Below are 65,530 nucleotides of genomic sequence, written 5' to 3'. Positions count from 1 at the left end.
TTAGACAAAGCTTGTCCTCCAGGGGGTCAGAGTAGAAAACAGGAGCATCAACAGGAACAGGAATCAGTACACCCAGTGGTATAGGCGCTGTGGCAGAAGTATAAGCATAATGTTAACAGTGGGCGCTGATAGAAAGTACCAGAAAGAAGGTAATTTTCAGAGGAGGAAGATATTGCATAGATGGGGTGGCGGAGAAGTTTGCAAGAGTAGGATTTTAGCTTTCAACGCTTCCCTTTAATAGTCATTTCAAAAATCCATTAGAAAACAGGCCTGGGGCTGGGGGTGTAGCTCAGTGGTAGAGCACTTGCCTCCCAAGCAGAGGCCCTGCCTTCCATTCCCAGCACTGCAAAAGAGAAAAACAAAAACACCTCTTGACAAAGCTTTCCTTGGTACCTCCCACATTCGGTGTTATAACTTCAGATTTCTACTCAGTTTTCTCTTGACCGAGCTTCCCCAAATTCAGTGGCCACCCAGTCTCTTTTATATACATTTATTTGTAATCTTCTGCCTAATACTCATCAAAATCAACTCTTTTTCTTGGGGCTTTGTTTTTTGTCTGTCACCTCAAAGCAAACCAAAACTTTCTTGCCTGCTCTCACTACTACATCCCCAGCCTAAAATGGTGCCTCGTGCACCCAAGGTACTCAGTAATATTTTTGAAAAAATGAATGGTAAATTCACAAGATTTTCTTAAATCATAGAGAGGTCATTGCTCCTTACTTGAGTCTCTACCCCAGCCACTTCCTCCCACCCTAATCAGCCCTGAGCTAATGCCTAGGCAGCTATGAAACTTAAGGTAAGAGCCCACAATATCGAATCATAATATATCACTTTTAAACAGTAAATAATACGAGCTATACAAGAAAATGAATTCTGGACCATAGAAAAGTGTTATCTTTTTGCTAAGAGTTGACAGTCTTCTGGTTGAAATGTCATGAGCATTCTGAATTTGGGGTGATGTGTTTTGCTCATTTCCCAATATTTTATATCAAGCAGACAACCTGCCATTCTGGGAAGAGGGAAAATGGCCCCATTTATATCTGATAGGCTAACAAAGAATGTCCCCCGATAGTATTATTTTGGTCTAACTAGCTAATAATAATAGTTAATAATCCAAATGAGATATTACCTTGGCTTTAAAACTTCTTTCTAAAAAATAATTCCTTGACATGCATTAGGTTTTTTACCATGCCTTTGATCATACTAATGTATTCAATGCCTTTCCATACATATTTACTGAGTACTCCCAGGCATTTGGGGCAGCAGGCAGGAGCCCAGGGAGGGGGTGTTAAGAATATGAAAAATAGTGGATCGAGGCAGACATCATCACCTTATGTACATGTATGATTACACGAATGGTATGAATCTACATGGTGCACAACTGTAGAAACGAAAAGTTGTACCCCATTTGTGCAGAATGAATCAAAATGCAGTCTAAAAAATTTAAAAATTGTGTGTGTGTGTGTGTGTGTGTGTGTGCACACGTCTGCATGGCGCTGGCGTGGGACCCAGGTCCTTGCACACTCACACATGCTAGGCAAGCACTCCGCCCCTGAGCTACATCGCCAGCCCTATCCTACATTTAAGAGGAGCACACCTCTCTTCACTTGGGGTTTTCCAGTACTGGAAGTGGAAGCGAGGACAGGGAAGCCATGCTGCAGTGGCAGAAAGAAGCACTGGCTCCTGGGGCTGCCTGCGGGCTCCCCGGAGCTGTCGTGGCTCTGGTTTCCCCTGTTGCCTTCTTAGCAGAGCATCTGTTGCACTGAGCTCAAAACAAAAACGTCCTCCGCTGCTCTAGGAGATAATATCCACAGAAGGCCAAAAATTAAAATAAACTAACCAGAGGGCTGCAGATTGTTCAAATTAGCCTTTGTGAAAGCCAGAGGAACAGCCAGTCTTTTAGTTGTTAAATCAGACTGCCAGGCTGCTGATTTGAAAGGACAGATGACTGAATGACAAGTGTTAATAAGCCCTGGAAAAGGTGTAAAGTAAGCCACAGGGAAGCAAGGGAATGCAAAGCAGATGGACAATTGGATTTGAACAGAAGGAGAAAAATGGAATTTTTAGATTGAGTTTTTTAAAAAGATAGCAATAACCTATGTTTTTTCTTTTAACAGATGCACTTTTTTTCTGAAAGTTTCTAAGTCCTCTTTCAGTTTACTGTTAACAAAGAAGGGATTGGGACTGCTGGTAAATGACAAGAAATGCCTGGGTAAGAAAGCTGGATGTTTTCCACAGATCTCTGAAAGCACCGCATCACTTCATATGTTGAATTTCGTGCATAGATGTGTTATAGGATTCTACACCCAAATATAGGCCAATGAAATTAATCAATTAACATAGCCTACTTCTGTTACAGGGCTAGGACCTTCTGGGAAACTGCGGCATCGTGAAGGCCCCCCTTCAAACCCTGATTCTTACAGTCAAAAAGAGTTCAGACATGTTGCTCAGAGTTACAGGCATGAATTTATTGGAAGGAATAGGAAAGGGGAAAGGGCAAGCACAAGGGAGAGAGTGGGTCCTTTCAGAGGGGAAAAGAAAAGCATGCTTCTCCTACCCTCCAGGTTTATTGGGAGTCCCAGGGAAAATTCCAGAGAGTTCACCTAGGTCCACCTCTTCTTGACTTTTGACTGACAATAGGATGTCATCCAACTTTCAAGTCCTCACTGCTATGACAACTCTAGGTCACTTTGGCCCATGCTGACTAATTCTAACTGGAATTTGTTCTTATAGATTTTATTATCCTTAGGAGGAATTATCCTTATCTCCCTGAGTTCTGTGATGTAGTCTGTGAAAGGGTTATAAAAATCTCCCCTTCCATAACTGTGTTTGTCTTACAGGAATTATCTTGGGCCTGCATTTCTCCAGCAGATAACAGGTAGTTTGCTGAGGAATGTAACATGTCCTGTCCACTTAAGCCAGGCAGGGCTGCAGGTAAATTGCTTTTCAAAGGTGAAAGCATATGAGGGCCAGCACAGTGGGCCCAGTTTATAGAATTATTCCCTTAACCTCATGTTCCCACAACTCACATCTGTCTCTCCCTTATCACTTCTATTATGTTGAAGCACCGAAGAAGCCTTCATTCCTTGCCATTTGGAAATGAATTATCAAGGTGATGAATCTTGCCATTTTGAGGACTAAAACTTTTCATTTTGAAACTCTGTTGAATGAATGTACACATGAAACTATTGGCTGAATGAATGAAGGAAGTAGATTATGCAATTGCATCCATTCAGCAGTAGAGAGTAAAAATAATTTCCTGATGACATGCTGAATACAAGCTGCACGGCAGTACCATCGTCCAAAGACAGCGCTAGTGGCCCGATGTAAGTTGGGACCACAACTTCACAGATGCAGTTCTCACCTGGGGAATCAGAAGCAATGGAGCAAATCTAGAGGGTCTGTGGGATCTGCCAGCCAGAAGTCAGCCAGTGATGATCACAGGCACTGGCTGAGCCAGCATTGCCTAAGAGGTGAACGGTCATTCCTATGTGATGTGCCATGATCTTTGACATTCCTGGGCATATGCAAACATCGGCCTGATCTCTGCCTTCATCTTCATATGATGTTCTTCCTGTGTGAATGTCTGTGTGCAAATTCCCCCTCCTTATAAAGACACCAATCATATTTGATTAGAGGTCCAGGATTTATTAACTACATCTACAAGAACCCCATTTCCAAATAAGGTCACATTTCAAGATACAGAGGATTAAGACTCCAGCATATGAAATCTTTCTGGGATCTCAGCTGAGGTTCCTATAACAAATGAGATTAACATGAAAAAAACAGAAGTTTATCAACATGCATATTTCATAAATACATGGGAGAAAACTCTGGGAAAAAGTAAATCTCAAAGATGAGACTAACTTCAGCTTATATAGCAACTCCAATAAAGAACAAGAAATTTTTTAAGAAGTAAGGAGACAAAGGAGAGAGGAGCCTTGAGTCTCTAAGGTCAGCAAATTGGGGGAAGGCAAATAAACAGGAAGCCAAAGGTAGGTAAGGGCCAGTTACTGCTTGTTAAGGAGATTCCTCTGGGACTGTCTCTGGGCTGATAAGTATCTAAAGTTGTCTCCAGTGACTACCTTTTCCCTCCTGGTAGAGAGTAGAGGTAGGACACCTTTGAATATTTATGTCCTGCTTTTAGGCAAATAGGGGTAAGGCAGAGAGCTTTCTTATATTTACTTCTTGTCAATGCCTTCAGCTCAAAATAATCCTTATGTCAAAGTGGCATATTTAACCCTTCATGATTTAACCCAGCAGGATCAATGCTGCGGGGAGCAAAGCAAGGGAAGGTAATGGGAACCATTATATTTTGCTGGAAGGACGTGTGTTTTAGTCTATGTGCGAAAACTCCTGGAAATTCTCTAAAACTATTGTTCAGGTCTTGTGAGTGGTGGGAGATTCCACAGATAGAGACAAAGGACTGAAAAATACTATTAATTATGATTAATGAGACCTCAATATTACTCCCCAGCCTAAGGAAATATGTTTCATATAATGTTTATATATTTAACCCTCTAAACAATTTCAAACTTGTTGTAGTATATGGAATGAATATAAATCTAAATTGGTTTTTATTTTGATATTCTTTATCCTAATAATTTTTATTCAGCAATGAACTGATATGAATTTGTAATGTGTTTTTGTTGTAAGGAAGCAAGAATTTTCAAATTCAATTCTGTCAGCCATATGCACCCATGCCTTCTGCCTAAGCCTCCTAAGCAATTTGTTATGAGAAATAGCAAAAATAAAATGCTGCTTTGATAGAACAGAGTTAGAGCATCATGAGCCCTGTGTAGCCCTGTGATAAAGCATGCAACTGGGACCTTCCAACTGTTTGGACTCGGAAGAAAATACCTGCAAAGTGCAGCATTTTGTCATCCTGAACTAAAGAAATAGTCTTGATCTAAGGTCTCTCTGCCATTGCTGCCTATCACACACTCCCTCTGTCCCCTGTCTCTGGACCATCTTTTTTTTTTTTTTTTTTTTTGCGGTACTGGGGATCGAACTCAGGGCCTTGTGCTTGCGAGGCAAGCACTCTACCAGCTGAGCTATCTCCCCAGCCCAAGAGTCTATTTTTTTTTGCGGTACTGGGGATTGAACTCAGGGCCTTGTGCTTGCGAGGCAAGCACTGGACCATCTTTAATCCTTTCTCTCCTGAAGTTCAGCAAGACGCTTTCTCTGAAGTTCCCTCCTCAAAAGGAATGTAATTGCCCTGAAATCTCACTATTAAGAAGAATTAACTACTGAAGAAGAGTCTGAAAACCACACCTAAAGCCCAGAAGAACTTGGTTCCAGGCCTTTCCCTAGCCTTTGAGTCCATTCATTTTCCCTAAAATCATTTACTACTCTAAAAGTGTTTATAGCCCCCTCTTTCCTTCGCCCTTAGGAAGAGCCCATTGAAGCCTCAACCTTCTGGCCCTTCTTTGAGTTCCATGGTTTATATGGTTCCCATGCACCTGTACACATTAATACATTTGTATGCTTTTTCTCCTGTTGTTCTGTCTATTGTAGGTTTATTTCAGCAGACTTTGGAGAGAGGGTAGAATTCTCTTAGCTCCTACATCACTAAAACCTGAACCCAAATCCTGAGAATACCATTCTTTAGCCAGTTGCAACCTACAGCAACACAATGATCTGCCCCTGTAGATGGGTACATGGAGAAGAAACCCTAGCAGGTCCTGAGTATGCAGAACACCCAAACAGATGGAAGAAGCTCAGACCTCGAGGCAGGGAGGTGGAGAGGCAAGCTGAGAGGAGAACTACCTCTCAAGCATAGTCTCTTGCCCCAGTTGCCATCTTGCTTCAATTTTGTCTTTACATTCTTTCTATAATACATGAACAATGGAATAGATTCTCCTGGTCAATTTATCTTCTTTTGATCCAGTGCTGGAATGTTTTTGTTTCTTTACTTTCTAAAATGTTTCTAATATGATAGCAAAATTTAATGTAAATATGTATATATGAATTCATATTTAGTCCTTTAGTCCTCCAGGGTGATTATCAAATTACTAAATTCTATGTTCTATTCTGTTATAACTTCAACTGATAATGCAGCAGTGATGCATAAAATTATGTTTTATTGAGTTGAGAATTACTGTCTTCTTTATTTAAAATTCACAACTGGTGATAATATATATCTGTCCATTTATTCTTACCCTTTTTTATTTTTCATGTAACAATTTAATAATTTTTCTTAAATGTCATATGTTCTGAGTTAACTCTCAGTGATTCAATATTTATACAAACAAAAAAGAACTCTTTTATTATTGTATATTTTAGCATAGTGGCATTCACATCTATAAATAACAATAAATCTTATGAATTTATTTCATGCATGCAATTAGGGGTGTTATTTCCTCTGGTAATTTTTGATAGATTCCTTTGAATTTTCCAATGATAGACTCATAAAACCAAAGAAAAAGAAACCATTTACTTCTTCATTTCCTTTACTTTTAATCATTTTCCCCTTCTCAACTATTATCAGAATTTTTTATTGACAGCTGGGCTTTCTTTTCTAATCATTAGACTATCTCTGGAGCTAAAAATAAGCAATTTTTTATTTCTACAAATCTTAACATGCTATTTTAGAAAAAACAATATATGATTAAGAAAATTAAATACTTAATAAAGCAGCAGTCTTTCATTCCTTGTAATGAATCAGAAAAACATCACTAAAGAATAACTGGGTCACATCTCAGGAGTCACCAATTTGGAGGATTCATTAACTGCTTTCCCTTTACCCCAAATCTTCAAGAATAATGGAGTCTAAGAGGGAGGTGGGCTCGGGACAAGTGGGGGGAGGTGGAGCATGCTGATGGTCAGCACTGATTGTGTCAAACCGAAAAGCATATGGCAGAAGGTCACCCTCCCATTTCCCACCCCAGTGCCTTGAGTCTTTCAAATAGAAAGAAATCAATGAGTCTAGTGCTCCATGGTCAGCTGGTTAAGGGATGGGATCTGACTTGTAGCATACTGCTTGAAAAACCCCATCTTATCTTTTTAAATTGTCCTAAAAATTATTATTTTGCAAATCACTCCCTATGCCCCGCCATCCCCCCAAATCATCCCAACATCCAGGGCCATGTTTCCATCTCCCTCCATGGCCACAGGGGTGCACACTTGAGCCAAATTGGGCAATCATAACACCTCACCCCTGGCCACAAGAAACTGGCACATACTCAAGTCAGAACAAAGTCTTTCCCAACAATGCTTCAAAGTGGAGCTGTGCAGAAAGGACCATGTTCCACCACAGTCTGGCCCCAGCAGCAGCCACATCCCTGCCACAGGAAGGAACTGGTTTGATAGAACAGAGGTGGAATGGCCCAGCAGAGGACAAGGAAGAAGTCTTGGTGGTGTGCATGTTTCTGATTCCTGCCATTCCTGGGGCCAGTTTGAGCCCCAGCCTTTCCAAAGTTCAGATTTGCAAGCCAATAAAGTCTCCGTTTGCTTAAGCAAACTTGCAAATTCTTCACTTGTAATCCAGAGTCCTGAATTTTACAACCAAGCCTCAGGTTTTAACTCAACAATTTCCGTATTCCTTGTCATTTGTCTGGATTCCATTGGGAAATCTGTGACTAATCAGCAGTGATTGCTCTGTCCTTAAAGTGAGCTACAATTTCTTTCTCATTTCTCTACCAGGTAGCAGTAGTTAAATGCATTGATTCTGGAAAAAGAAGGCCCCTGTCAAATTCCAGCTCAAACTTACTAGCTGGGAAAGAAAAGCCCGGTGGAATACCCAGAGAAAATATCCAGTTTAAATGGATAAAGATAAAAGCGCTCTCTCTCTCTCTCTCTCTCTCTCTCTCTCTCTCTCTCTCTCTCTCTCTGAAATTGCTGTTTATTTTATTGTATTTATTTATTTGGCCTGTTTGATGTACATGTGAAACCATGTTGTCCAACAATAAACTGGAATTTTATTTTGCTGAGTTTTTCTAACAACAACGACAACGACGAAATGGATCCTATAAAGCAGGGATTCCTTTTATTTTTGTGCACAGCTTGTACATTGGCATGTCACATACTTCATAACTATCACTAGTCAGGGGACTCCCACCGCATTATTTCAAGAAAACATTTCTATTTTGTCAGGGCCATCATTTCTTTTTAAACTTTATTTTTATTTCTTTAATATGCCCCCACACATATATATGTGTAATATTTTATAAAAATACATACATGTATTTTATAAAAATACATGTATGTAGTTATATTTTTACATTTTCTTAATTTCATTTTTATATATTATATATAAAATTCTACATATATATCTATAGATAGAATTTTTTTTCTTCCTTTTTTTTTTCTGTACTGGGAATTGAACCCAGGGGTGCTTTACCACTGAACTACATCCCCAGTCCTTTTTCTCTTTGCTTTGAGACGGGTCTCACTAAATTGCTAAGGCTGGACTCAAACTTACAATCCTCCTGCCTCAGCCTCCCCGGTAGCTAGAATTTATAGGTGTGCACCACCACACCTGAAAGAGGCATCATTCCTGAGCATTCCCTTCCCTCTCTGTTCCTTCTTAAATTGTCATTATAAAATGATCCATGAAGCTAAAATTCAAAGAAAGAATAACAGGTGGCATCAACCAAAAGACGGCACAAATTGGAGGGTGTTTGAATATGGAATGTCCCCCAGAGGCTCATTATTGAAGTCTTGGTCCCCAATGAAATGATGTTCAGAGGTGGGAATTTTGGGGAAGTGATTGGATCATGAGGCTCTGATATCATCAATGGATTAATTAATTAATAGGTTGATAATTGAATGAAGTATTCAATTACAGGAGTGGTAGAAACTGTGGGCGGTTAGGACTAGATAGAGGCTCATTGGGGGTGTGCATTGGAAGGGTATATGTTGTCTCTGCCCCTCTTCCTTCTCTTTCTCTGCTTCCCAGCCACCATGAGATGAGCAACTTTGCTCCACCAAGTCCTTCCACCATGATGTTCTGCCTCACCACGGGCCCAGAAACAATGGAACTAGCAGACCATGAACTGAAACCTCTGAAACTGGGTGCTAAAACACATCTTTTCCTTATTTAAACTGTTTTTCTCAGCTATTTTGTCACAGTGACCAAAAGCTGGCTAACACAGAGGGAGATTGAAAGTAGAAAATGAATGATGCCTTGGAAATTAGAGCTTCCAAGGAGAGAAATGTATTCCATTCCCTTCTGATATTAAGTACTTTTGAAGTATTTACCCTAACACTGGCCTAGGAGCTTCCGGAAGAGATGAGGATGATTAATTCAAGATATTCTGCCCAAACTGTGATAACCGAGAACTCCCCAGTGGGTTGGGTGCTGCCGGCTGAGTTTACCAGTGAGGCAGTGTCATTGGTTGCCCACAGAACAGGGGCCTGCCTATCAGTGGAGGTGTCATCAGGACACATGGTCAGGAACTATGTGATTATTTCAGGTGAGTTTTCCAGGACTCCATCTAAAAAATATGTTTTGCAACCCTAACTGCTCTAGGGCTTATCAAATCACTGTCATTAAGTTTTATGACAACTGAATCACTTCCAAGAAGGTGACACATGAGACCCAAGGAAAGGTCACTTTTGGAGGACATAGTCTGATTTTTATTTTCTTTGTTATAGAATCATCAGAAAATAGAAAAAGAAGAAACAACTTTTTATCATAACTATTTGAGTAAAACCCAAGAGTATTTTCAAATATGAAAAAGAAATTTAAAAAAAAAACAGCTAACTAATTCAACGTATGATCTAATTTATACATCTTGGAAAGTATGTGAAAAATCTAGTCATTTAAAAATTAGCAACTCAGTGGCAGAGTGCTTGCCTAGCATGTATGAGATCTGAGCTCCAACTCCAAGGAAAATATGTCCAAGGAAAATATCCACACATGCCTTTCCTCAGCTTCCTGGTGCTCCATGTGACTCATGTGTGGTTGGACAGGTCTCAGGAAGGCCTTCAGGATATCCTTTTGGAAACAGCAGTGACCATCAGCTCTGGGACAGGAGGCTTACTGAATTTTAGAACCTAGAAGCTGGCTTCAGGTCTTAGGGAGATCAAAGGCAATTAGAAGCAGAGGTGAGAAAAGATCTTAGATTGGAGGATTAGTAATGGGATTGACTGGTCACACAAGTCCTTCCTCAAATTCAGCTTGAGGAACTCCTTTGTAGGCTCCATCAAGCTGCCCCTCAGATGTTTACCTTGTTCCCATACTTACAGTATAATTTCTTTTCCGTTGTTTTGGGGATACAGGTGTGATTTGGTTTGACTCTATTGGATAATTTACCACATTAAAGATCTCTATGGGGGACCCATACAAGTTGTACTTAGAGGATAGACTAGCCGGGCACAGTGGCACACACCTGTAATCTCAGATCCTTGGGAGGTTGAGAAAGGAGGGTCTCAAGTCTGAGACCAGCCTCAGCAACTTAGCGAGCCCCTATCTCAAAATGAAAAGAGCTGGGGATGGAGCTCAGTGGTTGAGCATTCCTGGGTTCAATCCCCAGCAAACATCACAAAAGAAAAAAAAAAAGGCAAGAAGAAGATCAGTTGTGCCATTTCCTACCCCTGAGATGCACCCAAGGCATCACATGCACATTACATAGAGCTGGACTAGAGTACAGCGCCCTCTTCCCCTGAAAAAGCCAGGTTCCCTTCTGCCCAGTGAATGATCTAAGATCCCCAAATTTAACACACTGTCTTGAGAGGTCTGTTTCCACCTCCCAGGCTTGTTTGAAATAAAATCTCCTGGGTGTTTAAATGACCGGTGATTAATTACATCTGTCCAAAACAGTTTTTGCCGGCCACCTGAGAACTCTGAAGAGAAAACTTCCTGTAATCAGTAACTCGAATGGCAGCAAGTCTCTCATTTCTCACGTGTAATACAGCTCCACACCCGAGTTCATGTTATAGAGGCTGGTGGATTGGCACTCAGACTTCAGCAGCAATAAAATGTGGTTTTATATTAAAATTCTAGATGCCAAAGGATAACTATCCTTCCTAAGCTGTCATATTGTTAATTATTTTTGTTATTTAATTTTATTGGTTCTTTGTAGTTATACATGACACTAGAATCCATTGTGATATAATTATACAAACACAGAATAGATCTTATTCTAATTAGGACTCAATTTGTGTGGATGCATATTGTTATTTAAATATGACTTGTAAGACTCAAGATAATCTGAATGGAGCCCTATTCTTTCCAGGGCCAAAGCAGTAGTATCAGTGGAAGAAATGCAGTTTTGAAGTCATTTTGAGTCTTAGGTTAAATAATGTTCAATTTGTCCCTCTTTACTTAAGAAAGCAGGGTAACTCAATTTCCACAGGTACCAATAGACTCAAGAAAGAATGGAAGAGTGTATTTGCTTCCATGAGTATATAACTATTAGATGATTTTGCCTATGAAATGTGGTCTGGTTAAATCCTATGCAAAATGTGAAATTTTGTATTTAAAATAGCACACCATTAAATATATTGATAAAGTCTCTCTGTGTGGTATATTTTAAATCCTATGAAATACTTCACATTTAAAATTCTTTAAGAACCTCATCATTTTAAAGCTGGTGAATTCATATGCATTCAAAACTATGATTGTGCTATAAGTTCAAGGCACACCAACTTTAGCTAGCTTCTAGAAATACGGTCAGTCAAAACACATAGAGACAAATGGCATCAAGATTTACAACCATAGGCCTCACAAGCGTGGTCCACAGACTGCTCTCATGGGGTGTGTGGAACCATAAGATGCTAGCCCAGAAACAGCCTTTACTCCAGGGTCAAAACATTCCACTGAAGGGACCTCCTCTCGGCTTTGAAAGGATGCTGAAAACTTTAGAATTCTACCCACTAGGGAGGCAGTTGATTATTACCTAAGAACACACATCTCAAATAATCACAGAGACCACAGAGAAAGCAATCAAAGGAAAGTTGATGCAGGTATCACAGCAGGTACTGGGATCATGGCTGGATCAAATACTTCCATTTCCCCCGGCCCTTTCAGGACAACTGGATGTGGGATGGGCGTTCTTATACAATTAAAAAGGAGGGATAATTTGTTAATAATCACACAGTATCAAGCAAACTGTCGTATGCCCCAGTTGTGACCTTTGTAAACAACAAAACAAAAACCCATGCACTATTAAAAGTTTAACGTATGAAACTAACAGGTATGGAACATGTGGACCCAAAGTAGCTACAGGATATTCATGAACATCATTTCACTAATGTGTATGTGTATATACTCATTCCTTTGTCCTTATGATATATTCCTATTCTACAAGTTAGTAATATGATTATACTTACATATAAGGAGTTGGACTTTTTATCTGTTTGTCCTAGAAATCAAAAGAATAAAAATTTTAAAAAAACTTATCTCATTATGCAGCAGTAATAAGTAGTGTTGATCCTCCAAGAACTTCACTATGGGAAATCAGCAGGGCTTGTGGCATGTATGATCAGGAGTCTACATGGAAAACAATGATGAGATCAACCTTCCAAGAGCTGAATTCCCTTAGCCAGGATGTCTATTGTAAACCACCCAAACTGAATTAATAAGGAAAGGTAATATGCAATTGCTTTTGCTAATTAGATCCTATTTTAAAAACTACTTTTAACTAGTCCTCCCCAGCTCGCTGAGAATAATCTGATTTCACCTAAGCTTCCTCTCCTGTTTTCCTACCCTCCCTTTCTGCCATCCCTTTGTGTTTTCTCTTCTCTCAGCTGCAGTTCTTACACAGTACTTGTGATAAACGTGCCAGGCACGGTTCTAAGCACTTTGCATTTATCATGTAATTTAATTCTGGCAACAGTATTATGAGGTGAGTGTATTTACTACTCATTATAGAGATGAGGCGATTAAGGCAGAGAGAGATGAAGCAATGAGTCCAAACACACAGCTAGTGAGTGCGTGGCTGGCATTTGAACCCAGGCCCCAGAGCTCCAGAGTCTTTGATCTTAACTGCCAACATGTGGGCAACAATTTTTCTTCTGTTGCTAAAATGACTTACCACAGTTTCCTTTGATTAGTGTGACCACACTTGCAGGTTTGCCTGGGACAAGCAACACCTGCTGTCCGTAGTCATTTTTGACAGCACTATTCACCCTCATAATTGTCCCTGTTAGGTAAAATCGTATCACATTTTGAAAGCTACCTATCATCCATAGCTACCATTTGTTGAGTGCTTACTATTTATCAAAAAATTATACTTATTATCTTATAGTACTTCAAAAGAATTCCATGATGTCATGATTATTGTCCCCAGTTTTATAGTGGAGGAAATGGAGATGTTAGGAAACTTGTCCAAAATTGTATAACAGTAATTACTGAACACAGATTCAAGGCTAGGTCTATCTGAGGCAAAAGCTCAAGGTCTCAGCCACTGCCCTGTGTTTGACCCTTATAAAAGAAAAGCAGTCATAGAAAATCATCTGAACTGTCACTAAATGGCCAAGTGTACTATTACAGCCTGCACAGAGTTCAGCTATGGCAGGTCTTCTCAAAGGGTGGTCGAGACCTGGCAACCTTTGAGATCCACTGACATGGTCATTAAGATTACAAATATTGGGCTGGGAGATAGCTCAGCTGGTAGAGTGCTTGCCTTGCAAGCACAAGGCCCCGAGTTCAATCCCCAGAGTACTGCAAAAAAAAAAAAAAAAAGATTACAAATATTTTCATAGTAATGCTAAGATGTTATTTATCTCTTTCACTGTGTTGACATTTGAATTTATGGTGTAAAATTAATAGTTAGCCCAAGATGAGATATCACTTCACAACAACCGGGATGGTTATAATTTTTAAAAAATAGAAAATAATAAGAATTAGCAAAGATATGGAGAAATGAGAACCCTCATACATTGCTGGTCAGAGTGTAAAATGGTGTAAACTGCTGTGACACAGAAAAGCTAAACACAGAATTCTTATATGATCTAGAAGTTCTGTGCCTAGGTATATTATGAACAATAATATATACAAAAATTTGACAACTTAGAGGGAATTTATCAATTTCTTATAAACACAAACACTCAAAAAATATGAAACCAATAATTTGACCAGCCCTATAACTATTAAGAAAATTGAATTCACAATTTTAAAACTCCCTAAAGAGAAATTCTAGGCCCAAATGGTTTTACTGTGTACTCTACTAAACATTTAAAAAATTAGACCAATTTTTTGTAGTCTCTTCAAGAAATTACAAGAGAAGGGACATTTCCCGATTCATTTTATGAAAATAATAATGCCCAGATTCCAAAGCAAGATGTTAATGTTACCAAAACAAAAACAAACCAAAAAATATAGAACAATAACCCTGAGGAATATGTATATATATAATATACACACATAAATAGAAATCAGCAACATAGAAAAAGAATCATATGCCATGTCCAGGTATGGTTTATTCCAGGGACAAAGGCTTCTTCAATATTCAGAATTGATCAACATAATCCACAATATTAACAGACTAAAGGAAAAAAATCACATGACCACATAGATCAATGCATTTGACAAAATTCTATACCCATTCATAAAAAACTCCAGTAAAATAAAAATACAGGGGTGCTTCTTCAATTTCTGGAAGAGAACATAGAAAAACCTGCAAAGAACATTGTATCTAATCATGAAAGACTGAATGCTTTCTTCCTAAGATGGAACTAGCAAAAATGTTCACTTTCATCACTCTGGCCAGTACAAAAAGTTCTAGTCAACACAATAAGGCGAGAAAAAGGAATAAAAGGCATGCAGATTAGAAAAGAGAAAAAGGAAACTCTCTATTTTCAGATGGCATGATTGTACAGTACACAAGCTCATCACAAAAATCAGTGATTTCTATACACAAGTGATGAACACAGGGATACTAAAATTTAAAATACACCATTAACAATAGTTCCCCCCAAAATGAGATACATAGGTGTGAATATAATAAAATATTTACAAATGTATGCTGGAACTTACACAATGCTGATGATAAACGGAAAAAAAAAAAAAAAAAAAAGACCCAAGAACAGAGAGACATACTATGTTCATAGATCAGAAGATTCAACATAAAAATAATATTAATTCTCAAGTTGATGAACAGATTAACTGATTTCTTGTGGAAATCCCAACAACAATTTTTTGTAAATACAGATAAGATTATTTTAAAATGTATCTAGAAAGGTAAAAAAGAACTAGTATAACTAAAACCAATCTGAAAAAGAAAGACAAACTGAGAGGAATCAGTTCACCAGATTTCAAAACTTACTATATAACTACAATATACAGAATCAGCACTATATGGTATTGACAGAGGAAGGCTGTATAGTAATCAAGACAATATAGTAATCAATTCTACCTATATTTGGTAGAATTGGTATTGGCAGGGGAACAGACACCCAAAGCAATAAAAGAGTACATGGAACTCAGAAATAGGTCCAAGCAAACATGTTCAACAAAAGTACAAAAACAATGTCTATGGAGGAAAGAGACTTTTCTGCAAATAGTGCTGGTGCAATTGGTCATCCAGGAACCAAAAACATGAACCTCCACTTAAGCCCCACAAAAACAAACTCAAAATAGATCACTGATTTAAATGTAGAACTAAAAATTATAAATGGTTTTTAAAAATAAAAAATCTTCAGAATCTAGGATAGGAAAAGAATTCTTAAACTTGCCAACAGAAACATAATCCATTACTAGGAAAATTGATAAATTGGACTTTACTTAAACTTTTGCTCTGCAAAACCTGTTAAGAAAATGAAAAGACAAGCTATAGAATAGAAAAATATATTTCTAAACCACATGTGTGACTAAAGGATAATATCTAGAATATATAAAGGACTTTCAAAGCATGACAGTCTAAGAACAAAACATCTAATTGAAGCATGGGCAAAGACATGAAGAGATATTCCACTTCAGAGGACATACAGATGGTAAAAAACCACATGAACAATGTTAGATAGCTGGTTAGAGCTGTGCCTTAGTGGGAGAGGGCTTGGCCAGCACACACATGTTCCTGAGACCGGTCCCCAGCACCACACACATGGATAGTAGACTTCATTAACCATTAGGACTGCAAATTGAAGTCATAATGAGAAATGACTACACACAAGAAGGACTTAAAAAACAATAGTGACAGTAAGTCAAAGAAGACATTCTGGAAAGTCTACATACCCTATGATTCCATCGATATGACATTCTTGAAAAGGCAAAATTACAAAGAAACTAAAATATAAAATCAGTGGTTGCCAGGGATTGGTGGGGTGGAAATGATGAACAGGCAGAATACACTGTAAGAGTGGATACAAGTCATTGTACATTTCTCAAAACCCATAGGATGTACAACACCAAGAGAGAACCTAATGTAAATGGTGGACTTTAGTTGCTATTGATGTGTCACTGAAGGTTTGGTTGTAACACAAGTACTACTTGATGTAGGGTCTTGATAAGTAGGGAGGCTGTGTGTATGTAGGACAAAGGTATGTGAGAAATTTGCACATTCTGCTCAATTTTTTTGTGAACCTAAAACTTCTAAACAAAATTAAGTCTTTTTTTTAAAATTAAGTCTAAATTTTTTCCACACCAAAAGTTGGCCAGGATGCAGAGAAACTCAGACATTGCTGGTGGGAATATGATGTAACCACTTTGCAAATCATTTGTCAATTTCTTTAAAAATGAGGTGCAACTACCCTATGACCCAGCCATTGTTCTCCTGGCACATATTCCAGAGAAGTGAAGACATTTTCACACACAAAAAAACTGTATAGAACATTTACAGAAGCTTTATTTGGAATTACCAAAAATTGGAAACAACCCAAATGTCTTTCAACAAATGAACAATTAAGCAAACTTTGGCCTACGTGGGTATGGGTGGTGTATGTTCATACCATGGATGACTGCTCTCCAGTACAAAGGAACAAACCTCCAACACACAATATCCTAGATGGATTACCAAGAATTATGCTGAGGGTGAGTTAGAGCCATTTCCCAAAGTTTCCATACTACGTGGCTCTAGGAATAGAACATTTGTTACATGACAAAATTAAAGAAATAGAGAACATATTAGTGGTTTTGTCAGAGGATAAACAGGAGGCAAAAACAAAAAGGAAATAAATGTGGTTACAAAAAGACAACTTCATACAGGGATGGAAACTTTATACAGGATAGAAGTGTTCTGTACCTTGACTGAATCAATATCAACATCCTGATTGTGTTACTGGACTTACTATACACACTAGTGTTGCAGGAGGAGGAGTCCGAGTGAAGGGTACATAGGATCTCCCTGTATTGTTCCTTATAACTGCGTGTGAATCTACGATTATCTCAAAATAAAATTTGAATTAAAAAAAAAAACTAAATGAAGTGAGTCTGTTAGTACAAGGAATATAGCATTTGCTGCCAACAATAAAATTTAAGATTTCAAGCAAAAATTGGAATTTTGGAAACTTTGCTTTTGCCTCCATGAGCATAACAACTTTCCAAGACTTAATGAAAGTTTTAAATGAGATCACTAGTGCCATTAACGAATTTCTTTCTGTTTGTTTGTTTTTTGTGGCAATGAGGTTTGAGCCCAGGAGTGCTCTACTATTGATCTGCATCCTTAGCCTTTTTAATTTTGAACAAGTTCTCACCAAGTTGCAGCAGATGGCCTTGAACTTCCTATCCTACTACCTCAGCCCCCAGTAGCTGGGATTACAGGTGTGCTAATTTTTGTTTGTTTGGTTGGTTTTGTTGTTTTTCCAATCCTGGGGATTTTACCCAGAAGTGCTTTACCACTGAATTACATCCCCAGCCCTTTTTATTCTTTGCTTTGAGACAGTGTCTCACCAAGTTGCTCAGGGCTGGCTAAATTGTTGAGACTGATCTCAAATTTGTGATCTTCCTGCCTCAGCATCCCAAGTCACTGGTTTTACAAGCATGCACCACCATGCCAGGCTGTGCTAATATTTTGATATTGTAATATGAAGTATGTCAGAAGTTATAAGAGTTGCTTACTCGGTGAATCAATATTTTCAAATTGATCAATCTAGATTATTTTAAAATCATGCAAAATTGAAAACCTATTGAAAAATGCAAGATAAGTCAGTGGATTTTACTGGATGGAATACAAAATTTATCCATATGACCAGATTCCAATTGCAATTTTTAAGTTGCAACAATTAAGAAACAAAGTTTTAACTTTGAAGAAATTACTATTGTCAACTACTAACAAAGTATTAAAAATAAATATCTGCCTTTACCCGAAATGCTATTCAGATACACTTTCTTTTTCCAACTACATATTTTTGCAAAGTTAAATTTCTTCCTATCCTTCAACCGAAATAATGCATCACAACACACTAGGTACAGAAGCATATGTGAGAAATCAGTTAAAGTAGACATTAGATATTTGCAAATAAAAAATGTAAACCAACACCCACATTTTTGCTAAACTTTCTTTTATTTTGGCAAATAGAGTTACTTTTTCTGTAAAAAATTATGTTAACATGTAATGGGCTTATTCTTTTTAATGACTAATAAATACATAGTTTTAGATTTTCCCACTTTGAATTTCTAAGAAGGCAAATACTGGTCAATGGAAAGCTTATAAGCAATAGCTCTTTGGGATCCTCAGTAATTTTTAGATGTATAAATGCTCCTGGCTCCCAAAACTCTGAGAACTGCTGCCTGAAGAATTGAGTTTCTTGTGGACTGTACTGGTCTGTTCAAACAGGTGCTAAGTCAAGTGCAAGTACCCAAAGAATTATGCAAGAAAACAAGAAAGTAGCCAGTTTTGGAGAGACAGCATTGAAGCTGTTGAGATTCCACATGGAGGATCATTCCCATGGAAATTCCTGTGGGTTTCTGGAGAATCGTTTGTGAGACCAATGTACATGACCCCCAGATAGAAGGATCAGGAACTTTAAAGCTGTCTCTAATCATTGTTTTCCCTTTTATTAATAATATGATACTTTCAGAGGAGCCAGAATGGCTTCCTGGAGAGAGAGAGAGAGAGAGAGAGAGAGAGAGAGAGAGAGAGAGAGAGAGAGACTGACTTTGCCAATTTGACTTTTACCTAAATAATAATGACTTGGAGTACATTCAGCTATTTGTAGAAAAGAACCATTTTTAGAAGGATGAAACAGTTGTAATGTCTCTCAGGTGAAATCCATGATGAAGAATCCTTTTTAATTTCATCTGCTGGCCATATTGTTAAGTTGATCTTCAAAAAGCATGTTGTTGCTAAAAGGGGGAAAAAGAATTGATGACTTAATTTCTAAATTTAAAACCTGTCATTTAAATGAATCACAATGAAACGGTTTGATTTTTAAATGAAGTCTCCATCCGCAGTCTCCTGGCATCCCTCCCAGCCAAGCACGCAGCTCCCACTTGAGTGTCCAGGAAGATGTCTCTCTGGCTCTCATTATTCAGATGCTAAGACGTTAGGGTGGCCTCAGAAGGGTCATTCTGATTTAACCTAATTAAATAGTTTAGAGTTCTGGAGGATCTGTCATCAGTGAATTAACTTTAGAAATGCTGAGACTAAGGGAAATATTACTTGATTCCTTGTCGTTGGGAAGGTGTTTAAAGGACCCAGAGACAAAACAGTTCCGTTGTGATGTTATGGTGATTGAATGTGTGTTTCCATTTCCTATACCTATAATGTCCCCGAGGCCCTGATAGTTTCCCTACTCTTATTGACTTAGCCTTCTTCTTTCTCTTTTTTTTGTCTTTTTTTTTTCTTTAATTCCTTCCGATTTTTACTAGCTAAGTCAGAGCCCTTATAACTCTACATTTGCCACTTTCTAGGGGAATACTTCAGCAGTCTTATCCATCTATCCAATAGGTCCTCCTGCCTAGCCCCTCTCCTACCTCCCCTACACCGCCTGACTCACCCCTGTGGGACACAGCTTCAGTCTGGCCTACCCGTCTTGCTTGGCTGACCTGTCCCTTTCATTTCACGTCATAAAAAAAAAAATCTGGAAATAACTGTTTGAAAGCGAAATAACCTGAATACATTTTAAGTACTTTTTAAATACGTTTATGAAGTAACTGATCTATTGCTTTATGTGTAGCTTTAAACATCTTCCTGACATTGAAGACACAGGACAATAGTAAATGAGAATAAAATTATTTGCTTTCTGTTTGATATAATCATTCACCTTTGGACTGACTTTGCAGAAAAACTTAGCATCTTTACACCAGGTTGTCACTTTTTTTTTTTTTTTTTTCTGTGAATTTTGCTCTTTAAGCAGATTTTATTTTATTTTTTTTCCTTTTTTTTTCCTTTTTTTTATTGTAAACAAATGGGATACATGTTGTTTCTCTGTTTGTACTTGGCGTAAAGGTATACCATTTGTGTAATCATAAATTTACATAGGGTAATGTTGTTTGATTCATTCTGTTATTTTTTCGGTTGTCACTTTAAAAAGAAAATACCTAAACTTAAAATATAGTATGTCTTGAATAACAACTTTTTTTTTCTTTCTTCATTTTTGGTACTGGAGATTGAACCCAGTGGCACTTAACCATGGAGCCACATCCCCAGCCCTTTTGTTTTTTATATATTTGATTTAGAGACAGGGTCTTGCTGAGTTGCTTGGGGCCTCACTAAGTTGCTGGAGCTGGCTTTGAACTTGCGATCCTCCTGTCTCAGCCTCCTGAGCTGCTGGGATCATAAACATGTACCACCATACCTAGCTGAATAATAACTTTTCTTAAGAAAATATACTCTTTGCTAATTACAGTATTTTTACTTTCAGAGAGATTCTAATAGGACATGTTTTCTTTTTTCATTTGTTTCACTACAATTTTCAGAGACTCTAATTTGAATGAAATAGGACTGAAAGAATTTTAAAACTTCCCTTTTAAGTAAGGTTCAGATTTGAGGTTGTTTTTCTCCAGCTCTTTTGTAAGAATATGCAAGTGCCTTTGGCCATCAGTCGCTCTACTGCGGGGGGTGCCTGGTGGGTGCTAGGGCACATGGCTCTGTCCTGCCCTTCCAAATGAAAGTTCTCCTGCCATGACCGCCCTCCCTCTGGGGCTGCTGTTTGCTCGATTTCATGTCCCACCCTGTGCCCACCTTGAGGACAGCCCCGGTGCTATGACTACTGTGACGACGAAGTACAAGGTCCTGGCCCCTTCCCTCAAGTCAGGGCCAGGCTAAGGAGCCCTCCCAGCTCCAGAGCACCCTGGAGGCTGGGTCAAAGCCCAGCCATGCCAAGCCAGCGACCTTCACTTCATCACATGTGTTCCCAGGCATGCTCCCAATAAACCCTCTGCCCCCAAACGTCCATCTCAGATTCTACTGCTCCAGGGATGCTCCTGAGACAGTAGTTTTGAGAACCTGCTGCCATTTTAGAGATTTCCTGGGGAAACACTATGAACTATCTACTTGAGATCTTGTCTTAGTGATTTCTTAGGAAGTCAGAATTAGCTAGAAGCATCTTACTGGAAAATCTTCCCCAAACACACCTGTACCCCTTCCTTCAGGCCTCAATTGAGCCACCACTACAAGACCTTCAGAATCAAAACCCTTATAAGCCATGTTTCTCCTTTTCCAGAAAGGTGGAAATGTGCAGGCAAAATCAATGTGTCTTTCAGAGGGTCACAGACCACCCACACCCTGGGAAAAAAATGCACAACCATACACAATTTTGAGCATAATGAATTCCCCCAAGAAGCCTAAGGGTCCTGATATCAGTACTGTTGATTTATATTGAAGGCAATAAGAATTTATAGTCTCAAATCCATTGTTCTCAATATAGGAAACAAAGAGAAGGTTTGAAAAAGTACACTAAAATGTCCTCATTCTCCCTATGATTTCATCAATAGATTTTTTTATTATTTTTTTATTTATCTTTTAATTTTTTACAGACTGCATTTTGATTCATTGTACACAAATGGGGTACATCATTTCATTTCTATTGTACATGATGTAGATTCACACCATTCGTGTAATCATACATGTATATAGGATAATGATGTCTGTCTCATTCCACCATTTTTCATACCCCCCTCCCTCTCATTTCCTTCTACATAATCTAAAGTTCCCCCATTCTTCTCTCACTCCCAACTCCCCCACCCCTCATCAATAGATTTTGAATAACCCAATAGCAGACTCAACTTACATTTTCCAGAGTGATAGTTGCAATATTTGAACTTGTCCTTTGACGATATCTCTTCCGGGTACAGTAGACGCTGATGAAGGTGACCATCAGCATCAGGACAAACACAGCAGAGGTGGAAGAAACAGCAATGACAATGGTGTCACGGGTTGAACCTCTCTTCTCACATCTTTCTCCCCTGTACCACCAGTCTTGCCCAGAGGGACACCTATATACGGTAAAGTGGCTTGGAGTTAGGCGTTGATATTTAACTCTGAAAATCTTCCCCATCAAATGTGTTGATGGACTTTAGACTATTGGGTCACCAATAAGTCATTGACATATGAACAGCTTCACCCATTCTGGACTGGAAGGAGATGTTAGGCCCCAGGAGGCCAGGCAGGAGCAATGGAAAGGAAAAATGGAATCATTCCTAATCTGATACCAACTGAGAGGTAGCAAAGGGAGGTTGCACAGGCAATAAAGTTTCTCCACCTTCTAGCTTTACACCATGGTCAGGGTCTTCTCAGAACTTCAGTAACTTCATCTAGAAAATGGGGATGGACATACTTAAAAAGGACCAGACTATCATGAAGAGCTGACAAGTGAGGAGTTAACAAGTAACTTATGAAGAAATTTTTTTTAGGCAAGTTGAATGTAAATTGCCTTTTTTTTTTAATTTTGCAGGAGGCTGGAAATTGAACCCAGAGCTCTGAGCATGCTAAGCATGCATTCTTGCATTCTTTAAAAAAAAAAATAAATTTACTGGTTCTTTTTAGTTATACATAACATATACATAACAATAGGATTCACTTTGACATAATTATAAAAGCATGGAATACAATTTGTTGCTTTTTTTCATAAAGTTTTATTGTCCTTATAGCTATCCAAAGTCTCAAATAGAGTGCAAAAGACTAAATATTCTATGAGTAGCTTTGAGAGGAGAATTGGCAAATTTCACTTGTATGAACTATCAGCATTAATCCTATGTTATAACAAGAAGGGGTCTCTCAAAAAAAAAGAGGGTCTTTCTTCCCAGGGCCCCCTTACCTGCACTCAGCTTTGCCATCTTGGGTGGTGCAGATGCCACCATTCTCACATGTGACTACTGAGCAGAGGTCATTGACGACAGAGGTCGGAATTGGCTGATTCTGTGTAGAATCGAGGTAAGATAGGTCTAAGAGGGGCAACAGGAGAGCGAAAGGGTGATCAGCATGGGTCTGAATAATGGTTAGGCCCTGAAGTCTCAAAATAGATGTTCAGGCTTCAGCCTTGAGAGGCATTTAGAGAATTTGATGAGTAGAATAAGGGAAACCAGGCAAGCCGTTGGGGCTACCACTTAACCACACGCTGCCTGGGCTGTCAGAGCTGAGTGGCTGGAGCCCTTGTCGACAACCCTCTGAAGACAGGTGAGAAAACCAAAGCTTAGAAATGTAAAGCGGTTAAGGACCTTACCCAGTCATGGGACTCCTGCTCGGAAAAGTAAGAGGCAAAGGCTTCAAGCAAGACACGGTGCCATGTTCTGTGCATTGCTTTTGTTACCTCTGACCCAAATAGCATCAAATGAAGTTACCATGTGACTTCTCTCTTTACCAGTGTTTTTTCTGAATAGCTTTTTCCAAGAAATATCATCTAGATTTATTCCAGTGAATGCTGCAGTTTAGATTTCATGGGTTCTAATTGTACCACCTCTCATCATGATGCAGTCTGACTTACTGAGACACAAGTGAGTCTTTGATAGTAGACGAGTTAAAATCCTACACATCAAACATGGAAACCACCAGTATTGCTGGAAAATGTCATTATTGACTGCCATGAGTAAAAAATGTAAAAGACAATAGACTATCATGATTACTGCCAGGATACATGTGTGTACATGTGTTCTCATGTATGCATGTGCATATGTGTATCAGATAACAAGATGGTTCATTTACAGATTAATTTCATGTGCTTGTCTATTTTTAGTTTATAAATTATAGGGAATATTATATTAGTTTATATATTATAGGGAATATTATCTGTATCCTAACATTTCTAAAGAAGTCATTCAGTCTAAAGCTTTCCACTTTTGGAATCCTCCAGTCTAAGCATCTCCACCATGTGATAGTAACTGAATTCTTTATCATAGAACTTTTGTTGTTTCAAATTCAATAATTTTCATGTTGTTATGATTCATACCCAAAAAGAAACCTCACTTGTGCCCATTTCCTCCAATATCCTATAATATGCCTAAAAATGAAACCCAGAAGAGCACCATAAATAGCCAATGGCCACGATACCCACAAAAAATTAACTTGAATAAAAGAACTTTTATTGATATACCTTCTATTGTCAGTAGGATATAAATATCATCTCCTTTTATAAAATCTCTGCTGTTCAGCCTCTGCTGGGTTATGAAGCCTTTGCTCCCGAAGCCTCTGCTTCTGAAATAGGGAGTTCCATTAGGGTAGAGAGCCAATGTTCCCACTCTAGAAGGCCTGTCCCAAAGATAGCTTCCATCATCTGAAAAAGCAATTTATATTAATGGATTGAGTTTAGCATCAGCATGGCTTTTGGTGGTAGGAAAGAACAGGCAATGTAAAACACAATTAGGATGGGGCCCAAATAATTAAATGATGCTATTGACCTGTGATGTATTCCCTGGCAAGCCCCCGGAGCTTATTCATTTATTTTGTCCCAAAGGAAATGAGATTGCCGGGCAGGGAGGGCCCTGCTCTAGACTGTGAGTGGAGAGGGACCAAAAGTCCCCTAGGCGGGGATTGCACACCTATGCTTACTGGCTGGTACAGAAACCCTTCCGTCCCTTAGAACCATTTCTCAGTGGCCTTCTGAGTTACAGATCATCCTTTTTAACTGAGTTAAAGTAATAGGTTGCTGAGAGAGTTTTCAATATTAGCATAGAATAAATTATCTCATTTACTAAATTATTCACCTAACAGAGCAAAGTCCTTCTGAAACAAGAAGCACAGATCCCAAGAAAAGGTGAGGATCCAGCAAAACTGAGTCATTTTCAATGTCATTTTGGGAGAAAAATTTAAGGAAAGAATGAAAAAATTCTAAACGTCAAGGTCCTAGAATGCCCTTCATGAGCATTACTTTCCTATCGGAGTAAGTTGCTTATTCTTTCCTGTCATTCGATCCATCCTTTTGGTTTATAAAATTGAAAATTTGGCAACAATATTTAGCTTGCCATAATTCTATTTTTTCCTTTATCATGTTTCCAGAGACAAAGGAGTATTACAATTAGAAGGGTGATCATGGCTTTCTGGGCACTGTTTCTTTTTGAGGCTGGAAAGATGCGGAAAGATGTCACTACTAGCAAATCCTCCAGAATTCTGCAATAAGAAGTTACAATCATTTCCACACCCTTCCCACCAACACTCCAGTACCCACCCAAGATCTTCCTCCCAATCAAAATCACCCACATTCCAAGAGCTGAATTGTTCTTGACAACCCCAGCGGCATGACCAAGGCATTATGGGCTGGGGGAACTCAACATCTGAGGGATGCTGCATACCAAGATCTTGCAATAGCCTTCCATCCTTGATCTGTACTTATACTCATAACAAATTTATTGGAGAATTACTGCCCTGCTTTCTCAGCTGAGGACATTGAGAATCCAAAACATTATTTGCTCAAGGTCACATAGCTAATGAAAAGCAAACCTTGGATTTGCACCCAGGCACATTATACTAAAAACAACACTCCTTGAACAACATGGAATTCGAGGATGGTCATCAATTCTCAGGTATACAGTTAATATCTTCCCTGTTTGTCAGTGTCCTTGCTGATATTCTTAGGAGTCTCCTGCTTTGGAGACTCTGTCCTCAACTGATTAAAAAAAAATATTGCCCGTAAATATCTCCTGTTCTTAAGATTTGGGGCTCAAAATTCCCAAGGTAACCAATTGTGCAATCTCTTATTCCCAAATCATCTGTCCCTCCTAGAGTAATAATTGTGTATTAGCAATAAAGAAAATGAGCCACGAACCAATGGTCAGAAAAGGGTCTGTAGTTATACTCAGCTGGTTGGACATACGCTGTCGAATGTCAGGATTTTGATCCAAGAGTGTCACTGTGACTTGTTGCCAAGGACATGGCCACTGTAATTTATTGTCATTGTCTCCAGAGATCAAGTGGAAAAATACTCCTGTATCGGCCTGTGGTTTTAGAGTCAACTGAATCTGAAAAGCATAACCTTTAGGAGAATAAAATGGAGGGCTAAGTAGACGTGAAGTTCTGTTGGCAATGGCCTGTTTGAATTTCCGTACGTGCCAGACATGATGAGGGCAGTGTGTTTCCGAAAGATTGATGTCATCAATAGACAGACCACCCGAGGATGCACCAGAGCCTCTGAAACCTTCAAACACCAGTTTAAATTTGTTTCTCATTCTCAGTGTTACATAGTAAAGTTGCCAGTTCCCAGTGGGTATTTCTGGAAAAAAAAAAAAAAAAAAGGTCATTATTTCCAAGACAAAGGACTATGCATCACATGCAAATGAACATTAGAGTTCTAACCTTCATAGACAAATGATCATCCAAGAGGTATTGCTTCCTACAGATCAGAGGTATGATCTCACTTTTCCAGCCCAGGATTTTGAGATACTTCTGTGGAGGTCACACTGTTCTCTGGAACATCTGAATGCATATATAGTTGTTTCTCAGAGGGTCACTCTTTGCCAGAGATTGGCAAGCAAGCAATAGTGTGTGACTCATGAGTTCTCCATGCCCAACTTATGAGTTACCTGCCACCCTTTGGTAGCTAACAGTCAAGCGAGCCTGATATTCAACACCTGTACCCATGACTCTGTGATACTCAGTCAAAGCCTTCTTTAACATTTTTATAGTTTGATTGGTATACCTCTTTTACATGCACAATTTGCAATCAACTTTTTAGCAGTATTAAATAGAGATATACCAAACCCGAGAAGATTCATTCTATTAACTACTCCTCAGACCACTTACTAGTGACTCAATTTTGAAGGTATTTATCTGATATTTGGTATATCACTTCTTGTCTCCCAACCTGCAATTCCTTCTCAACCCTCATCTTGTACCCCTAGCTAATTCTTAAGAGCCCTTTGTGCTGTTTATCAATGATCCACTCACAGATTGCTAAGGGGAAGGAGTTCCCTTCAACCTGGAGAGTGATATCTACATATATTAATATTTATATTTTTATTTGTATACATATTAATATATAACATATATTTGTATTGGCATATATGAGACTTCTATACATGATTTTCATATCTATAATATATAATATATATTATATATTATATAATATATATAATATATATAATTTCATATATGATGTGTATGCATACTGTGTACATATTGTTATTGAGATTAAGAACCTCACTGTTCATAGGTGTTCACAAAGAAAAACAGCATCTGTATTTCAGATTGTTTCTCATTGTTAAACAGAGGGCGGAAATGACATAATATAAGCATAATGTAGATCCATTTCATAGTAAGTTTTACTCAGTTCATCAAACCGAGAGGTCAACCTAGAGAGCACACAGTAATCTGTTTGCCAGTCCACGTTCTTCCCTTCCTGTGCCTTCCCCAGGGAACCATCCTGGCCATCTGCTTTAACAGGTGGTCAAATCAAGGCATCTCTCTGGCACATGGCTGGGTTGAAGGATGAGCATCCACTCTCCACTCAGGAATTGCTCCAGCGGTTGCATTTAGTTCAAGTGATAACACTCAGAGTCTGTGGTTGGCATTTATTTTTTAAGCTGGAAATTAGAGGAGTCCCTTTTCCAGTCAAGTGGCACATGTGGTATGAACTAATCTGGGAAGCTAAACAGCCTAAGTCTCAGTGTATTAACAAAGCCATTCGTCCCCAGCAATGTTCAGGGACAGGTCCAGGGGTCCCTGCTGCCAGCTCCTCCCTCATCTATTCCGTAGGTCAGTTACAGTGAACTAGCAACCCTTCCCATTGCTTACACTAGTTCTCATTGTACTGTTATTACTTGCCAAGACCGAACTGCACAGTTCCAGAGACTGAGCTATGTTTCTTGAGTGTCACATCATACAGCAGAGGACCCAGGCACAGAGGCACACACCTGTAATCCCAGCAACTCAGGAGGCTGAGGCAGGAGGATTACAGGTTCAAGGTCAGCCTCAGCAATTTAGCTAGGCCCTAAGCAACTTAGTGAGACCCTGTCTCAAAATAAAACATAAAAAGGGTTGGGGATGTGACTCAGTGCTTATGCACCCCTCTGTTCAATCCCCAGTACCCATTTTTTTAAAATTAAAATATAGCAAAGAAATCTCCCTTTGGCTTCCTTATGAAACAAGGATCAAGTTCTAGTCAAAACCTAGTAGCTGCGGTTGTGGCTCAGTGGTAAAGCACTTGCTTAGAACACGTGAGGCACTGGATTTGATCCTCAGCACCACATAAAAATAAAATAAAGGTATTGCGTCCACCTACAACTAAAAAATTCACATTTAAAAAAAAAAAGTACTGAGTCAGGGTCGTTAAGTGCCCCTGGGTTCAATCCCTGGTACCAAAAAAAGTAGTGAATCAGTAGCCTCTGCCCTATTAAGTTGCTGCATTAAATTTAAAAAGAGAGAAACTGCCTCACTCTTAACCCCCAAAATAAGAATATTAGTATTTACCTTTTATTTGTTTCACAAGGTTCAAATGGCCATTCACACCGTTTGCAGAATAATTTCTGATGTAGATGTTCAGGAGGTTACCTTCACTTCCACTGTTATGCAAATAAAATTCCAGGCACTGAAATCCTCTTTTAGGGTACAGTGTTCTAGATTCCAGCACTGCTGTGCCCCCCACATTTACAGAGCTACTGTCAAAATGCATGAAGAAACCAGAACCTGGTATGAGGACAAAAGAATTGAGAGAAAACAGATGCTGGGTAGAGGAATGCAGGTTTGTTAATAGTGATGTTAGTTAGGTTAGGTCCAACTAGTATCAGTAGGTAAATCCCAAGGGAGAAACTTCAGGAGCCTAAACTATTTCTCTAGCACTTAGAACACTAACTGATTGACATAACAGAACACAACCCAAATCTAATTATTTACAAAATATTTACCATAGTAGCAGTTTGCTTATGGGCACTGATCTTTACTCACCTTTGTTTGCTATGAGCTGTAACAATAAAGCAAGCTTATGTATCAAACACTAATTAAAAACAAAATCCAACATAAGGCTTCAGGTCATGCCTAAGAAGCAGGATCAAAAGACAGATGTTCTGCAAGGAGCATCCTTCAAGCATTCAGCTTGAAGTCCAGCTGTAAGTGGGAGCAGTTACCATCAGTAAGACAGCTCAGAGAGTTACCCTTCCTCTTGGAATGTGAAAAAGAGGAATGGAAATTAAATTCAAAGTAGGACTTGATTCCTCAGAAAACTTGGAATGGAGCCACCAATTGACCCAGTTATTTCACTCCTCGGCATATACCCAAAAGATTTAAAATCAGCATACTACAGTGATGTGGCCACATCAGTGTTTAGAGCAGCTCAGTTCACATCGCTAAGGTATGGAATCAACCTAGGTGCCCTTCAACAGATGAATGGATAAAGAAAATGTGGTATGTATACACAACGTAATATTACTCAACCTTGAAGAAGAAAGAGATTATGGCATCTGTCAGAAAATGGATGGAACTGGAGACTAACCATGCTAAGTGAAATAAGCCAATCTCCAAAAACCAAAAGTCCACTGTTCTCTCTGATATGTAGATGCTGTCACAACAGATGGGAGTAGGGAAAGCGTAGAGGTTCACTCTCTTGGAGGGGGGCAGTGATGGGTGATGGCAACAGGAAAGACAGTATAATGAATGTGACATAACCTATGTTCATATATGAACACACAATCAGTGTAACTCCACATCATGACAACCACAAGAATGGGAAGTTATATACTCCATGTATGTATGATATGTCAAAATACATTCTACTGTCATGTATAACTAAAAAGAACAAATAATTTTTTTTAAAAAAAGCAGGACTTGACAATCAACAAACATATGAAAAAATGTTCACCATCTTTCGTAATAAGAGAAATGCAAATCAAAACTACACTAAGATTCCATCTCACCCCAATTAGAATGGGGTTTATCAAGAATACAAGCAACAAAAGGTGTTGGAGAGGATGTGGGGAAAAAGGTACACTCATACATTGCTGGTGGGGATGCAAATTAGTGCAGCCACTCTGGAAAGCAGTGTGGAGATTCCTTAGAAAACTTGAATGGACCCACCATTTAACCCAGCTATCCCACTCCTTGGCCTATACCCAAAGGACTTAAAATCAGCATACTACAGAGATACAGCCACATCAATGTTCATAGCTGCTCAATTCACAATAGCCAGATTGTGGAATCAACCTAGATGCCCTTCAATTGATGAATGGATAAAGAAACTGTGGTATATATATATACAATGGAATATTACTCCGCCATGAAGTAAAATTATGGCATTTGCAGGCAAATGGATGAAATTGGAGAATATCATGCTAAGTGAGATAAGCCAATCTCAAAAAACCAAAGGACAAATGATCTCGCTGATAAGCGGATGATGGCACATAATGAGGGGTGGGATGGGGGCAAGAATGGAGGAAGGAGGGACTGTATAGAGGGAAAAGAGGGGTGGGAGGGGTGGAAGGGGTGGGGGAAGGAAAAAAATAAGAGAATGAATCAAGCATCATTACCCTATGTAAATGTATGATTACGCAAATGGTATGCTGTTACTCCATGTACAAACAGAAACAACATGTATCCCATTTATTTACAATAAAAATAAATTTAAAAAATAAAAAAAATTTTTAAAAAGCAGGGCTTGAAATCCAGGTAGGTAGAGAGCCATAGTATCTGTGTGTCCTCAGGCTAATTCAAGGTACAGCTGCAAGTGCTTCTGGAGAAGCGAGGCCACTGTGTGTGCAAGAGAGAGAGAGAGAGAGAGGGCCCAGATGGACCAGAAACCAGGGCTTTGCTGACTTGCCCTTAAAAAAAAAAAAAAAAAAAAAAAAAGTCAAGTTCTGACAAAGAAAGAAAAGGAAGGAGCGAGGGAGGGAAAAGGAAAAGAAAGGAAGAATTCAATTTTCAGAAGATATTAGGAGTCTGGCAACCATCAGGTGAGATCCACATTTTTATTTTTTATTTTTTTTTTAGTTTTCTTTTTAGTTGTCGATGGACCTTTATTTTATTTATTTATATGTGGTGCTGAGGATGGAACCCAGTGCCTCCTCACACATGCTAGGCAAGCGCTCTACCACGGAGCCACAACCCAGCCCACATATTAATGTTTAAAATGTGATCTTCACAATGAAAAGGTTGGAAATCATAAGTAGACTCAGAATTTCAAAGACCCCTCTCAGCTCTTTGCTTCCAGCATGTGTAATACTCAACCTCTTAAATCATCTCTAATGGACAATAGAGCTAATAATTCTGGTCTGGATATATATCCATTTTCTTAATCTCATTTCAAGTACTTGTTCTCACTATATGTAAGTGCTGTATTCTGAATATGTCCCAGAGTTCATGTGTTGGAAATGATTTTCAAATACATATGTTGACGGCATTTGGAGGCGGGGCCTTTGGGAGGTAATTATGATTATAAGAAGTCATGAGAGTGGGCCTCCATCATGGCATTAGTGGTTTTATGAGAGGAAAACAACCTGAGCTGGCACACTTGCTCTGTCTCACCACGTGTTGCCTTCTGCCATGTTGTGATGCAGTAGGAAGGCCCTCACCAGATGCTGAGCAGATGCTACACCCTGCTCTTGGACTTCCCAGACTCCAGAACTGTAAGACACTAATTTCTTTAATTAATAATTTACCCAGTTTCAGGTACTCAGTTATAGCAACAGAAAAACAAACTGAAAAAAGCACAGTGTTGGAATTTAAATACAGTTCTAGAAGCAGTTCATGGAAGAGACAACATTAGGCATCCTTTCTCTTAGTACAGATATTAGTTCACAAAACCAGGAAGAAAATACAGTGACGCAGGTCTGAGTGATTACTCTCTGTTCCCCGGTCTGGTTTCTTCTTCCCCTTTTACTCCCTTCCTCCCAGTCTAATTCCCTCTGGTCTATTTAATATTGCTACCCACTATCCATATGGGTTAATAAGAAAATTAAAAGGAAAAACACTTTTTTTCATGATTAAAGACTTTAACCCCCATGTAGATCATCTGAGCTACCAAGCAATGGCTCTAAGGTCTAAAGTCCATGTTCACATATTTGCTACCAGAAATGAGCAAATTAATTAAAATTTGGTACTTGCAGCCAAATGACTATTTAACTTGAAAAAAATTAAAATGGAAACGGATACTCACCTGAATAAAATTAAATAAATTTTGCTTTCTATCCTCATTTTATATATTTTTATAATAGAAACATGTAATCTTACCTAGCTACTATTCTGAAATTGAGTGATTTAGCCCAGTGTTGTCCATTAGAAAGAACCTCTTATATTCTGCAAGCTGCTAGAAAACACCACCACTACTCTGGAGATAAAACTCCTAGGAGGCATAGTCCCCTCCTGCTCTGGACACACATGGGTAGAGCCCTTACAGAGCCCAGCTCTGATTCATAGAAAGAAAAAAATCCTCAGAATAAAAGCAAAGATAATACCCATGTCCTTATAATGTACAAGGCCTATTCCTTTGTAGCAAACAAATGTTATCAATAATAATTCTGACAGAAATGAAAGATAAAAGCCCAGTGTTTCATAGAAAAAGAAAAGGTGGGAGCCACTGAGCATAAAATCCAGAAGTCCCTCAGTCCTGTTACCTTTACACTTTCCCATGTCAGAATGATCATACTGTGGACCACCAGGAATCTGTGAAACCCGCTGCCAGTCAGTACTATCTCTTGTACTTTGTATCATTCCACATACGTTTTCCAGTTCAAAACTGCATGAGTCCATAAAACTCAAGGAAGAGGCTACAAAAAAAAATTATTAACACAACATCATAATCTAAGTAATAAAAAACTGAGTTTATCATAGAAGTATGAGGAAGGTCGAGAAGGTTGTCAGTGAGGGAAACATCTAGCTGATCTGGGCTGGAGACCCCTCCTCTGTGGATCTGCATACACAGGCCGCACTGTCTTTTTTTTTTTCTTCTTCTAATTATCTATTTGTAGAAACTGAGTCTACACTCCCCTTGTTATTCAAGTCATTAAACCACAACCCAGATTATTTGATCCTGTTCATATTATAAATGTGTACCCCATTTTAGCTAAAAAGAGGTTTGAATATCAAACTGGTCCATGTCTGAAATAGTAACAGCTTCAAAACCCTGCCTGAGGTATATTCCTAAAAGGACTCAAAGTGTTTTTAAGATCTCAAGGCCAGACCTTGAGAGAAGAAAAATGCTACATCCAAGTTGGAAATTGGGATCTGGGTGCTCTTTCGTTTTTCTGAAAATCAAACATATATAATCGCAGACCCCCCCCCCCCGCCCAATGGCATAGACCATCATTTTCTTCAACATGGCAGAGGGAAATAATGAGTTTCAAAGAACTTGTCACATACAGCAGTTATACAGTCGATTCAGCTTTTGGAGATCATAGTTACTGAAATCCATGCGTTGGCCGATAATATCCTCAAAGCCTGTCATCTTTGTTAAAATCGTAGGCTTTGATCCACTGTTGAATGCATTTTTACTGTAGTGCATTATAGAAATGTAATCGTAGGGAACATTCAGGAAATCCGATTTTGTGTCATCATGGATGTTAAAATTGTGTTGTCGGCCTAAAAGGTACATAAAACATCTTTAATTACTTGAGGTTTGAGAAAAACCAATTTATCTACTCTATATACTGTTCACTTAGAGATGCAGAATGAACTAGAGCAAACTTAACTGCAGTGGATCTATTGTATCTTGAGTGTTTAACATCTTCCTATCTTAGAATATAATATTCACACTTGGAATGTGTGATTTCAGCAATTACACTGAACATATCTAAGATTCCAAGCCCTAAGTTGGAAAATGGGAGCCCCATCCAAGGCTCTAAAAAGTGGTGACAAGACAGGATTATGGACCAGTCAGGGTGGAAGTTTAAGTTTCATCTCCACAGCAAGTGGCAATAAAATTAAGAGGACTTTGGGAGTGGTGGTTCAGATGGGACCTGAGAATACTATAGACAAGAATCATTAGAAAGGATTGAATGGTTAGAGACATTGTCCAGGATTGCTGGAGTATTTGAAGATGCCTTTAAATCATGGTGACGACAGTTAATAATAAATTTCTAAATTGCTAACAGTAGTTTCAAAATGTCTTACACAAAAACAATAAGTGAGGTGATAGATGTGCTAGTTTGTTTTAATCATTCTTCATTAAATACACATCAAAATGACATTTTGTAGCTCATAGGTGTATACAGTTACAATTTACCAATTAAAATATTCATTTTGGGGTGGAAGTGCCGGGGAGTGATATTGGTCAAATTATATCATCATATTGAGTACATGTATGACTATGTAACGACATATCCCATCATTATGTACAACCATAATGCACCAATAAAAAATATGGAAAGGAAAAAAATGTTCCTTTTTTGCCCTGGCAAGTGGCACATGCTTGTAATCCCAGCTATTCAGGAGGCTGAGGCAGGAGGATCTCTAGTTCAAGACCAGCCTGGGCAACTTAGGGAGACTCTATCTCAAAAATAAAAAAATAAAAATGGGGGAGGCTGTAGTACAGTGGTATGGCACCCTGGATTCAATCCCTAGTACTGAAGTAAACATTTTTTTAAACTAAAATGAATATATTTAGAGAAGACACCATGCAATTTAGCATTACAGTCAAGGGCAACTGATTAGAACTTGAAATCAGATGATCTTGTGGACATAATGAGGTGTGCCTGATTTCCAAAGTATATAGATGTCTTATCAAATATGGTCAGAAGTTCCTATCCAAGATAAAACTGTGAGAATACTAAAGAGTGAGGTCACAGATGAAACACTGTGATAGCTCTAGTAATCTCTTAGTTTGCAGTCATGCAGCAATATAACCAACTGCACATTTAATTTCTTTTAACCTGAACTAATTTGACTGCAGACTCCTTCCACTGGACACCTGTAAGCATATGTGGGACAGCATTCCATAGGACATGTTTTGAGAAACACTACTTTCTACGTTATATACAGCTCTAAAGCACAGTTCTATGAGTCCTGTGTGGTAGCACTCAACGACTTTAAGGTACTCAGATTATACTGAGTTAGAGGATAAATTAAGACATCAAAACATCAGTGTTTCAATTATTAACCATTGGCATTAATATTTTTAGTCTAAAAATGTAAAAAAAAAAAAAAAAAAAAAAAAAAGAAAAAAAAAAAAGAAAAAAGGAGAAATGTACCTGGTTTAATTCTGTCCCAAACGATCTTGACATAGTCATCCCGATCAGAACGTGACTGCTCGTGCCAAAATCCCAGCGCATGGAGGAGCTCGTGCTGCACTGATCCTATCCTGTCACAGTTTTTCCCAATGGAAAGTTCCTGCCTCCCTTGCTGCTTGTTTCCTACCGAGGACCAGCAGCTTAGGAGAGTTTACAGGAGAGGGGGAAGTGTTAGGGTGATGCACACCGAGATCTCCAGCAGAATCCCCACCCCCTGGCCTGTCTAGATCCTTCCCTGGGATGGAGACACTGTGCATTTCTCCCACAGTCCAGGTGAGGCATGAGAAATCTTGCAGGCTAGAAGATCTTTAGAGAACTGGCTCCAACCCTATGTATTACAAAGGAGCAAGTGATTCCCCAGTCAGCCTGGTCCTGCATTTTCCTGGAAGTTTCAGTCTATGAGATCATGCTAGGTGTGCCTGGGCCCATTTACAAGGGCTTCCCAAGGACAGCAATGACTCAGAATGCTGAGCTCCAGGCAAATGATGCTCCCAAGTTCTTAGGTAATAATAATTTTTAGGTTAAAATTAATTTAAATACATACATGCACACAAAAATGTTTTTCTTTAAGAGGGACTAAAGAGTATTCAGTTACAAGCGAGTGGAAATTCACAAGGTTGTGGAATAGATGACATTCAACCACATTCATTTTAACACTGGAAGTCTGATTGCACGTATGAAAACATTATTTTTATGCCAGAGAAATGAGACTCAGCTGCCTTGTTCTGCAACCAACAGCAAAGGAAGCCATGGCCCCACCCTAAAGGACAGGGCCTTGGGCAGTTGCTGTGATGCGATTCCCTGGGTACCACAGTCTCCTCAGAACCCTTAGAAGGCTAACCCTCCACTTACCCCTGGCCCTTGAACACTGATATGTAGTTTTTTTCTCCAGTCCAGGGCTTGAAGTCAAGGCATGTTTTCAGGCGATAGCGTTCAAATGCAAGGAGGATAACTCCTTTAGCATTTATTTCTGAAGGAAAAAAAAAAAAGGAAAACAAAGGGAGGTGAGTAGAAGAAAGGAACCCTGGTGTGAGAGGAAGGGGGAGTAGGGAGGGCTAGAGAGTGATAGTGGCCAAATTAGATTGTTAAATTGTGTGCATGTATGAAGATGTAACAACAGATCCCGTCACCATGTGCAACTCTAAAGCACCAATAACACATGTAGAAAGAAAAAAGAATAAAGGGAAATACATATATTAAAATAATCACCATTGATCAATTCACCATGGAAACAGGCCATGTAGTATACTGACTATCTTCAGTCAGTTCCTTCATGAATTTTCCAACATTTTATTTTTATAAAATTTAGTATGCAGTGCCAATTAAGTACTATATTCAAGTTTTTGATTATTCTTCAGAACCCTTACTTTGCCTTATATTTCTCTGGAGCCCATTAGCAGTGCATTACTAAACAACAGGAAGGGCATTGCTTTATCTCTGAGGACATATACCACAGATCACAGGCAATCAAAATGAACAGTCGGTGCTACCTGCTTTCTCCAAGGAACTACCATTTAGATTTAAAGCCCCACCGCAGAGCTTTTAGTCCAAGGACCTTGAGAAGGGAGGGTCCATGACATAGCATGTAAAGTAAATATATCTGTTCCAATACCTATACCTGCAAAGTGTATTTTCTAAGAAGAGCTTTCAAGAGGTTTGCAATCAAGTCCATGACCAAAATAGAGTTAAGGACCATTAGGAGATAAAACATGGTGCTCATGGGTCAGAGAGATATGAAGCTGAAAGAAGGCAGAGACATTAAAGCAACACAATAGAAGGAAGAAAAGCTCTGAGGGTGACCTGAAAGAAGAGGCTGACACAAAAATGGTCAGGCACTGCTTGAAGTGAAAAATGGTGGCCTGCCTGGAGGTGGTAGTGGAGATTGGGAAACCCTAGGACTCAGGGCCAGACATACCAAGTTCTCACACGTCTTCACCTCATGATTTTTTTTTAATTACTCTACCAAACAAGTCTTTATTTTTTTCCCTTTATTTATTTATTTATTTTTATGTGGTGCTCAGAATCGAACCCAGTGCCTCATGCGTGCTAGGCAAGTGCTCTACCACTGAGCCACAACCCCAGCCCTCTTTACCTTGCTTTTGACCTATAACCTTTGCCAATTTAATTACTCTTTAGAACTTTGCCATTATCATCAAGTTAAGTGAAGAAATAAAATCAATTTTGCAGGGATATTGTGAGAATAAGAAGAGATGAAGAAGAAGGTCTTCTGACTTTTTAGTGACCTAACACTGAACTAATAATGTTATTTGTTTTAGGGAAAGACAATGGTAAAAGATAGTGTGCTCTTGTTAAGTCTCTGTCTTGGCAAAATAAAATGTTGGTAAAACAATGCCAGTCTCTAAAGTTTTGTTTGGTTGGTTATTTATGTTTTCACTCATATTTAAAACTTGAATATATGGGGAACTATTGCTTTAAAATACAAGAGTATCTCCCTAATCTTTATGCCCCTAGCATCTAATACAAAGCAGGCTCTACAAATATGTTGGTTGAATTGATGCTGATATTAATCAAAACACATCAAATATTCAGGCTGAATCACGTAAGGTCTTTTCAGTGTTCGTTTTGTTTACTTTTTAAAGTAAATGTACTCAGCTACACAGTGGAACAAAGACACAAACTCTTAAATGCCACATGAGCCTACCCTTATAAACATTGTCATCACGTTCTGTGAGGAACACAGATTAGCTGTGGACACTCTTAGGTGCATACTAACCCAAGCTATCCTCTAGAACATATGGAATGGTATGAGGCCATCTGTAATTTTCTCCAATGATGGAATTTCTATCTTGTGCCTGTCAAAAATAAATGTGAAAGGGTTAGTTAAATGAATTAGGAAAAAAAGATCAATAGTTAATCTAGAAATAAATGAAGTTTAAAGCTCTCCCAGCTAGCCCAAACAAATTATGTGTGTATCCCTACTTTTATCATAATTAATAGAGTTTCTAGGGAAAAAAATTACTATTCCCATCATTTTGTTCAAAAAGTTGAAAAAGAAATAACACAACCAGGCTTGGTTGTGCATGCCTGTAAACCCAGCAACTTGGGAGGCTGAGGTGGGAGGATCATAAGTTTGAGACCAGTCTCAGCAACTTAGTGAGACTCTGACTCTAAATAAATAGAAATGGCTAGGGATGTAGCTCAGTGGTAGAGTACTCCTGGGTTAAATCCCCATGTCCCAGAACCAAAGGGGAAAAAAAAAAAAACAAACCCAAATGAAACAAACAAACAAACAAAAAAAAAAAACAAGAAAGAAAAGAAAAAAAAGAAATAATACAAACAAATGATTGTCAGGAACTGAACTATAAATGCTAGTAAATTTTTAGAGATTGAAAACATCAGAAATGAAAGGAAACGATAGCAAAACCTCAAAAATCTGAATTTTACAATATCAGAAAAACTCACAAGTGAGCTGGGCCAACATCTTTAAAAATTTGTAAAGGTTTTAAATTTTATAATATAAAACAAAAAATATTTCATTCCTGTATCCATCCAGTCAATACATCAAATATTATTCTAGAGAAGAGGAATCCCTTGGTAATAAGTGTACCAAGGTCTCCACCTTCATGGAACTAACACCCAGAGGGGAAGACAGTGTGCAAGGGACATGGTGTCAGACACGTGTAACCCCAGCTGCAGATGAGAGCTGTTTCTGGGGTGCAGGAGGTGATGGGGTAGCTCAGATATGGGTCTGAAGGAAGAGCAGAATTTTCCCAAAAAGTCTACAGAATAATTTCTAGGTCAAAGGGTACATGTATTCTAAATCATGATGGCTCTTGTCAAGTTGTTGTCTCTTTTTTCCTTAGGTTTGTGCACTCCCCAATATAATATTTGATAAAACCAGTCATAAACAAGCATCCCTTTTTCAATCATCATCAAATGGATAGTAAGTTCAAAAGTCTTTTTGAATCTGGTGAACAATAAATTATATCTTGTCTTTAAAAAAATAGTGCTTGTAATTCATACAGATACAGGTACCATGAATTCAAAACTGGAAATCATAAAAAAAAGAGTGGGGAAAAGGAAATATTAAATTCTCTGAGCAGAAAACTTGCAGACATTTCAAAATAAAATGTTTATACATTAAAAAACAGAACTATCAAAATAAAATGCTTTTGTCTTCATGAAAAGGAAAGTGCTTGTAATAGTGAACTTTGAAGTCCCCATAAATCTGTATATAAAACTGCATATGCATCATGATGGCTAGATAAGAATCAGCAGTGCTCTGTATGAACAAGTTTGGGACAACTTTTACTTGGCAACGTTATTTTTAGCTGAGAAGTCACTAAATCTATTCCTTTATGGTAAAAAAGTCTGACTCGTTGAAAAGGTTTATAAATAAAGTTTAATTTTGTTTCAACTAGATTGAATTAATGAAGTTCTACATTAAAATGAAAATGTCCCGTATTGCTCCAATAATAAAAAGCAGTCAGACCCATAATACCAAGACATGTGGTGAGTGATGGTGGCTTTAACCACACAGAAATCTGAGCAATGGAAGATGAAGACACTGACAAGACATTCGTTGAGTGGATGTGTCCCAAGATTCTGTGTCCTTAGACCTAGTTGAGCAAAACCATGCTCTTCCCTTATCCTCAGCCATTGTATAGATAGCTTTCTGCAATTAATAGAAGATTCTTCCTTGCACTTTGGCAACTCACCCCATCAAGTTTGATGTCTCCCTCAAAAAGATCCAGTTCCAAATCTAAACAAAGAGTAAAGACAAAAAATTTATGTTAGTAAACTGGATTCAAACTCTCTACATAATAGATGATGTTAAAAAAAGATGCACAAACCTTCATTGATTTCGAAAATGTCCCGACTGAAGCCACCATCTATATCTTTGACCAAAATAACAAAGAAAAAATAAGTTGAACATTATGTTTATGATAGCAGAAAACATTTATCAATTATATAATCAAAAGTAAACAAGTTTATTTTGCCTCAGATAAGTGACTGCTAGATTCTGATTCCACATCAATTGATTGATGCAGTTGATTGATTCAACATCTCAGTCAATTAAGTAATTGATTATGGCTTCCCATGAGCCAGACTGGGGACTACAGAAAGGGTTTTTGATATTTACTCTGTCCTATTCATATCCTTTGAATGTCAAAGGACTCAGGAATAAGAAATTGGTCATTCCATATATTAAGTTTTAAAGACCAGATTAAATGACTAGATTAAACATTTAAACAAATGTTTAAAATTGGTCAAACCAGCCCCAATCCACATCTATATGTCCCTTGCTAATGGTACACCTGAGAACACTCTAGTGAAGTGCATATGTTAAACTCAAACTACTCTTTTAAATTGCAAATTGGGTAGATAACATGGCCAAATCTCTAAGTGTGCAACTCAGTAGGAACAGACTATGTTATCAGGTTCATCTGATTTAACACAAAATAACAAAAACAATAGCAAGCATTTATGGGATGGCTATGTGTCTGTCACTGTGTTTGGCCTTCCCTGAACCACCATCTTTTTCTGCTGAGCATATGGACCGTAGAATAAGGACAATATAACATTCCCTTGCTAATTTGAAAGAGGCCAGTGTTCAAAGATCAATGCAATTACACATCAGTACTCATAAGTGATTATGCATTATGCTTAGAATTAAACGCATCCTAGATTTTTCTGTTATTTCATTTTCCACATAACCTTCTTTTGCTGTAATCTGGAGGAAAACTCAAAATAGACTCACCTATGTTTTCTGGAGTTGGCTGGGAAACAAACATATATATAAAAAAGATATTATTCAGATGCCCATGATATATATGGTCTTCTTGGTTCCAATTTATAACCAGACATTCACTGTTATTCTTTTTTCATTAACATTATGTATTAGTTTCTGGCAAGTAACCCAGACAGCTAAGTTGGAAATCTAAGATGATCTTTTATTTTATTTTTTTAACAAATAGACTTCTTGCTTACACAAGAAACTGAAACTGCTTGTTAAATGAATTTGAAGGTAAAGGAAACATGAAACCAACTTCAAAAACTGAAAAGAAAGCAGAACATACAACTCTAGCCCTCAATTCACTGTTTACCTTAAAGGTGATCTTCAAAAGGATTCGTGGAGCAATACTTGAAAAACCTAAAAATGCATTCCCAATATTGAAACATTGTAATTTATAACAAGGCTTTTAAAGGAAATTTTACTCAAGACTTCATATCTCTCTTAAGATTCTGCCTTCAATGACAATACCAAATAAATATCTGAGGAAAAAATAAATGGATATATTTTGTGATATGGAAAGTATTTTTTTTTTCCTGAAAATAGTTTTTCCACAAATGACCACTGAAAGTCAGACTACATGCCCAAGGGGAAAAAAATGAGTCAACCGAGAAAAATCTTAGTCTGTGTGATCTAGTAAAAAAGCTGAAGAAACTTGTACACGGTAGATGTGGATTGTGTTACTTGCTTTATCGATTAATAGTAATTTAGTTTACCTTCCTGGAACTCACACTATCTATAAAATATGGTCGATTCCTGCTTTGCATGAGTATTGCAAGAGTTATATGATATATGCATTGTAAAATATAATGTTGTCACACAAGTGTAAGGTACAATTATATGCAAATACAGCCTTTCTGCCTAAACAGAATCAGATGGAGTGCTTTAACGTGATTGAGAATGAACTAAATAGGTTATTACCATCATTTTTTGCATTAGCAAATGCCTTGATTGTCTTATACTATATCCACACACAGGTATATACTCAGAAGAATGCCAGTGAGCCTACAGAATAAAGTTAAAAAGTACTTGTTCCTCATTACGGTTTTTAAAAAAATATTTTTAGTTGTAGATGGGCACAATACCTTTATGTCCTTATTTTTATGGGTGCTGAGGATTGAACCCAGTACCTCACACGTGCTAGGCAAGCGCCCTACCACTGAGCCACAACCCCAGCCCCCTAATTACAGTTTTAATCTGTATTAAATGTATCTCTCATTTGCAGTGTTCTAGTTCTTACTCACAGACTACCAGCTCAACATAATAACTGCTATTTTAAATCACACTTCTCCCACCCATTTGAAAAGTTCATTTAAACCTTGGGATGGCTTTTGGTGCTATAGGAAATTAGTCTAAATTGATAAAGATGCAGAATAGAAATGCCATGCTATAAAACAATAAGCGTTGACAGGCCAGTCATGGTAGCATACTCCAGCAGCTCCAGAGGCTGAGGCAGGAGGATTGCAAGTTCAAAGTCAGCCTCAGCAACTTAGTGAGACCCTGTCTCAAAATTAAAAATTAAAAAAAAAAGTGTTGATTATGTCTATGACATTTGTCACTCTTTATTCATGTGTCAAGTTACTCCAGCATCAATTCATATTTAAATTCATATTTCATATTTAGTAAAAGGGCATGATTTTCAACATTAATATTTTCCCTTCATCAGAAGAAAACTTGTTACATGACAATGAAACTGGAATAAAAGAAGGCATAACTTTATGCCAATTTCTCTGTTTCTCTCCCTGGCAAAGCTGCTTCCCTGTTTTCTTCCAGTCCCTACCTTCAAATAAAAATAAAAATAAAGAAACTCATTTGAGATTAACATTTTGAAACATAGAGTAAACCAAAAACTGAACAATTTTTTTAATGATTGATGTCAAGTACCCCCCAATTACTCTAATTAGTTTCTATACATTGTTTTCTTACCAAGCCAGAAGCCATGAGAAGGGTGCCCAGGAACAGAAACCAAGGCAGAGACCATGAATCCATGTTGTAGCTTCCAGTTGAAAGTTGCAAACTATGACGTTCAGAGTAGAGTTGACTTTTTAAAAAGCAAACATCATAACTTATAGCCTTTGATCTCAATGATCCATCTTGCAAGTCAGGTCAGTCTGCTGTGGTAGTAACCTCTAATCAAGGAATTAAAGTCCAGTATCTTTAGCACACCTCTGGGGAGGTTTTTTTTCCCCTGGTGCCAACATTTAATAGCTAAGTGCCTGACTAAGGCCTGTATTAATAAAATACATTCTCTAATATATATGTACTGATTCCTACAACTACTATTTGAGCAAAAGAAAATGTCAAATTAAATTTCAATCTTGCTTTTTCAAATAATAAACATATATGAACCTTTTCCTGTCTGTATAGCTCTGTGTTGCTTTAATATACACAGTTATATCTGATACTTTTTAATCATTCATTTGTTTAATAAAAATTTATTGGAAAAAATTAATAAAAAAAATTTGGGGGCTGCAGATGTAGCTCAGTGGCAGAGCACTTTTTCTGGAATGTGTAAAAAACCCTGGATTAGGTTCTTAACATCACACAAAAAAATTGTGGAGTGTCTATAATTTATTGAGTTATTAAATCTACTAACATGCCTAGAAAATAGGCATATTTGATATTTATATATAAAGTAACAACAGTGACAAATCTCACTCCTAAACTTTCTCATCAAGTAACTATACATAGGAGTTAGGGTTAAAAGGCTATGAATGGTCACTGATTTTCTAATAAAATGATGTTCCCAACCCATCTCATTTTTTGTTCTTCTTTTCTTGGAATCACTTCTCTTTAGAAACAAATCTCCACGGTTTCACTTACTGACAGAATAATAATTTTGAAATACTAAATTTTTTCACACAGTTTTTCCTTCCTCTCTCCTGTTTGGTCTTTGCCCTATTTGGGGCTAATTAAAAGGATGTGAAAAAACATGTAGCGTAGGCAAAGGATTTGGGAAGATGCTTTTTTTTCTTTTAATTTTTTTATTTGTTCTTTTTAGATATACATGACAATAGGGTGTATTTTGACCTACATACATGGAGTATAACTTATTCTAATTTGGGTCACCTTCTTATGGTTTTACATGATGTGGAGTTTCATTGGTCATGTGTTCATATATGAACATAGAAAAGTCATGTCTGATTCATTCTACTTTTTCCTATTCCCATCCCCCTCCCTTTTCTTCATTCTCCTTTGTCTAATCCAATGAACTTCTATTCTCCCCACCACCACCCTTATGGTGTGTTAGCATCTGCATATCAGAGAGAACATTTGGTCTTTGGTTTTGGGGGATTGGCTTATTTCACTTGGCATGATAGTCTCCAGTGCTGTCCATTTACCAGCAAATGCCATAGTTTCATGGAAGATGCTTCTTGAATACAAGCAAAATATTCCCACCCTGGACGGTAGGAGGAGGGCTGAAAAGTAAAGTTTAAGATGGTAGGTATAGATCAATCCCTCCAACCAGGTGCCGTGGTGCACGCCTGTATTCCCAGAAGCTCAGGAGGCTGAGGCAGGATGATCACAAATTCAAAGCCAGCCTCAGCAATTTAGTGAGGCCCTAAGCAACTTAGCGAGACCCTAAGTAAAATATAATAAAAGGCTGGGGATGTGGCTCAGTGGTTAAGTGCCCCTGGGTTCAATCTCTGCTTAAAAAAAAAAAAAATCTGGATCAATCCCTCACTATTGGGGATCTCCTGGCTAGAGTCATAGGGAAACAACATTACAGAAGAAAGCAAGTCTTAGGAAAAGGAAAATAGATCCTGTGAAGGCAAGACTGGCACAGCAGTATCAGGGAAAGCTGCCCACCCTGAAGGACTATGTGGATGGGAAGAATGCTGTTCTCATAGCAGACTGCACGGGATGGTAACCAAGGGCCAGATGGAGGGACAGTTTCAAAGGACGCCCATGTGAATAGATGACACCAGAATCAGATAAGGCCCTCCCAAAGCCTTGGGTCGATTAAGCTTAGGCACAATACAAAGGCTAAAAAATTTTATTGTGAATGGCTACAATTAAATTTCTACCACCCACATGGATGGGCACCTCAATTAATAATTACTTTTACAGAAAAAAATGATATTTATGCATATCTGTTTTTGGGAGGTGAGGTTTGGAACTGAAAGACCTGACTGCACTGTGTACATTGGGACAGGCAGCTCTTATCTGAAGTTAGGAAAAGCAGAAGCAGGATGAGCAGCACCAACAGATTCTGTTTTAAGCCCTGATTACAGTATCTGGGTAGAGTCTCATGCAGAGTCTCAGAGAAAAATCACTGAGGCAATGCTGGAGTCAACTCCAAAAAATATATTTTGACTACAGTGAATGTGGTGACATCTTTTACATTTCGTTCTTTTCTGGGTTGTCAATGCAATTCTCTTGCAGAAGCTACTCTTGACAGTTCTAACAAACCTCCATCTTCCATCACTTGTACTCTGCCCCTTGGAGGCTTCTAGAAGCTTCCCAGTGACATTTGGAGTCTAATCCCAGGAAACGGTCTCTGACTCTGTCAGTCCACCTGTGGTCTTTATTCTCCCAGGCAATCACATCAACAGGCACCCCAGGGCTTGAGACGATAGGACTTATACATTGCTCAGAAATCCCCTGGAATCACCAGGAAAGCATATTTCTCTTAGAAAAGTGATTCTCAAAATCCCCAAAGAATATGAGTACACTCTAGACCTGAGGGTAGTAGACGATGAATATAGAAATTTCTCTAACAGGAAATAGCAGAGGGAGTACAACAAAAGATCCCAAAGATTTTATGATTTTCTTCTCTCAAAGCCCATATTATTTGCAGGGGGAGAGGGGAGGTACAAGGGATTAAATCTGGTGCTTTACGCAACTGAATAGAATCCTTAAAGTTGTATTTGAGAAATAAGAGTTGACATTTTCTGGTTTTCTTTTTTCTTTTCTTCTCTTTTTTTTTTTCTTTTTTGGTACAGAATTGAACCCAGCAGTGCTTTACCACTGAGCCACATCCCCAGCCCTTTTCTATTTTTTATTTCAAGACAGAGTCTTGGTAAGTTACTTAGGGCCTCAAGTTACTGAGACTGGCCTCAAACACGATCCTTTTCAGCCTCCCAAGTAGCTGGCGTTACAGGTATGTGCCACCATGCCTGGCTACAAAACCCATTTTCTTTACCTGATTCTCTCTCTCAAAAAAAAGGTGTTAGGTCATGAGTTTCCCAATACTAGCTCTTCATGGAATCTTATAAATGCTTCTATAAAATATTGAGAAGGTACATACATTTGAATTTAAATGAAACTAAATGGAGCTAGGAAAAAGGAAAAGGATAAATGTGGCCTGATCATAGAAATCCCTGGGAACACAAATTCCCAACCAACAAAAGAACTCAAAGACACCTGCCCAAGGCAACTGCATTGTCTGGTGCTAAACAGACTAAACACATTTTTTTCACATAAATCTATGAATCACTCCCCCAAAATTAAATTTCTCACCCCATTTTTCAAAATTGTTGTATACTACTCAGTAGTCAGGGTTTTCCAGATAAATAGAACTATAGGATGTGTATATAGATATTTATGTTAAGGAATTGACTCACATGACTATAAAGGCTGGCAAGACCAACCTGTGCAGAGGGTGGCCAGCAAACTGGAGACCCAGGTAGGAAATGAAGTTGCAGAGAGAGGACCAAGACTGTTGGCTGGCAGAAATTCTTCTCCCTCTATGAACCTCTGTCTCTTTTTCTCCTAAGGCCCACCCACATTACGGAGAATAACCTGCTTTACTCAAAGTCTACTGAATTTAATATTAAGCTCATCTAAAATAAAACACCTTCACAATAATATCTGCATACTTTTGGTTGGCTACAGCCTAGCCAAATTGACATAAGATTAACCATCACAGTTCCTTCTTTAGCTTCTCTGATTTTCCAAACTCTTCATGATCACTTGTTCATGGGGACAGACTTCAGGTCATATTTTCATCTCCTAAAACACTTGACTTTACTGCCAGCCACACCCCAGGATGAAGGCAAAGAAACTATCCACTATTGTTATGATAAATGAGAACAACACCACAGTCCCATCTTCAATGACCAGGAGTAACACTTAGCATTTTAAGAAATCAATTTGACTGAGGCAGTGAGGAAAAGTTCTACCCCGACTTAGGAAGATCCCACTCCAAACACCTGGATCCCACTTCAAAGTCTTCTGCTGGGAATCAACCCACAAAGGAACAGTGGGGGAACTTGCTGCAATGTGACTAGGTAAACAACTTCCTCCCACTACCATAGGAACACCAGGTGACTTGTAAAATTTGACAAACCTAATCTAGTTCAGCTGGCTTCATGCTATGATGAATTTACTCCAAGCTGAAATGGTCTAGCAGTGGGCATTAGTTGACTTTGCAAGGGAAATAGTGACATCAGAGGCCATTCCTAAATTGACAGTGGAACTGTGAAAGGGATTCAACTACCTCAAACCCGATTCCAATTAACTGCAAATACCCACAAGAAGGGATGAATCATTCCCATTTTGATTGCCTTTATGTATGGCATTTATTGCTGGATTTTATTTATTTATTTATTTATTTATACATTTGCCTCTCCCAAGTAACTAGGAACCAATGTCATTGAAATTCAGGTAGTTGGCACATGGTAAGTATTTGTTAATGTTTCCTGAAAGAAATGAGAATAAACTATTGAAGATCAATGTCCTTCTATGAATTATCTTCATAGCCTCTCTCATCTCTGCTGGGCACATAAGTCCAACAGCCAATAAAATCACATATTACTGTCCTATACCCTCATGTCCTGTAAGAACTAGTATTTACCACTGTGAAATAATGCAACCTGCCAAGCACCAAACAACCTGTTTATCGCAAGATCCCTGCCACACTTTATCCTTATCCCTGCCTTTGATGTACTCCCCCTTTTTTCAGTTGTTCAGTTCCAGTTCCTATCAGGGCTGGAAGACCCATCAGGCATCCCCCCCACCCCCACTTTTAAATCTAATCTCTGGCTTTGTCTTTATTTCCTACTGATTATTTCAGATTTTTTATCTTCCCAGGCGGCTCACACCTTCAAGCAGGAATCTGCTCTGCCAGGGTACTGGCTACTTTGCCCACATTCCTGCTTGATGATTTTGTTGAGCCAAATCACACTTATGTGCAAAGTCAAAAAAAAAAGAGTGCTTCCTGAGGGTGGAACAATAGCCACTCACGGGGCCTCCAGTTTCCACTCCAGCAAGTAAGATGTTGCCACTCTGTCCTAACAAGTGAAAAGTTAAACAAATTGTAAAGTTGCCAACTTCTCTTAGATCTCTAAAAGAGGCAAGATTACAGAGGAAAGACCCCTAAAGTTGGAGGAACCAGAGGTGAACAGAGAGTCACAACAGGGCAAAGACCACTGGAAGAAATCGGTAGTGGGGTAGGGAAGTTTGAAATGTTGTCAATAAATTGCTGGAGGTTCAGTGTGCACAAGTCGGAGTGATTAAAAACTCCAGGGAAGGACCAGGGATGTGGCTCAGTGGGAAAGCACTTGCCTAGCATATGCGAGCTCCTGGGTTCCAGTGCCCACCTCAAAAACCCTCCAGGGGAACCAACCAGTCCCAAAGCAGCAGTGAGAAGTATGAGGAGTTTTACCTCCATGAACTCTTCTAGATTCTCACAGTGAATATCAGAGAAAAGTCCCCTGGTGATTACTGCAGGGGAGGAGAAAAGAAACCATTTTGAAAAAACCCAAAGCACTATGTTCTTCTTAACAAGGTCAGCCCTCAGAAGAAAGTGCTTAACCAGAACCTAATCTGCTGGAGAATCCTAACTCAACTGAGGGAAGGAAAACACCCAACTGCAGCTGACCCTAGCCTTCCACGTGGAGGAAGAGAAATACCCAATTCCAGTTCACTGTGGTCATCCTGTCCAACCTAAGTGATTGGATATGAGAAGTCTGGGAAGCGCATGTGAAGTTCAAGTCCAGAGATACAGGATCACCATAATGCTGAGACCTAATCTCAGGACTGCAGCATGCTTCCCTTCTCCCAACACCTTACCACCAGCATACACATTTTACCCAGTGCATTGTGTTCAGCTATCAAGAAAATAGACAAGGTATACTAAAATGCCAAGAATAGTTGAAGAGAGTTAGCATCAGAATCAGTCTCAGATGTGGCAGGAGTGTTGGAATTATCAGACCAGGAGTTTAAAAGAACTATAATTAAAATGCTAAGGGCTTTAATGGAAAAAGTAGACAGATGCAAGAGCAGGTGGGTAATGTAAGCAGAGAGATGGAAATTCTAAGAAAACCAAAAGTCAATGCTAGTCATCAAAAACACTGTGACACAAATAAAGAATGCCTTCGATGGCCTTATTAGTAAGCTAGACACTGCTGAAGAAAGAATCTTTGAACCTAAGAAGATCTCAATGGAAAACTCCAAAACTAAATAGCAAATGAAAAAAAAGATTGGAAAAAAAAAAAGAACTAGAACAAAATGATCAATAACAGTAGAACAATTCCAAAAGGTGTTTTTCAAACCTAATGAGATTTCTAAAAGGAGAAGAAAAAGAGAGAAATAGAAGAAATATTTGAACAATGACTCAATTTCCCCAAAATTAATATCAGACACCAAACCAGAGATCCAGGAAGCTCATAAAATAGCAAGTAGAATACATGCCAAAAATCTGTATCCAAAAAAAGTCCAAAAGAAGTCAGAGGGGAAAAACATCTTACCTATAGAGAAACAAAGATAGGAATTATATCAGAATTTTCCTCAGAAACCATGCAAGCAAGAAAACAGTGGAGAAATATTTAAAGTGTTTAAAGATTAAAAATACCAACTGAGAAGTCTGTATCCTACATTATCCTTCAAGAGTTAAGAAGAAGCAAAAATTTTCTTGGACAAACAAAAATTGGTGGAAAATTTTTGTCAGTAGAACTACTTTGCAAGAAATGTTAGAAGTTCTTTAGGGAAAAAGAAATTGTTTTAAGTCAGAAATTTGGATCTACATAATGAAAGGAACAGCATCAAAGAAGGAATATTTTAATTGAGCCAATAGACAACAGTTTGTTAAAAATAATAATAGCAATTACTATTTATTTTATTATGTACATATATATATTTATGCATGTTTACATACAAGTTTAATGATGACACCAATGACTTGGAGATGGGAGAGAAGAATTGGACTTCTTTTGTTAGGGCTGAAGGTTTTGCTTAGTGGTAGAATGCTTGCCTAGCATGTGTTAGGCCCCAGGTTCAGTTTTGATCCCTAGCACTGCAAAAAAAAAAAAAAAAAAAAAGCATTTATTTTTTTTAAATAAGATACTCACACCATCCAAGAAGCAGTATTATTTAAAAGTGAAGTTGGATTAGTTATAAACATATATTACAAAACGCAAAGCAACCACTTAAAAGAAGTAAAAAAGGTAGCATAACTGATATACCAAGAAAGGAGATTATTACAGAGATTAGATCAAAAAATAAGGCCCAACCATACATTGTCTACAAGAAACCCACTTTAAGTATGAAAGCACATATGGATTATATGCAAAGGGATAGAGGAAAATGCACCATCCTAACAAAAAGAACTGCAAAGTAGCTATATTAATTTCAGACAGAGCAACTTTGGAGTAAGGAGTATTATTAGGGACAAAGTACAACATTACATAATAATAATGGGATCAATTCTCCAAAAGAGACATAATAATCATTGATGTGTTGCACCTAACAATAGAATATCAATTGTGACAAAAATTTTAAGATATTTTGAAATAAATAAAAACAACTGATCAAAATTTGGGATGCTATGAAAGCAGTGCATAGATGGAAATTTATAGCATTGAATTTATATACTAAGAAGAAATTTCTAAAATCAATCACCTAAGCTTCCATCTTAGGAAATAAGAGGAAGAAGAGCAAATTAAATCCAGAGAAAATAGAAGAAAAGCAGTAACACAAATTAGAAAAGAAACCAGTGCAATTGAAAATAAGAATCAATAGAGAAAGTCAACAAAAGTAAAAGTTGGTTCTTTAAAAAGACCAATAAAATAAGTAAGCCTCTAGACAGGCTAACTAAAAAAAAAAAGAAAGAAAGAAAGAAAGAGAACCCAATCCTAAGATCAGTTAAGAAAGAGGGGGCATCACTACAGATCCCATGAATGTTGAAAAGATAACCCATGACATGCATCTATGTAGGATAACCTGGATGAAATGGAACAATTCCTTGAAACACATAATTCAATCAAAAGTCATACAAGAAGAAATAAATCTATTAAAGAAATTGAATTCATAGTTAACAATAATTCTCCAAAACAAAAAGCACCAGGCCCAGATGGGTTCACTGGTGAATTCTACCAAACATTTAAAGAAGAAATTATACCACTTTTCTATAATCTCTCTCAGAAGATAAATACAGAGGAACTACTTCCTTACTTATTTCCTGGGGCCAGCTTTACCCTAATACTAAAACCAGACAAGAAGACATGATAAGAAAACTATGGACCAGTATCATTCATGAAGATGAAGACAAAAATCCTCAACAAAATATTAGCAAATCAAATCCTAGTATATGTAGAAAGAATATGCACCATGATTCAGCAGGATTTTCCAAAATATGCCAGGCTGACTCAACATACAAAAAAGAAAAAAAAAATCTTAAAAACATAACAAAATAGAAAACATGGACCAAAGACCTTAATGCACACCTCACCAAAGAAAATACACAGATGGCAAACAGGCCTATGAAGAGATGCTCTACATCACATATCCAGAAAACGCAAATGAAAACAATAATGAAATGACACTACACACCTAATTAAAATAGCCAAATTTCAGGGCATTATCAATGCCAAATGCTATTGAGTATATGGAGCAATGGGAATGCTCATTGTCAGCAGGAATAAAAAATGACAGAGCCACTTTGGAAGAGGGTTTGACAGTTTCTTACAAAACTAAACATGCCCTTTCTGTATGATCCAGCAATCGTGCTATTTACCTAAAGGAGTTGGAAACTTATGGCCACACACACACACACACACACACACACACACACACACACAAAACCCAGCACATAGATGTTTATAGCATGCTTATTCATAATTGCCAGGACTTGGAAGTGATCAAGATGTCCTTCAGTTAGTGAATGGATAAACTCTGGCACTTCCAACAACAGAATAGTATTCAATAGTAAAAATAAATGAGTTTTTAAGCCATGGAGGAATCATAGACACATGTTACTAAGTGAAAGAAGACCATTTGAAAAGGTGGCACACAGTGTGATTCCAACCTCATGATGTTCTGAAAAGGAGAAACTATGAATACAAGAAAATGATTAGTGGCCGCCAAGGGTCAGGGGATGGGGAGATATTAACAGGCAGAGCACAGGGCATTTCAATGACAGCAAAACTATTCTGTACCCTGCAATGATGAATACATGTCATCGTATATTTGTCAAAACAGAGAATGTACAACATCAAAAATGAACCCCATGTAAACTATGAACTCTAGGTGATAACAATGTGTCAATGTAGAGTCATCAATGGCAAAAACGGTACTACTCTCATGGGGGTATTGATGATGGGGGCATGCATGTGTGGGGAAGGAGGTATATGGGAAAGTTCTATACTCCTTACTCATTTTTGCCATGAACCTAAAAATGCTCTAAAAAATAAAATAAAAGGGCATGGTGGCACACAACTGTAATCCCAGGGACTCAGGAGGCTGAGGCAGGAAGATTGTAATTTCAAGGCCAGCCTCAGCAACTTATCAAGACTCTCAGCAATTTAGTAAGATCCTGTCTCAAAAGTTAAAAAATAAAAAGGTCTGGGGATATAACTCAGGGGTAAAAGTAAAACTCTCCTGGGTTCAATCACCAGTACAAAAAATAAATAAAAAGAAAAAAATAAAGCATAACAAAAATGTTAACAACAACAACAACAAAGTCATACTGGGCAGAGTGGTGTATGCCCGTAATCCCAGTAGCTCAAGTGACTGAGGCAGGAAGATCTCGAGTTCAAAGCCAGCCTCAGCAAAATCAAGGTGTTAAGCAACTCAGTGAGACTCTGCCTCTAAATAAAACGCAAAATAGGGCTGGGGACCTGGCTCAGGGGTCGAGTGCCCCTGTGTTCAATTCCCAGTGCAAAAAAGGAAGAAGAAGTCATTTGTCAATATTTTAACAAAAGCATGTAAGCTGAGAGGATCACTGGTTATCACTGGGGATTTGGGTCAGCTAAGGTGATAAGGTTATAGGTTCCTTCTGTGGAATCATCAAGATTCAATTACTCAACGTTAACAACTAGCAGGTGGCACCTCTCTGTACCCACTACTATATATACATCATCTTGCTCCTTTTTTACTGCCATTGAGTTTTTGTTTTGTTTCATAGCATTTGATTTCCAAGGAAAGTCACTCATACCTACTGGAATGACAAACACATGCCAAAATGGGTGTAAACGACAGTACAACAACAGAAAGAGAACAAAAAGAAACAGGGTCACACAGAACAAGACGAGGCTTTCGTCTTGGGAGCTGACTCTGTGATGATGGGTTCCTAACGTGGAAGAGGGTCCATGGCATTGTCTAAGCAGTAGCTGTGTGGAGCAGAAAATTGACTGGAAGAAAGCGAAGGAACCTGGATAGAAACAAAGTCTTTTCTTCCTTCTGTCCTGGGTTCTAGCTTTTAATTCAGAGTGACACCCTGGGCCACTTTAATCACAAGGTTATTGGAAAATGAAAGATTGAATGTGTGGTTCATTCACTGTAGTTAAATGAATAGAAAAGTCCTCCTAAACCTTTGGCTGGATGTGTTTGGTTCCTGCTCCTTCCTCTCACATATATATAGCTTAGAGTAACAGTCCCTAAACTACTTTGTCTGAAGACCTTTTTTTATTCTGAAAAATAATTGAGGACCCTAAATAAATTTTAACCTGAGTTAAATTTTTGAGTTTAATTTTTATTATAAATTTGTGGCTAATATTGACCTTATTAGAAATTCAACCAAAAAATTTAAATATTCATTGATTTATTATAAATAGCAATTATAAGCTCATCATATGTTAACATAATGTAACACATTTAATGAAAAATGAAGTACATATTCAAAACAAAAAATAATTAGAAGAACAGCATTGTTTTATGTTTTTGCAAACCTCTTACTGTTTGACTTAATAGAAGACTGATAGATTCTCACATCTGTTTCTGCATTCAAATCTTTGGAACATGTTATCATGATTAAAGTATATGAAGAAAATATGGCATGAAAGATAAAGGTTGTCAAAGGGGAGGAGTATCATAATAGCTTCCTAGATAATTGTGACTCTTCTACCCAAATTCCATAAGCTGCAGTTTCTTGAACTATGTCAATTAACTGCTTATATTTGTTACATGCAAATCAGTCTATCTTTCCATTGACTGGATTCTTTGCCCATGTGTGATTTTTGTATCCTTTGTCTTTTAGAAAATCCAGACTCACTGAGTTATGCAGATTTTTCAAATGTTGACACATTTAATCACACTTTTTCAGATAAATCACCTTGTTGATATCGTCACCACCGCATCAGAAAAGTTTGAGTATCTGGGAAACTGTCAAGTCCACAATGGCAGATCCTTTTTTCAAAATTTTAACTTTAAATGCACAAGCATTTAATTCAACTGCAAGTGGTCAAGAAAGAAAATACTTATTCCTATTTTGTATCTTGGACTAGGAAGTTAATTTAAAAGGGAAGATGGACTCTGGGGCCAATCCAAGTGCAGAAGACTATAGAAAACCTAGTTTTGACAAAGTATACTGGGTTCCAAAGGGTCTCATAGGGTCAGAGGAAGAGGGAACTCTGCCACTCAGAACTGCACACTGGGTCTGTGGTGGGAACATGAGTCCGGTGATTGTGTCACGAACACTGGATTTTCAGATCTCCACTGTGATGGCAAGAAGAAGCCGATTCCTCTATGAGTGTATTGTGAGAACCCTAGAATTCATGACATGCCCAGCTGTTCTATGACTGAGGACTTCTGCTTGGACAGGTGCTGCTTAAGTGCAGGGCCCTGGAGTTGTCAACTTGGCTCTGAATGGCCAGTGGCAAGGTAAGCATGGAGCAGGTGAGATGGGATGCATTGCAGGTAAGAATAAAAGGGAATAAAAAACACACTTCTAAGTTCAAATATCCTAATTTAAGCCACTGCTAAGAGTTTCCTTGGAGTTTGCTACCCAGAGGAGCATTTGTAAGGGCCTAGAAAAGGAAAGAACTATTCCACACAGATGCAAAAGATAACCTGCCTATTTCACAAAACAAGTCCTACGTAGTGAAATGATTTGATTTGCTTTAATTATGCTGAAAATGTCTGAGACTGGCTTTACCATAGATGATCCTTTGCACTAATGTAGCTGTGGGGTTATGAGCAAGGGGAAAATCTGAAGAGGGTGTAAGTTACATAGTCATACCTTATGGCATGGTCCTTTTATTGAATGAATGTTTATATGTTTGGGAAGGGGGCTTGTTGGGTGGTTTAGTGTGAAATGTGAACTTTATAGCTAAAGATGAAATAAATTTTAGAATAAAATTATAACCTTCAGGCCAGGAGATGTAGCTCAAGTCTCCTGGAATGCTCAAGTCCCTGGGTTTAATCCCCAGTTGGTTGGGGGTTGGGGGCAAGGCTTCTAATTTAGGGTACCTCTGGAGCTAAATGGGGGCCATTTGGAGAGAACAATTCAGTCATGGCTCTGGCTTTGAACAGAAGATTAAAAATCAACTGTGAACATCTCAAATATTCTATCAGTGAAGGGCACTTACTTTCTGTAGAGGAGAGCAGGAAAATGGAGGATGGGGGTTCTGGGAGCTGAAAGATCCATAGACTGAGCTTCAGAATCATTCTAAGACTCCAGAGTCATTTTGTGTTTAATAATAATCCATGATGGTAGAGGTATCCCCCAGCCTCCATCGATCTTAACTTGGGGTCCACAAGCCATAGAGAGAAGTCACAGATCCTGTGAACAGGATAAAAAAAAAAAAAAAAAACATTACGTCTTACTTTCACTAGCCTGTCATTAAAATGTAACATTTTTCTTCATTGTGAAAATAGGCAATAAGCCACGGTAGGTGTGTAAGTACCTGTGACTTTGTCATTAATGCAAATAACAAATATTGGGAGAAATGTTGAGGAGTGATAATGGCCAAATTACATTGTTATATTGTGTGCATGTGCAAATATGTAACAACAAATTCCATCAATATGTACAACAATACTGCACCAATTAAAAAATGTGGGAAAAAAAATAAATATGTTCATATCAGGTCACACAACTGCTGATATCTCAAAGTACTATACTCTTTGCTATTTGAAATTATGGTAGTTATTAGACCTACAGTGAGAGTTTGTCATTTAATCCATTAATAAAGAAATACATTTAATCCATTAATAAAGAAAATTATTACATCAAAAATCTGTTCTTTTTGCCAACAGTATTTCAATTTAATTGGTTTCCTCTGTATTTTATTTTGTGCATTTAAAACATTATTCTGGGAAGAAATCAGAATAATGAGCTTCATTAGACTAACAAAGAAGTCTATGGCTCAAAAGCATCGGGGTGAGAACAGCCTCTTTGCATTGTGCCCTTCTTCCCTGGTTGGACATCACAGTGAATTCTCATGAAGGGATAGGCTATGTTTTCATGACAGTTCCAGGAAGCAGCCCAAACCATCAAGTCAGAGGACTGTAAGCAAGCTGTTTTATCCATTAGGCACCATAGAAACAGGGCCCAAGGCCAATGAGCACGAACAATGCTGTCTACAAAAATGCTTGAGACAGACCTAGGGGAAAAAATTATTTGCTTTAAACTAAAAATAAAGCTACAGATGTGAAATCAATAAATGTCTAATTAAACATTCTACCAAATATCATATGTCAAATTCATCTGTCATTAAATTTAATATTCATAAATATTTTTTTCATCTGAAAAAAATTACAGATCAGATTTTTCTCACTCTGCAAGAAATCGCCAGTAAACATGATCATGAAGGAAGGCAATAAAATGTTGAAATTACTCATAGCCAAATATTTTCAAAAGGAGAATTATAAAAATATGCCCAATATTTTATGGGGGGACCATATTTATGTAATATGCATTATGGCATGTTTGAAAGGGTATGCGCGGGGCTCCAAACTAAGTGGGGTGGGGGGCAAGTCTTCAAAGGTCTCACAACCGTGCTGACCAAAGTTGGAACTCACTCACTTGGCTCCCATAAGCAGCACAGCCCCGGAGTTTATTTAGGCCCTGGGAAGATTCTCCATATTGATGTCCTCTCTCCTCCCTCTCCTGGCCTTTCCAGGCCTCCTGCCACCTTTTCTCAGCCTCCTCTTTCAGCTTCATTCCCTTTTCCATGGCATTTCACCTTAGAAAGGTCAAGGTGTCCAGTTTGAGGATTCTTTCGGGGTTTTTGAAATTGGCCATTTCAACTTCTTCCCTGAGAGGTTGGCTGGGATTTCTCAGTCCAGATCTCTGAACCTCTAATGGAGACTACCTGGTCCTCTGCAAGTTGGAATTCTTTTCTGTTCACTCTCTTGGCTATATTCTCTCCTGGTTTCCTGAAAAACCTCCAAAACCTACCTCTGTCACCTTCTGTAGTGACAAGTTACACTCAGAAAAGAAATGGCCATATATGTCTTTCTTCCATTTGCTTGTTCCCTATTGCTAGCTTCCCTGCTGTCTGCTTTCAGACTTTATAATAATAACAAAGTAATACTTTCTAAAATCATTTATAATTATACTATAATTTCAATATAAAAGTTTTTTGGAGGAGAAACTTGGGGAAAATGATCCTAGAGCTCACCAGGAAAAATATATTCTGAAAATAGGAAAAATTTGAAAACTACTTGATACAAGAGGTGGGTGTCAGTGGAATATAGGAAGAGTGGTGAGACTCCTTCCCTGCCATTAGGTATTAAAAGTCTTGGGAGACTTGGGAGACTTGGGAGACTGAGGCAGGAGGATCGTAAGTTTGAGGTCAGCCTCAGTAACTTAGTGAGACCCTAACAAACTTAGCAAGACCCCATCTCAAAATAAAAAAATAAAAAGGACCGGGGAATGTGGTTCAGTGATTAAGCACCCATGGCTTCAATCCCCAGTACCAAAAAAAAAAGTCATTTGAAATTTAAATAAAAATAGTAATAACACAGTTATAGATAGATTAATAAAACAATATAAATCCCCAAGCCAGACCCAAATATAAGAATGTACTATATGCTCAAGATGACATTTGAAACCAGTGGATAAATAATGAGTTAGCAAGATGTCACTGGAATAACTAGATGCATGCGTATAAAAAAATGTTAAAAGACCAGAATAGTAAAACATCAGTGGGAATTAGCTGAACAGAGGTGGAGGAGGGGCTTAGTTATTTTAGACAGAGGGCCACCAGAGCAAAGGAACTAAAGTAAGAAAGAATACGGAACATGCACAGATAAAGCCAGAGTCCAGGGGGAGAACAAGAGCCCAGCAGAGAATGGTGGCAGACAGAGTGGGAGCCCAGCCAAGGAACAGCCACGTGGGACTGAGGACGCCTTGCTAGGCAGGCTTGGACTTGATCCTGAAGTGGATGGGAAGCCGCTGAAGATTTTAAGCAGGAAATTGTCATGATCAACTTTTTACTTTAGATAGATTACTGTCTGTTTAAAGGATGGATTCCAACAGGTTAAGATTAGAAGCAAAGAGACCTTTTAGGATAGAGTTGCATAAAGAGAAGATTCCAGAAATACTTAGGAATAGAATCCAGATCATCAAAGTTTAAGGAAGAAATACAGTAGTCCCCTCTTATCCATGGGCGATAATTCCTATAACCCCGGTGGATGCCTAAAACAACGCATGTACTGAACCCTATATATAGTGTTTATTTTTTTATAAAATATAAATTTAACATACACAAATTTAACACCATTTCCATCTGAACGAAGTACTTATCATGGGCCGTAACTTTTGCAGTTTGAGGTAGGACAGCAAGGCTAGCATGATTTTTTTCTCCCTTTTTTACTATTTCACAGGTAGCTTTGTTCTTGCCCTAAATCTTAGCAACCTCAGCATATTTTTTTTTCTTTCCATATTAGGTAGAGTACTTCATGACTTCTCTGGCAGATGTGAACTGCCAGCATCATTACTCTTGCATATTGGAGTAAACTAAGGGTTACTTGAACAAAAACAAGCAATACCATGACAGTTGATTTGGTAACAGACAGCTAAGTGACTAACAGGCAGGTAGCAAATATAGTGTGGATACTGTGAATGAAGGGATGATTCACACCCAGGACAGGACTGGGTAGGACATCACGAGATTTCTTCACGCTACTCAGAACAGTGTATCACTTAACCCCTGAATTTTTTTATTTTTGGAATTTTTCATGTAATATATTCAGACCAGTTTGACAATGGGTTAACTGGAACTTCAAAAAGTAAAACCATGGACAGGACAGGACTTCTGTAGATGGAAAAGAGAGGTAAGTCATCAGCAGGATTGGCACCTTTAAGGATTTAGGTGGTGAGAAAAAGGGAAAAAATAGGACAAAGTCTTAAAGGAACAGTAGGTATACCAAAAGCCACACTGAAAAAGAAAACCTAGGGCTTGTTGGCAGCAAAGTTGGAGCCAGAGGAGATGGAGAGAAGGGCACAGTGGGAAAACCTGGGAAGAATGGGGAAGTAAAAGATCAAGGAGCAAAAGATCACATCTCTATAAAGAGAAAAAGAGGAAGCTGCTAACTCAGAGCAGGCAGGTTCCCTGCCCCAGGCTGTCCTCATGTTCAGCTCTCCTGTCCTTGGTGTTACCCGTTCTCAAACTTTCTGAAAAGATAATACACCTGGCAGCAAGGACAAGTCCACATATTGCTCCAAAAGACTCCGCGAACCATCCATTTGACATTTCCTGTACCTGCTTTCCACTGGTGGTGTTCTCAGGCTGGGGATAGGACAGTAACGCAACAGATTAAGTCCCTGTCTTCCTGGGAGCGAAAAATAATTATCCAATAAGTAACCAGAGAATGCAATGTCAGGAAGTGGAAAGTGCCTCAAAGAAATAGAAACAAGCTGAGACACAAAAGAAGGGTGTTATTCTTTATCAGTAGTCAGGGGAGGAACCTCTATGCAGATGATATTTTTCTAAACCCAGAAGAGACCAGGTAGTGACGAGTTAAAGCCTCAGAATTAGATATCCTGTAAAATACAACTATTTAGGAAATGAATAAGTGAAAGTACACTAGTCTAGGAACATTTCCTACCAGCCCCTGGTTACCACCATATCACAGTCTTTCTAAACGATCAACTTTTTAGCTTCCATATGTAAGTTAGAACATGCAGAATTTGTCTTCCTGGGTTTTGCTTACATCACTTAACAATGTCCTCCAGTTCTACCCATGTTGCTAGGGCTAGAGATAGCTCAGTTGGTAGAGTATTTGACTAGCATGCCCAAGGTTCTGGGTTCAATTCCCAACACTGGGAAAAAGAAAGAAAAAAGCATAACCACATTGCTACAAAGGGCAGGATTTTGTTCTTTTCGTGACTGAATAATTTCCCCCCATGTTTTCTTTACCCTTCAAACGCTGATGAACACTTAGGTTGATTTCCCATTGTGGCTATGGTAAAGAGTGCTGCAGTAAACATGGGCGTGCAAATGTCTCTTCAATGTACTGATGTAATTTACTTTTGATATAAACCCAGGAGTGGGATTACAGGATCATATGGTAGTGCTATTTCTAGTTTTCTTTCTCTTTTCTCTTTTTTTTCTATTTCTAGTCAGTTTGGTTCCCCCACCTCCCAGGCATCTTTATGCTGTTGTCCAAAATGAGACCTTCCTAATTTACATTCTCACCAGTATATGAGTTCCCCTTTCTCTGCATTTCTGCATCCTTGCCAGTGTTTGTTTTTTTATTTTTTGTTTTTGTTTTTGTTTTTTCTTTGATAATAGCCATTCTAACAGCTCTGGGTTTATATCTCACTGTGAGGTTTGTGGGGTTTTTTTTGGCACTACGCATTGAACTCAGGGGCATTTGACCACGGAGCCACATCCCCAGACCTATTTTGTATTTTATTTAAAGACAGGGTCTCACTGAGTTGCTTAGCACCTCACCATTGCTGAGGCTGGCTTTGAACTTGGGATCCTCCTGCCTCAGCCTCCCAAGTCACTGGAATTGTAAGCATGCATCACTGTGCCCAGCATCACTGTGGTTTTAATTTACATTTCTCTAATGATTAATGAGGTTGAAAATTTTTTTCACATACCTGTTGACCATTTGGATGGTTGTTTTCCTTTTTCTTCTTTTTCTTTTTTTTTTTTTTTTTTTTTTTGAGAAATATCTATTCAGATCCTGTGTCCGTTTTTAAATCAGATTGTTTTCTTGCTATTGAGTTGTTTGAGCTCCTTATATATTTTTTATGTTAACCCCTTATCAGACTATGGCTTGCAAATATTTTCTCCAAGGGCACAGATTTCTAACAGCCCTCTCTTCTAAGCTGCCAGAAAGGATGGCTGTCACGGAAACAAACTAATGACATTACATTGCTACAACAGAACATGACCATTGTGCTTTGGGGATATAATATCCAGAGAAAGGAGCTTCTCAAAGAAAATCTCCTATAACTTTTTAAATTGCTCCAGAAAAAGGATAGTTCTCAATTCCTTTCTTACTTGTCCATTACGCTTTTTTTTTTTAAATAGAGGCTTTTAAAAATACTGTTTATTTATTTATTTATTTATTTTATGTGGTACTGAGAACCAAACTCAGTGCCTCGCACATGCTAGGCAAGCACCCTATCACTGAGCTACTACAGCCCTAGCCCCATTATGCTTCTTTTGACACTGTGAAATATTTCCTTGAGTTTGAAACTGAATTGTCCCTGGTTATACTGGGTTTTTTTCCCCCTTTTTCTCAGACCTCATTGTATCCCACCAGGGGAACAAATATGTCTTATTTTTTATGTGCCCCCACAGCTAGCAAAATATCTATGATAGGCACAATATTTATTGAACTGAACCAAAACCAGGTGACACCCTGACAAAGTTCTAAGAGTTCTTACTCATATTCCTCCTCTGCCAGACCCAAACTTTCTTCCTCCCATGCCATGTTCATTCAGTCAGTAAATATATCTATGGAACAACTACTGGGTGCCAGGACCTGATCTGAGAGTCAAAGAAGAAACAGGCAGAGATTCCTTCCATGAAAGAGTTTACATTCCAAAGTAGGGACAGATAGCTAAAATATGTGACATGTTAGAAGATGCTAAGAGCTATGAGGGAAAATAAAAAAGTGTGTTAAACAAAATCCAACCAAAGAAGCAAGCTCTGTAGGAGATAGTCACAGTGGTGTGGTAGAGCCGGCCAGCACTGGCCCAAGAGAGCTCATTATTACCAGCACTTCTCCATTCCCCGTTCAGTTATGTCACATTAGTGGCCTGAAATTGACGATGGCGGGAACATTTATACCAGGGAAATTGGCTTTTTTCCCCAGAAAGTTGATTGCTAAATATTTATCAGCATAGCATGGGCACACAAACATGCATGCACACCTGCACGCGCGCACACACACACACACACACACGAGGATTTATTGTACTGGATTTGCCCTTATGAAATTGTGGGGCCAGTTAAACCACCTGTATGAAGCTACTGCTTATGTGTTTGGTGTTGCTACATGAAGTCGCAGGGCAGGTAGTCAGGAAAGTTAAGATGAATGTTATGTAAGGGAAGTAAAACTGAACTGTGCAGTGGAGCCAGAGACCAAAGGGACTGACTGGAACTCTCATTGATCTCTTACCATCTTCAAGCCTCCAACTTCAGTAATGCAGAGGGTGGGTTGGGAGCCCCATAGGAGAAGCTGGCATCCTTCATCATGGAGCTACACACAACTCTGACCTAGGAGCCTAAGAAACAATAGGAGGGTCCAGCTAGAGCTAGAGGAATTGTGGGTTCAGCCACTTACCTACACCAACCAGGTGAGCCACTAAGTGAGCCGTACTTAGCTGACCAACACCTTGCGCCCTATACCAGTCTCTTGGTGCACAAACTGTAGGGCAGTTCCTTCATTTCTGCCTCCACTGCAAACTCACTATGGTTAAGAATCAAAATATGGAATGTCAGGGGAGAAGTAGACATTTTCAACAGGACTCCCAAGGGAAGAATTTATAATAAAGTGACATCTGAATAATCTGAGGAAGAGAGGAAGCAAACTTTGGGAAGTTTTATGGGAAGAGTTTCAGGCAGAAGAGATAGTAAATGAAAAGCTCCAAGTTGAGGACACAATTGAGGTGTTCAGAGAACAGCAAGGAGAAGTACGTGGGTGAGAGAGAAAATGAGGAAGACTGCAACAAAAAGGGAGGTCAAATTGTGTGCATGGTTGGGGAGAGGGTTGTAGGACATTGCCAGGATGGTGGCTTCTGAGTAGAATAAGGATCCACCGAATGGATTTTGAACAGGGGAGTAATCAGTCTTAGCAAGATTGGCATATCAGGAATACACTGAAAGTTCAGCAAATGCTGATTTTGATGCTATTGTAAAAACTCACAGAAGAGCTGTTGCTGGCTTAGACCAAGGAAGTATTAATGGGGATGGTGCTAGAAAGTTGGATCCTGGGGATCTTTCATAGGCAAACTTCAGGAATTTTGGGCCTGATACAGGCTATGGGGAACAAAAGAGGAATCAAAGATGAATCCAAGTTTTGGAGCTGAGCACAAAGAACAACAGAGATGATATTAACTATAATTGGAAAAACTGAAGGATAACCAAGCTTACATGGGGTGGGGGGAGATCAGGAATTCAATTTAGACTAAGTTTTATTTATCTCTTTGACACCTTTAGAGATGAAAGTTGGATCTATGAAGTTTAGGGATTGGTATAGGCTAAAGGTACCAATTTGGGAATAACAGTACGGAAAGAGTATTAATATCATGAGATCCGGTGAGATCACCAAGGTGAAAATAGGCAAGAGAGGAGGTACAAGGACTGGTCCCTAGGACCTTCTCCACAAAAAGCTCAAAGATAAGAGGAATAAGCACCCCTCAATGATACAAGGAGGAACAAGCAAAAGAAACCAAGAAGCGAGTCGAGAGGTAAAAGAAGAACTGGGAACACAAAACCACCAAAGCAAGTAATGAAAAGAGAGAGGAGGTGATCAGTTGGGTCAGATGCTGCAGGCAAGCCATGTGGTAAGAAAACTGAGAGCCAATTGTTGGATTTGCAAAATGGAGGTCTTTGTCCACCTTGTTAAGGACAATTTTGGCAGACTGGAAGCAATAATAGGCATACCAGAGTGAGTTCAGATGAGAATGAAATAGAGAAATTAGAGACAATGAGTATAAACTCTCATGAGGTGTAAAAGGAAGAATAAAGATAAGATATGAACTAGAAGGCAAAATGGTGTCAAGAGTTTTGGTTTTGTTTGATCTGGGACAAATAATAGTATGTCTGTATGTTGATAGAAATGATCTAGTAGAGAAAAGTGGAAAATGCTTTTTTGAGATTCTGGGAATAGAATCCAAAGACCCCATGCATGGTAGGCAAGCAGGCCCACCACTGAGCTACATCTCCAGTCCTTTGGTCTTGAGACGGAGTCTCACCAAATTGCCCAGGCTGGCCTCAAACTTTCGATCTTTCAGTCTCCCAAGTAAGGTGGGATTACAGGTGGGTGCCACCATGCCCAGCCAAGAGAGAAAATTTCATGACAGACAAAGAGAGAGGACAAGTGCTGAAGAAAGACCCTTTCTTTAGTAGGTGAGATAAGATAAGATCTGGTTCACAGGTGGAGGAATCACATGCAGAGAAAAGTGACTGTTTGTCCACAGTAGGCCAAGTCCTTGAGATCAGGAGACTGAACACCTGAGGGAGATAGAAGGTGAGAGAGAGGTTGAGAGTTCTCTTCTTACTATTTCTATTCTCTCACTTCTACATAAATGGGATATGCTATGGTTTGGATGTGAGGTGTCCCCCAAAAGCTCACATGTGAGACAATGCAGGAAGGTTCAGAAGAGAAATGATTGGGTTGTAAGACACTTAACCCAATCAGTGAATTAATCCCTGATGGGATGAATTGAAGTGTTAGGGTATGGCTGGAGGAGGTGGAAATTCGGACGTGGCTTTGGGGTATATATTTTGTATGTGGAGAGCGGAGTCTCTCTCTCTCTCTCTCTCTGCTTTCTGATGATGTGAGCTGCTTCCCTCTGCCACGCTCTTCCACCATGATGTTCAGCCTCACCTCGAGCCAGAGGAATGGAGCCGGCCTTCTATGAACTAAGACCTCTGAAACCATGAACCCTCAAATAAACCTTTCTTTCTCTATAACTTTTCTGGTCAGATCATTTAGTCACAGCAGTGAAAAAGCTGACTAAAACAGGGTAAAAGTATCAAAGGAGTAGGTTTGTTGAGAGAACTGAATAAGTTAATACATGT

At 38.5% G+C, this 65,530-nt stretch overlaps 1 protein-coding gene across 1 annotated transcript; it reads right to left on the bottom strand.

Annotated features, from left to right (window-relative positions):
• Window positions 1-18,432: 18,432 nt before the first annotated feature.
• On the bottom strand, window positions 18,433-57,492 carry Mep1b (meprin A subunit beta). The gene is made up of 16 exons (XM_047526222.1): window positions 57,343-57,492; window positions 55,904-55,942; window positions 41,124-41,142; window positions 40,216-40,260; window positions 40,081-40,124; window positions 38,136-38,214; window positions 36,254-36,371; window positions 35,363-35,541; window positions 33,537-33,755; window positions 32,792-32,944; window positions 28,662-28,877; window positions 26,023-26,466; window positions 24,355-24,534; window positions 23,083-23,209; window positions 22,057-22,261; window positions 18,433-19,168 (listed from the first exon to the last, which is right to left on the bottom strand). Exons 1-16 carry the CDS (start codon window positions 57,490-57,492, stop codon window positions 19,151-19,153), a joined length of 2,235 nt encoding a protein of 744 aa, XP_047382178.1. The 3' UTR covers window positions 18,433-19,150.
• Window positions 57,493-65,530: the final 8,038 nt, after the last annotated feature.

Source organism: Sciurus carolinensis, chromosome 15 (assembly GCF_902686445.1).
Source record: "Sciurus carolinensis chromosome 15, mSciCar1.2, whole genome shotgun sequence".
NCBI lineage: Eukaryota > Metazoa > Chordata > Mammalia > Rodentia > Sciuridae > Sciurus > Sciurus carolinensis.
This window is presented reverse-complemented; position numbering and strand designations above follow the sequence as displayed.

Bases quoted from the DNA above. Each gene is read 5' to 3' on its own strand.
- Mep1b (XM_047526222.1), bottom strand. From the start codon at position 57,492: ATGGAAAAGGGAATGAAGCTGAAAGAGGAGGCTGAGAAAAGGTGGCAG. The intron at 36,372-38,135 runs GTTAGTATGCAC...TTTTTCCTTCAG, and splicing joins TGTTCTAGAGGATAGCTTGG to AAATAAATGCTAAAGGAGTT. The intron at 35,542-36,253 runs GTAAGTGGAGGG...AACTCTCCTAAG, and splicing joins TCAGTGTTCAAGGGCCAGGG to CTGCTGGTCCTCGGTAGGAA.